The following is a 72,089-nucleotide window of genomic DNA, read 5'->3' as shown; positions in this document are numbered from 1 at the left end:
CTGCTGGTTCCATGTGTTTACCATCGAATAAATTCTTTAGAAAAGGATCAGCAACAGGGATTCAGAAGTTAAATCTTGACCAGTTATCATAAGGCAAGCAACTTAATGTTTCTTCCTAGCATAAATATTATCAAGGTCCTCAGTGAAGGGCAAATAGATAAGGTTCCTTCTGCAGCCTTGCAATGCTATTCTGAAAACAGAAGCGCATGACACATTCTACAGCATACTGCAGTTGCTGCCATCACAGAGTGACTAGGTGAGCGGCAATTTTATAGAAAACAATCTAAGGGTTGTACTGGTTCAGAAACTGGATGTGAGTCAACAATATAAGGTGCTTGCCATCTCTCTTTTCTATGATTTCTCTAACTTTCACAGGATGAGTTTCTAATGTACTATTGCATTCAGTTTTAAAATTATTTATTACACTGTCCTCCTCTATATTCTGAAGAATATATTGGGTCACTGCTGCACTGCCTACTTTGTCCCCAGCGGCTGGAAATGCACACTAGTACATTAGGCATGTAAATTCAGCCTGAAGATGAGCAGATCTGGCCCTACTTCAAGCTCTTCCTCTAGCTTGGAAAATTGGTGAGTGATGGACAATATGTTAACAAGCTACTTTTAACTGAGAATTAGACTTAAGTCTCTATTCATCTGCAGTAAAATGCTAATTCTCCTTTATTCGTTTGCACATCTTAAGGATTCAGTGCATAAACATGGTACCATTTCTTCAGCCAAAGTGTCTTCTTATGTCGAGCAAGTAATAGTACATTTCACTATTTTCAAGAAAGGCAAGAAGGAAGGTCCACTGAAGTACAGGCCAGTCAGCATCAGCTCAGTCCCTGGGAGGGTGATGAAGAAAATCCTTCTGGAGATTCCTAAACCTCCAGTCCCAAATACACGAAACACAAAAAGGTGACTGGAGCAGTGAGCATGGATTTACAAAGGGGAAATGCTTAAGTAACCTGTTGGCCTTCTCCTTATGTGGCTAAGCTGTAAGAGAGTAGTTGTTCACCTGCACAGATCTTTTGCATATAAAGCATCCAATTCCAGGGAATTTTCTCTGTTCATTAAGGATCCTAAAGCACCTAAGCAGAAAATAACGTTTACCACTTTCGTTTTGTTCTTCAGAAGCTCCAAATATTCCATGGAAGTACTTTTCAATAAATAAGCTATGAGAGTTAGATTGAGCCAATATGACATGATTCTTTGATATGAAGGTAAAATAGAATCTGACAAATAGGATATAAGAAAAGGGGATGTTTGCTTTGGGCCTACTCTCGACAGGAATTGAAGCAGTACTGTTCACCAGATACAAATGCAGAGTCCCAAGGCTGTAAAACGCAATAAGCAAATGGGGGGAGAAATGTTCTACATCAGATCACTTTCTAATATACAAAATCTCTTCAGTTTGATCGTGCCAATAATCTGTGTGTTAAAGTCACAGTGTTTCTAATTTGTATTAGCAAACCACTGCCAGTTCCTGAACGAGTATAGAAGGTTAATGTTCCATACACCGTTGGAGTGTCTCAAATGTGTCCATTGAGAATTTACTTTTTAAAAGAAAATTGGCATCGTATCTTCTAAAAACATTAGCCACAGGAAAAGTATAAATTATCTCTTCTGTGTTATAGTCAACTGCTCTTTTGGAACTCAGCTGGAGCACTCAAGTTTTTTATCAGTCTGATTGGGAAAACTGTGGCAAATGTGCAAAGCAGTAAGTTTAGGTACAGCAGAAGCTGCAGTTTCAATTTTCTTAATTAAGAGATACTGATTTTATCTGTACAACTTTGGATTTTTTTTAAGTGTTGACGATAAAATTTTTTCTTGAATCAAAATGTTTTTTAAGAAACTGGGACAAGATATAAACAATATAATCTTATTCCATTGTTTATAAGCCAACTCTTATGAAACAAAAGAAGAACAATATTCTATATGCTCAGTTTACTTCCAAGCAAATCTGCTGGAGGCATGAGAAAAGATGAATCTATCATTTAGATTGGTAAATCTACCCCTTTGAGTGCTAAATTAATCCTTATAGGGTTGATGCTGTTCTGCCTGGGATGCAAGCTTACAGAGAAATAAAGGACCAATGACCCACCTAACCACTCCTGCTTCCTAAAAATCATAAGCCCTTTTCCTTTACTTCATGAACATTTATTAATGTAGGAGTACTGGGAAAACCAAGAGTAAAACTAAAGAAAATTTTCTCTGCATTTTGAATTTTACACAAGTTGCTTTTTCTTCTTGTCTGAAACTATGATGCAATATTGCTGTGCTGTTTAAACCACTGAACAGTCATATTACATACTAGAAATGGTAAATTTCAGTGAGTACCAATATCAATTGTATATAATGCATTTTCCTAACATTATCTTCCGGAGTTCTATCAGACACCGTACATACAAAGATCAGTAGCAATCTTGTCTAATAACAACAGAAAAGTACAGGAAAGCCTCAAGATTGTTTACAGTTTCTTTCAAAACTTTTCTTACTCTTTGATCAAGACTTTCACATAAACACTGCACCAGTATTATTCATGTAAATACAAATCATAGAAGGTTAGTAATATGTGTCTAGAATAGCAGTTCACGTGGTTGAATTTCTGATCATCAATCTGAAGAGTTGTCACTGTAGTGGCAGATTAAATTAGAGTGGAGTTATAATCTCTCTAAACTATTTTCCAAACTGGAAATCTTACTGTGTTGGGAAAGAGAAAGGGGAAGGGGAAGGGAAATTAGAACATAACTGAAAAAAGAATGTACCTCTAAGACTGCCAAGCATCAGTCTGCTCTGTAATTGCATTTCTTGCGGCTGCTGCAGACCAAATTAAAAGTAGTTGGCCACAAAGCACAAAACCCATGGAGACCTGGTGCCATTAGTAATCAGAGGTGATGATTAGTGAGAATAGCAGAGGAGACATTAAACTGTGCTAAGCTGTTAGAGAGAGACAGACAAGATACTGGAATGTATGCAATGTGGGAAGGAAAAAAGCAAGTGAAGTGACAGTAAAAATATTTTCAGCTCCAGTGTTTGTATGCAAAGATCACCTAGTGAGTGAAAACCTGGCAGGTGAGTGATCGGTACTGTAGAACTCTCATCGTTTAGTGGTGTTGTTTTTCTTTTTCTTTTGTTTCTTTTTTTTTTTTTTCTTTTTTTTTCTCTTATCCCCATTATTATCCAATGTGTTTTCTTTTACCTGTTTCTTTTTCTTCTTTTGACTTGTGAACTGGTGGGAAGTATGAAATTGACAGATAAAGTGACTGAAGTCCTTAATAGTCTTTCCAACAGTCACAGCATGGGCAGCAACTGAAGAAGATTTCTCCTTGCCTACTGCTTGTTAGTCTTCTCCATCTGTGTTCCAAAGAAATCTAAACTCTTAGAAACTGAGAAAGTTTCACTCCATTAGTCTAGCTAATCTTTCAAGCACTCCAAAAGAGTATTTACTGCAAATATTGTAGGAACTGACATTTTCTGGATTCAGTTAGCATAAAAATTACATATGAAGGATAGATGGGAGATATCAACGTGATAGATTTGGTCAATGAAGAACAAGACAAGAAGTGTACAGGCCACAATTATCCCTCTAAATTAAAAAGCGATCTTCAGCCTTGTCATCAAGGTAGTGCAAAACCTGATGCATGTCTTTGGAACATGGCAAGATATTATTAGATAATATCTTTAATTGATATCTAATAATATTATTAGGTAAGATATAATTAGCAATCAGTATTGATATCATTAGGCTGTTAATTCCATAATGTCTTAGTGCAGGCTGGTGAATGTGAACCACATACAAATTAAAATCATTTAGGTTTTGATTTTTTTTTCTATCTTATGGAAGATCTCACATTTTTGGCTATTATCTGAACATAATAAAAGACAATACAGCAATATCAGTTTATGTGATTATACCAAGCTCTGGCTGCCATCTGTGATATACACAAACTCTAATAACGTGAACAGAATTTCTTTGAGTTCTTCTGGGAAAAGAGTTGTTTCTCTAGAGCAGAAAAACCTGATTTATAACTTTTATCTATCAATAAGAATGGTATAAAATCATTTATAGTATAAATATAGATCTCTGAACAATAGATAGGTGGGATGACTTTGCAAGTCACAAAATCAACATATCCACAACACATAGATTTAGAAGAGATCTATTATTGCCTTCTTAGATCTCGGAGACTGTGAAATAAACAAATACTGAGAATAGTTGATAGTTCTTAAGTAATGAAGATAAATATCAAGAAAATAAAATATACTGAAAGGTATAAAAATAAGAAAGGAATCTTAAATACAAGATACCTCCGGGATGAGCTTTGTATTGGGAGTTTCCCAGGAGAAACTGCCTCATCCACTGGAATCTTGTTTTCAAAGGTCTACTGTACTGAGTGGGTGGAAAGAGATATTCTGTTCTGCCTTGTTTTACATACTACCCCCTTCTCTTTTCTACATTTGCCTTGGTTCTTTGCAGGCACCTAACAAAAAGTCAAAAAATTCCTTCAACCTGATATTGAGCTCCCTCTCCCACACATACCAAACTTTGCAATAAATCATGCAGACACACTGATATCTGTCCAAACAAGCCCCCTCCCAAGTGGCTCAGGAAGCTTGAAACACCACCTGCCATTGTAGTGAAGATTATTAGAAGCACAGCTACATGCATCATTTAAAAACATTAGCATCAAATCAATAGCTCTAGGAAATAATTACAGTTTTCACCATAACCTTGTCCCCCATGGCACCTCATCCTCTAGGGTTATCTAATTAAGGTCTAAGAAGGATAGTTTTGTTCAGGGATTTTGCATGAAATTTAACTGATATATAGCTATTGAAAGGCTCCTCCTCCATGCAGAAAGGCCCTTTAGTTCCTTGTCTTTGATTCTAAATAAAGGTGCTTAGAAAGCTGACAGTATGATTGTGATTACAAATAGGTTTAATTTATGTTAAGTAATATTTAGGAAACCTTTCTGATTATAACAGAAGTGAGGTACTAAAATGAAGAGCTTACCAGAAGTATTAGAAAGGATGTGAAATTTCCTTTGCAAGCTACCTTTAAGAATAAATTTGACTGTTGTTTATATCCTAGCTTGGGACAGTGCAGGTTTATCTACTCTGCATTGTTCAAGATGGGTGAACTGAGTAATATCCTGAAGCCTTTTTCCAGCCCTATCTTTGAATGTTTTCTCTTTAATAAATAAATAGCTTTCTATAATCACCTAATCTAACTCTACTTTAGTTCTCCCACTATGATCCCAGCGTGCATCCAAAATGTGTGAAAATCAAAAGCTGTTATTTTTTAACTGCTAGATTTATAAACTTCCCTTATAATAGAACATGCAGGCATTGTCTTTTATTCCTGGACACCAACACTGGCAATAAAACCTCTGAATTTGGATCTTATATGACACTTGGTGATGTTTTATTTACGGTTTGAATTCGAAAGTTCTCACTGACATGGCTTTTTAAGGCCTTCTATTCAGAACAGATGGGATATAACTAAGGTTCAACAGATAAGACTATGTCTATTTCTATTCCTAAAAGTAGAACAGACTCATTTTGTGTCCCCGAGAAAGTCACTTAAATTTTCTTAGCTTCTCAGTTTCCCCCCAAAATGTAATTGACTGTTTCTATCTCATGGACATAGCTGAGCACACTGTTGACAGAAAGATCTTTTTCAGAAGAATGAGTATTCAAAAGGCATTGAATAACTCAAAATCAGCAATGAGAGACCAACTCATGTATCAAGCCGTCACTCAGAATTTTGCACAATACATTTACCACACTCAGAACTGTACGGTCACCTTTGTATTTATCATGCCTATCTCATCTGTCCCCATTGCAGCACTGCCTCCTTTGACTGCCAAGTAAACATCACTACCTCTCATGGAAGTAGTAAGAAGCCAGCCAGTACGGATTACATACAAATCCATTCACTGCAAGTCTGGAGACAGTGAAGCATACATGACTTGGTGTGTTCCTGTTGTTGCCAATCTGATTAAAAGCATCTGAGCTTTCACAGAGGATTTGTTCTTACCAGATTTCCAGCATAATTTTGTCAATTTAAGACACTTGGTAAGTTTAAGGAAGTCAAGAATTTTCCCAAAGCATAGGTTCCATGAGACATCTAGAACTTTAGAACAAAATGGCTGGGATTGACACAAATTTCAAGAGGAAATATTTGAATGCCACTGGAAATTCACTCTGGCTGTCCCTCTACATCTTCAGTTGTGAATCTGTTGAGGTGGGATGAAGCAACTGGAGCTGGGAGAATTTAAGGACTTAACTGTTCCATCAATGCCACACCATAGCATTTTCACAGGAGCATCTGAGAGTTAGCCACTGATGGATAAAACCAAACAAGATTGGCTCAAGGGAGCAGTCTTGGAATACAGGAAGAGAAGCCTTTTGTGTTGGTGTATAGATGTCAAAAAATAAAAATAATAAAATATATATATTGATTTTTAATAGAATCATCATCATAGAATGGTCTGGGTTGGGAGGGATTATAAAGGTTATCTAATTCCAATGCCCTGCCATGGGCAGGGATACTTCCCATCAGATCAGGTTGCTCAAAGCCCCATCCAACCTGACCTTGAACACTTCCAGGAATGGGGCATCCACAGCTTCTCGGGGTAACTTGTTCCAGTGCCTCACCACTTTCATAGTCAAAAATTTCTCCCAAATACCTCCTCTAAATCTATTCTTTTTTCAGTTCAACGTCATTACTCTCTGCCCAATCACTACACTCTCTGATTAATTGTCCCTCTCCAGATTTCTTGTGCCCGAAGAACAACCACCTCCCCGCCCCCAGCCCGCCACCCCCCCGCCCCCTTTTAGGTACTGGAAGGCCGCTGTAAGGTCTCTCTGGAGCCTTCTTTTCTCCAGGCTGAAGAACCCCACCTCCCTCAGCCTGTCTTCATAGGAGAGGCGCTCCAGCCTTCTGATCATCCTCGTGCCCTCCTTTGGTTCTTATGGTTCTCCTGAGTTCAAACCCTTGGAGACAGAGCACTGCTGGGTTTCCTAGAGCCTGTCTGTGACTACAGTTGAAGATGACTGCAGAAATGTTTTCGAGGAAAAAAATAAGATTCTTCTTTGAACCGTGCTTTGCACTTTTCTGTCAACATTTTCTGATTCCACAGTCTCTCAGAGGGAAAAGGGAAAAGGTAGAAATCATGCTGGAAATATGGGATTCAAATTAGGACAACATTAAAAAAAAAAAAAAAAAAAAAAAAAAAAAGATGTAATTGAGTTCTAGACTTCATTTTCCAGCAGCTATAATGCCATGGTTTTAAAGATCATCCAAAACTGTTTAGCTGCATTTATATTAAAACCAAGCCACCTAGTCCTAAATGACAAATAGAGTATAAGGCTTGCTACTAGCTCTGGTTATTTAATGCAAACTGTCACCAGTGAGGCTGATTTCCCTGCCCTGCTCTGTCTTTGCAATGAGGCTTAATAAACACTGACAGCGATTACACAGAAATAAGATTTTAAACAGTCCCAATTCCATCCTCAGAATGGATAAGGTGGCTAATAAATATGCTAAATTACAGAGAAGGCTGATTCTGAAATACGGCCTGTCTCAGGTGAAAACTATGACACTCTGGGTGCTTTCAGTAGTCTTACATAAGAGATTCTTGTCTGAAATTCTCTCCCTTAGCTGTATCCAAATTGTAACTTTCACTTTCTGGTTCTAGAGAGCTACGACATGAACTGATATGTCCTCAGCTGGGAGATAACTCCATTAAAAATAATAATAATAATAATAACAGTTGTACACCCAAATGAGGTCCCTGTACATGTATAATAAAGAATCACATACATCATGGGTGATATTCACGCAATTCAGTTGAATTCCTCTTAGCACATTTAAATAAGGTACAAAATTGTGCATTCATTCTGTTTTACCACTGTTTTCATTTATATAAAATATTATCAATATTATTAGAATGTACTTAAAATGCTGATCCTTAGGTACATTTGAGGGCTAGCAGGAAACATAAATTGAGGAAAGTGGGGTTATTGAAGCAAATTGGTGGAGGTTAAGGTATCATTAAGCAGTACACACTATAATATAAATATTAAGCATTAAACCTGGTTGACCTTCAATTTACTGATAATTCAATATGACAAGAAATTTCTGGTATGGCTGGCAAGGTGACAGGTATTTCTCTTATGGCCAAAACCTGAAGCGTTAGGTCTGTATTGAATTTAGGTTTTAGATTATCAAAACAAGGGGAGTAGGCAGGAGTAGGAACTGACTTTTATAGGTAACTGAGATATGGTTGACATTACTTAAAAAAACATGAATTACAGAGGTCATTTTTAAAAAAAATGGGAGGCTTATAACTTCAATGCTCAAGGAACTCAAGTAGCAAAAATTGATAGCAAAGATAAAATAGCAACCAAGCAAGGGGACTGAAAGTAGCAAGAGGCATGTCAGTAATAGGAAAAGTTTTACACAGGAAAGAGCCTGACATCAAGAAATCCTCATCTGGGAATGTAAGAAAGATGATCACTAAATCTGAACAAGTAACCAGAAAAGTTATTGGCAAACTTTCTGTAAGTTCTATGTCTGTAAAGATATAAATTGCTTTCCCTGCAACTTCAATGATTAATTTCAGTGATTAATTTTGCTGAATGTTTATCAGACAAATTAGGCTTACCCACAAGTGGTAGATGAAGTCCACTGAAGAAAAGAATCTATTCAGCACATCACGTAATGTACATCCAATCAAGAAAGAAAATTCAGTCACAGTTATTCAGTGGAAACACTTGCAAGGAGAAATGATCTGATGATGTTTAGAAGAGATTTCAGATTTTTTTAATCTATATTTTCTGGAAAATATGTTAATTTTTAAAAGAAGAAATCTTAGCATACCTTTCACTTGTAACAAAGTAACAGAATTATTACATGTAATGAATAAGAGAGAGATGTTGTGATGTATGACTGCATCAGGGCCCAAGTCTCACACTCTTGATTGCATTATATCTCTCTGTAATTCTGACTGCAGTTGTGTTCTTCCTTTCTTACATCAGTCGAATACGAGGAAAACAAAATTCTATATGGTATTGAAACTGCGCGTACAGGTTTCATAAAATGTATGTGATATCTGCATAGGTACACGCATATGTGTATGTACGCATATGTACACACACAAACACATCACCGAGTTTTGCCTCTCTTCTGCTTACACTTCACCATTCCAAACTGTCCCTTAGTTGCTTAATCAAGATTTAGGTATATGCATACACCTGGATTTTCCTGGCGTCATTTGTCCAGCTCCCTGACCAGAACTCAACGAGGTGTTTCAGGACATTCACTATTTGATGGTACCCTTAGACACCTCACTAGCGTGTATTTTGGGACTGTCCCTCCACGCAACCTCTCCTAATGATCTAACAGCCTACAAACAAGCAACCAGGGGGGTTGTGTTGTATGTTAAACCTTTAATACAAGCAGAATGCTGTGTCAGCAACAATTCTAGTTTGTCTCTTTGGTGCTATTAGATACACATGGTGAAACTTCATTTCCATCATGTTTATAGTTTCAGCATTGCCTAAGGGGGTTATAAAAACTAGTCGTGCCTGTGTAATTTTTGTGGCATGGCTAAAAGAATAGCCTTGAACTCTGAGAATGATCTCTGGATGTAAAATGGTAATGGGCTATCATTCATTCCTTCCTTTTCTGGCTACATCAAATAACACTTTGGTATTTAGACATAATCCACAACGTATAAATGCTGAGTAAGAGAGAAAGAGGGAAACTCTCTCAGTCTGACTAAATTCACACACAAAGGGAAAAAAGGTCTCCAGTAAGAATACAAAAATTATCCTACACCCTGATCCTCCCTGCTTTGATTTTTTTGCAACTATTAGACCCCAAAAACTGCACAGCTTCTCTCAAGAGGAGGTAGCACCTGAGAGGTGAACAGGTTATGAAGGTGTCATGTATTTTATACCAAGAAAGGAAAAGAAGATCGAAGGAGTATTTATGATGACTTGTAAATGGCAAGATGGTACAGGGCAGAATTTGATACTGCTTTTTTCAGTTATAGACATTATAACTCTTCAATAACTGCCCTTTACACAAGGCACAACATAACAGGATTGGCTTATCACTGCCAGGCAGGGCAGGCCTATGACAGAGCTGGAGATCCACACCCCTGTGTCGCTGCTGGGGCAGGGACTGATGGCCCTGGGCTGAGCTGAAATGCAACTCCTAGTCCCAAGGTCAGGGTCTGGGGAAGATGGTCAGGGCCAGTATGGGCTGTTAGTGTCCTCAAGGTCCTGACATTGTGCCACACAACGTAAGTCACCATCCTTTCACTGTGCTCTTAAAATTAAAACCTGAAAAGTTAGGCAGAGGTGTTTTTTTTTAAAAAAAAATACAAAGTAACAACTTTTTTTTTCCTCTCTTCCAAGTCAAAGGATAGTATATGCTTTAACTCCTCTTTCTGATTTTCCACAGCTGAAAAACAGTAACTACAGTTCTTTATGTCTATGCAATATAACAGAAAATTTATGATGACAAATTTTATCTTAATTTTATCTTTTTTATGATGACAAATTTTGAGTGGCTGAAATCAGGAATTAGTTCCAACAATATTGTATTAGTGTGTAACTCTGCTATGAAGGCAAAATGCATATTTACAAAGTACACAGTGATTCACAACCTTAAACATTACATTTATAGCTAAAGGTGGCAGAAAGATAAACAGTAGGACAACTGTATATCCTACCAATGTGCAGTTAAAACTTGAGCACTCTTCAAACATCAGACATGTAATATAATTTTTGACTTGTTTCATGCTTGTGATTTTTTTTAATATTTATATTAAAATCACTGAAAAGGCATCAGTGGATCCTATAACTGACTGTATTCTCCATTCAAATGACTGTATCCTCTCCTTTCTATTTCTTGATATTATAGATGAAAGAGCTGTGCCTAGATCTAGCATCATTTAAGACAGAAAAAGGACCATTCTCACTGGGTGCCCTATTAGTGACAATTTTGCGTTCTAATGAATCTGTAGCCACCTAGGATTTCGCAGCCATCACTCTGCAGCACTTAATGGTCACCTGGAACTTCATTAACACGAACAGGAACCAGACCTCTGTGCTCTAAAATCACAAGCACTTGTCACAGAACACAAGGAAACGAACATTATTACTGCTATAACCACAGGAGCCGTGACAAAGCTAAGGAGTTCTGAGTCCATCTAATAACAGATGGTGAGTATTTACACTGGCTAGTTTGACTCATTATTGAATGAAATAGAATTGTATATACTTAGAATAATACTGTAACAGAGAGTTTGAGATCTTAAACTGTCATTTAAAAGCAGGATTTGTCTCGCTTTTAGTAATCCTGAGGCCTACAAAAGGGATTTTAATGGATTTTTATTGAACACATTTGCATATTTCATCCCAAATCTATACCGATGCATAGTCAGATGTGATTTAAACTCGCTGACAGTGAGAACCAAACACGGCAAAGAACATTGATTCACCATTGTGTAGTTGGACAGGACACCCCTACAAAATGATTGACTGTCAGAAAACTGACAGATGCAAATTTGCTTTGAAAATTAATTTTGGGATGCTTAGTCATAATCTGTGGTAAGCAGTTATTGATTTAAAGCTGAAAAGTTTACATAAAAGTAAAAACTAAATTAGTTGGTTGCTCATAAAAAACTTCTCTATTGGTATAAATGGAGATCAGAAGGTAAGAAAGAAAAGAAGGATGAGAAAAAAGACATAAAACACAGATGCTTCAAAAATAAACAAAAACAAACAAACAAACAAACAAACCACCTTGGAAGAAATCAAAGTCCTGTCTTCTTTTATCATTTATTGTCTATTTTCTGTACTAGACACAGCTATGAACACTTCTACATAACTTAACAAAACCCTCAGAATGGAGGAGTGGTGCCCACTCTGAATGTGTGTATGAATCAGGAACTAAAAGGTGAAACTGGTTATAGAAGAACAGATGAGGTGGCAGCTTTTGGATGGGTGGATGCTGTGAGTTCATGTAAAAAAACAAAACAAACAAACAAACATACAAAACAATTCACCACCACTAGTCTCTGTGCAAAAATAATTAAGGAATAGGCAGGACAGATATTCCTGGCCTATGCAGTAGTAGTATTTCATATCTGAAGGAGGAAGAGAATGAAAGAGGAAGTAAGACCTTTGACCTGTCAGAATTATTCTCCAATTTATACTCTATTTATTTAGGCAAAGAAAAAACAACAGCAGCAACAACAACAGCAACAAAAACCTATTCATTTCTTTTCTTGAACAGTCTTATCTGTTCTTATCCCGAACAGTGCTGTGTACTTTCTGTACAATATAGATTGTACATGCTGACCCAGTCACGGCGTATCTAAACCCAGAGTCTACAGAACTGCTATCACATTCACCTTCTAGATGAGGAACAGGTTCTAATTTTTTTTTTTTATTTAAATTATTTTCTAAGAGTGTCAGTCCCAAAAGAGAGCATTTTGATTTCTGCTTAACACTCCAAATTGTAAATGCTTATCATGGTTTCTTGTGCTTCTGAACTGACAGTCCTGAATAACAGAACTATACAAAACTGAGAATCAGGACAAGCTTTTCTCCTATGAAACTACTTATGAAGTGCCATGATCTAAAACTGCTACACCTGCAGGGTATAAAATCAGTTGATTTCATAAGCTATTTCCATCTCTTACCTTTTTGCTTGACAATGCTAAAGTGGTAACAATCAGTTTTAGTTACCCTGATGTAGCTTTGAAAGTCAACATCAGAAATTGATTTCAAAACCACCAAATATCATTTTAAGCAACTATCTGGAGGAATCTTTCTGATTCTTTCTGATATGAGCTGAATTAAATTCATAATCAAGCCAGAACACTCCTGACTGCAGATAAGAAAGAACATGATTAACTTTATGTTACTGATTTTTTTTTTTTTTCAGTATGTCATATTTTCACCCATGCATGATAAATTAATGTTTTATCTAACCACAGGTATGGTGGCTCCTGGAAATATGCCCACACAACCTAAACGTGTATAGAACAAGTTTAATGAAATTCTTTCTTTTCTATTTCCCCACTGTGTATATCGTTAGTTGATAGTATACGTAAGGTTGTCTTTCCCTAGAGAATATACTAAAAATAAAATAATTGTTTTTATCAAACATAAATTTTAATGTAGTACCTTCACACTGACCTCATATGCTTTTGTATTAATTACATCATTACATCTCACAGTCAAGCATTTTATGCTTTGGGGAATTTTAATTTGAAGCACACTGCCCTTGGTACACATGTTGTTTGGTTTTGTTTTGTTTTGTTTTGTTTTCTGGATAAATGGTTATAATCTGTTCTTTAGCCTGTATACTGATACTCTAAGAATCAGCATTAAAAAAACAAATTTCCATGAAAACATGGCTCCCTGTGTCTGGTTTCCTGCAAAACATAGTACCAGCAAGCAGAGAATATGATGGTAAACTGACAACATAATGTTTGTGTCTATCATTTATTATAAAACTGTTTAAAAACTCAAAGATTTCTGCCTTTTTTCATGATATATATGTTTTACAATAAAAAGATCTACAATTGTTCTGTACAACATTTTTAATACACTCATCATCACAGAGCCTTAATGAGACACCCCTTCTCATTTTTATTACACTGAAAGTTATTAAATGTAAATTTGGATACCACTGTGCTAAAAGCTATAGATTTGAATTTGGCCAGATCTTACTGCCTATAAACATATAAAATTGTTGTGCCACAACAGTAGATGCTAGATGAGAGGACTCCTTAAGAGCCATTTCAAACTAAAGCATTAGCCAGACAAGACAAACGGGTGTATTTGCACTTACAGACTCAGAGATGCCAGAAAGAATCATAACACAATATAATGATACCTCTGTCCCACTAGTCACTGCCCTCTGTTACTGTGCACCGTGGTTCCCAGGCAGCTGTGTACCCTAATCCTAACTTACTGAATTTACCTTCAAAGCAAAAACTACCATTCATTCTGAACTCTGCACGACAAAGCAAACTAGGAGAAAAGGTCACAAAATTCATTTCCTGTAATGACCTAAGCACGTATCCAAATATGAAAGACTAGTGCGTTGCTTTCTTCTTACTCTAAATAATCATGTTCCTGGCCGTTTATTCTGGCAGGTCTTTACTACATGAATACAGATGAGGGAGCAAATGATAGTTAAGAAATTTAAGAAAATATTTTTTGAAGGAATATTGTTTATTTTGTAGTCTTTGAAGAGCATCTGACAGCAAGCCATGCTACATGGCAAGCCTGACTTGCAGCAATATAAAGAAAGCAAAGTGGCCCTGAAAACATTACTGGAAAGGAACACCTGTGAACTTATGAAGGTTGATCTTTGGCCAGTAGAATCGATCCTGGTGGTAAAACTGGTCATTACAGATCTTAAGAAGGAGCTGGGGGAAAATAGTTCATTTATTTCTTCACTGAAGTGTGTAAAATATATTTGTAATTACAAAGAGGGTTTAAGAAAACAGAGAGCTTTGATCATCCAGAAAAGAAAACAACAAAAAATGTCTCTTAAAAAGCATCTCTTCATTAAAAACGGATCATATTTCAGCAGGACTATGATGCCTGGAAGAAGAGATACTACAATACAGAAGCCAGTTCTCAGTTCTTGTCCCCGAATGGTGAAGTTTTCTATGATTCTACGAACAGGTTGCCCAGGGACATGGTGGAGTCACCGCCACTGGGGCTTTTTAAGGAAAGGTAGCGTGTGGTACTTAGGGACATGGTTTGGTGGGTAATATCAGTGTTAGGGGGATGGCTGGACAAGATGATCTTGGCATTTTCTTCCAACGTTGATGATTCTATGAGTCTAAGTTCTGAAGAGCTAACTTTCTGAGTAGCTTTATTTTTGTATCTGCTTCTCCTTATTTTAAACCTTAAATCAAATGCTACAAGAAAAAGTCTCTAATTTACTTTCCTTCAGAGTCTTAGCATTCTTCTTCTATCAGAGAAATTTTGTTTGTTTTGTTTGTTGCTTTAAATATAGAAGCTCAGCATTCAGTGATTCTCATTCTACTGGACAGTAAAACATCTGGGAGTTTGTATAAGGATTTATTGGCATTATACTGGAGAGGCTGTGTATTACTTGAGAAATAAAAGGTAAAATAATTGAACTCTCATGGCCTACTGTGAAAAAAGACAGGCTGGAATCAAAAGTAATCAATCAATCTTCCCACTGTCACCTTGGCCCTTCAGTCTATAGTTTTTACTCAGTCCTGCAAACCAGTACAGCTCAGCACTGTTACCAGCAATCAGCTCCTTAAATGGAGGCAGGGAGACCGAAGAAACACGTTAAAAAAAAAAAAAAAAAAAGGGGGGGGGGGGGGGGGGGGGGGACAGACTTTTAATCCTGTAAAACGTGTAATTCATCAGCTTCCAGTCTCAGTTTCCACACACACAGATACACCCTGCAGGCAAAGGACAGGCACTGTTTGTCGGCTGGTGATAGGCTGTGATTTGGAACCATATTGTTTGCCACCCTTTAAGGCATTAAGGCATTAATAACAACAACTTTTAATTCCTGGCTTTTTACAAGCAGCAGCATGTTGTATTGGTCGTTGGGTTTAGACCTCTTAGCACTGCTCAGAGATTTGCTAAGTGAGTTGGGGTTTTATTCTGCTTACGAGGTGTCTCTTAAGTCATCAGCCAGATACCTCCTGGCACTGTTCCCTCAACAGGGCTAATGAATTATGACAGTTCATCTCAAATTGCCCAGCTCTAACATTTAAATGTCCACCACAATCTACCAATGAACCCATCTTACTGCCATTAGGGATCAGCGGGAGAAGCTTATTAATACACATAAGATTTGGCAGCATGTCAGACCTAATCTATCACAACAGCTGAGATAATACACTTGTGCCTCTTCCCCTATCCTGTGGTGAGAGAAGAGGGGAGAGCACCAGCAGTGTAGTGTCACCAGGGAGGGCAATGGTGCCATCCAGCTTTGCTGCATCTCACTCTGTCTTCCTGCACTTCCTCATGTGGCACTTTGAGGAGTACCCATTTCTTTCAGCAGAGATGTTCTAATCTTTCCAAGATGTGAAATACACTTATAAAAAAGTATCTTTTTGGAAGTCAGAAATCTACAGCACACTGGTTAATTAATCATAGTACTTATTGGATTCCCTTTTCTATACCATAACCATGGCAGAACAACATGAACTACTAACAAGCTTTTAGCTCAGTTTGCTATGGCAATTTTTTTTCAGTCAAAGAATCTAAGTAGCTGGGGAACAAAATTAAATGTCCTAATATGTAGCTCCAGGTAGCTACATTTTTCCCTGAAAAGCCTTAAGAAGCTATTTGGGATAAAGGCCTTTTCATGTTGGAAAAACATTATTGTATCTTTAGTACTATCTCTGTTTAAATATATATCCTACACTATGAACTATTGCTTATAATTTAAGACTCATGCTGTATTTCCAATCCAAGTGAAAAACAGTTTTCTCAGAAGAAGCTACTGTGACCAAATGAAATTCACTTTTTTTCTTTTTTCTTTTTTTTTTTTTTCTTATGGTAGGAGGAATATCCAGTAGAGAGAAACTTTTTGATAATAGAAATGTCTCTGGAGACACATAATGGGAAAGAAGGCATGTTACAGCTCATTTACTTATAGCAGTTATGTGTTAAATTGCGGATGAACTAAAATAGACTATAATTCTTTGAAAAAGGCAGCAGTGAAAGGGTTTGGAAATCTATCCCAACAGAATTGCTCTGAGTTAATATTCTATCGCTCAGAATAATTATCCATATTATTGATCCTGCCTGTGTGGTATGGGCATCCAAACAGCACCAAGTAATGCTCATAGTCTTCTGCAAAAGACTAAAACTTGGAGTGGAGCATGCTATTCACAGAAGGGATATGAAGAAGATTTCTTCAGTCAGCTTGCAATTCATTTGCCATCATGCTAGCACCAGTACAAAAGTTGGAAAAACATTGTCAAAATGAGAAAACAACTGTGTAAGATTTGTTTGCCATTATCAGCCCCTTACTTCAGTCATTCCCCCATCAAATTGCCACAAGTTTTAAATACAGAGACAGAAGAGAAATATTTTGAGGCTTTCCTCTGGGATGTGAAAATCATAACATTTGCCCACATCACCAAGTGCATGACAAGGCTAGGTCAGCTGCTTTAAGTTTGCAGTGACAGTATGTTTTTGAAATAAATTTCTCACTTAACCCAGTTTATCTTGCATCAGTTCAGTTTGCAGGCAAATTTTGATACATGCTAAATGTATTCTTTGGGAAGGGAGCTAAACCAGAATCTCTGCTCTGAGTATGCACCATTCTCCAGCCCTTGCTGGGGACAGCAGGCTCTCAAACAAAGATTGGTCTTTTGGACAGTTTCAATCAATATGCATGGATTGATCCGATGGACAAGAACAGATTAGTCCCAGGTGAGACTCCCAAACTGTCTGTAATGCTGGTGGGCAGGAGTGTAAACATGTTCTGCTTTTGTCTACTCATTTACTAGCACTGCACCAAATCACTAGGTAGTACAGATTTCATCACTGAGAGCTTACCTGTAACTCATAACAAAATACAGCAAGCAGCTGCTGTAATCTCAGATGTCAGAAAATTACTCATTTTAATCCATAGTTCCTGCTGTTCTTAAAGAAAGTTATCATCCTCCAATAGAAGGTGGGTATTTATATTAGAAGGGCAAAGATAACAGCAATGAAAGAATTCCCAGACCAGACTTCTATTTGCAAGCATTTGAAAGCTATTCTAAAACACAGCAAAATTATTTGCCTTCCTGAGCTTTAGAATTCAGTTGTATCCTTTTTTCTTCCTTCCCCCCCCCCCCCCCCCCCCTTTTTTTTTCCCAAATTTCTCTTCCTTAACCCAGATTGCATTGTTTTTCTCCAGTGGCGGAGTCCTCCTGCCTTTGTGTCCTTTGTAGGTAAAGCTGTCTATTTTGTTGTCACCCCAAGTGTGAACCTACAGGACTCCCATTATAGGCAAACCAAAGTATTAACTGAAATATTTACACGCTGGTTTGAAGCATCAGTAACCTACCTATTTTGTCCTTAATATAGTCAAAGAGACAGCACGTTCCTGAAGGGGTATTAATGTTATTCAGCTTCTTTTCTTTTAGCAAAATTGGTCTGATTTCACGCTGCTGTAACACTGAAAGTTACTGCAACTGGACATGTCCTGTAGGAGATACTTGCTGGGTGACCGGTTCTTGGTATGTGAGTGATTTTTAAATTGGTTTAGAGTGCTTTGGTTCTAGTGAAAAGTGCTGGATCTGCAATCCTGTGAAATTAACTGTTTATTTATCTGCTAAATTTAGGGCACAATGATAAAATGATTCTAACCACTGTTCCAATGGGTTCGTTTACAACAGTGAGACTTTACAGTCAGCAAACATATCTTTAAATCCTTTTAAAGCTAAGAAAATAATTATTTTTAATAAAGCTTTGAAGAACAGGTGCAGTTTCACCAATTTGTCCCCTAACTAAAGCCAACTACATAGTTACATATCTTTTTATTAAGACAAATATTGTTCTCAGTTGCTAGAGAAAGGGATGCATGAAACATATCGGTAGCTAAGTTTTCATGAGAGTAGCAGGGAGGCAGAGAAGATGATTGTCTTTGCACAATCATACACGAAGAAACAAAGCAACGGAGATTATTGTGTGAGAGTCAGCTAAATTAAAATCTGTGGGAAGAAAGGAGAAAGTACCTGTAACTCCATATATGAAGGGCAAAGTCGCCAGGAGAACAAAGGCTAGGATTCTCATCAGCAGATTAACTGACAAAAGATTAAAAAAAAAAAAAAAGACTTATTGAGCTACTAGATGAGCACAGTGCAGTAGGTTTAGTGAATTAGCTATTAATGAATAAAGTAGCTCTCAGGTAGGAAAATCTTAATTAGGTATGTGTTCCATGCAAACTAAGTATATATATCACATACATACACATGTATATATGCATATATACACACCTGTCTCCTCCTAAATGGGAATAATGATTTGTCTTTTAGAATAGGTTCCCATGGATTATTTGCTTCTTGCTATGATAAATAAACACATTTCCTCACGATTCTTGAGTCCAACTAGGGTTTTGCATCCAAACCTTTCACATAGGTGGTAGCTCACTTTATGGTCATATTTATGGTTCGTATCTCTAACATCTGGTCTGATATCCAATCATTTCTACAGCTCGTTAAAGAATTTGGTGGTCTACTTCATGTAAAACTGCTAGTTCACCTTTTCTCCTAAATCTGTTACCTTAAATGAAGTTATCAACAAGATTTTTTATGTGTTTTCTCCATCGGCACTCTAACCAGGACATTTAACTATAAATTTCCTGAGTCATGGTGGTACAAACATCATTTACCCAACTTCACTAATACAATTGTTAACTCACATTACAGACTCTATCTTATGCTCCTTGAGATAAGAACCGTGGTGCTTTTTGCCCTTTCTGCGTACTGTGTCCAGCACTGGTTTTGATTCTTCTTACTGCTGTAGGATTGCTCTGTTCAATCTGCGACTGCCTCTTTTTCAGATCCAGAGATAAGCCCTTGTATAACTCACTGCAGTAACAACATCAAACGGCACCCTTCAAGATCTTCATCTAGCAATTCCAGCATCACAGTACCTGCACTCACTGGTGGAAGTTATGAGCCACAACCACTCATACAATTATACGTGTAGAAAAAACAGATTCTCAGAAATATGAGTGATAAAAGGCTCCTTCCAAGAAAATGAGGCCTTCTGTGATCTCAGCCTGTTATGTGTGAAGTTACAAGGAGAACAAGCCTGAGCTGGTATTCGCTTATCTAATATTTGGGTATGTCTACTTACGGCTGGTTACCATTCTGATGAGATACTCTTGCCACTCTAGGCAGGCAGAGCTCTATTTCATATCTCAACAATGAAAGTGCAAAAACATTTAATTCAATTTTCCTCTGAAGCCAGTATCAGAGAAAAGTTTGAATAATGCATGTGCCTTTAAACCATGGCCCCATCACTCCTCCAGTTCTCTCTCTACTTTGCTCCTGTTTTCCTATCTCATTTTGAATCAGAACAGATTATGCATAAGGCACCTTCAAGCAATGCAAACTATTTGAGAATTTAAGCAAAGTCCTCTATCTTAATTAGTTGCTAAATACATTTTTTTTTCATGTTGCAAAGGAAGTTTATGACCATGCCAATAACTGTCATTTAATTATAAATTCCCTGACTTGTGGTGGTACAAGTATCATTTCTCTGACTTTATTAATATAACTGTTAACTCACACTGCAGACTCTGCAGAAAAGGTTATGAAAGGAATAGCAGCTTTGCTGCATTCACATACTCATGACACACAGCTAATGACTAAGTTTTAAGCTTGTTACAGCTTCTCTGAGAATCTTAACAGGAAAAATCCTTAACTGATAGAACACCTATGAAATTCTTAACACTGCTGTTCTGCTTGGAATGGAAATCTATCAGAGAAAGTGATTTTAAAAGCAGGGAACTGATGAATAATTCAGTAAGAAAGATGTCAGTAACTGAAGAGACAATGGAAGAACTAGTAGTCTTTTTCTTTTTTCTTCCGTTATCATTGCAGTGGAATGAACAAAGGTCACATCAACCCTATGCAAAATAACTAACAGGTTTAGATAAATTAAAATGGGAGCCCTTTTGACATAGCACCAAAATACAACAAGGGCAATACATTTTAAAATGACAAAATAAAATACTTTTTGTATGACAGATATCCTGTGGAGATTCAGGCTACAAAAACTGTGGGAGACAAAAGGTTATCAGGCCTAAAATGATACATAAATCGATTTACAGAGCAACTGCTAGATACAGGATTAAATCAGGATTACTTCACTTTCTATCAGTAAATGAAATTACCCTGTCCAAGTTAAGCGTGTGTACTCACGTGTACATGCACATGTTCATGCTTGTGTGTCTGTGTGCAGATCTGTGCGCATATGTATAATGGGAAGGGGAAGAGGAAGTGGATGGAATTGATAGGAAAATCATCATGATTTTGACCTCCATGTTCTGTCCTTCTATCTCTTTTCTCAAATTTTCTGATGTCTGAAGCAATTTTCTTATAGAAGTCTGAAGCAGACTTCTCTTATAGAAGAAAAAGGCTAGCAGTATTTCCCATGGCTTTGTCCTGTGGCTTTACTTCTGATTTTGCCACCTTTGACCTTTTTCAGGTAGCTTTTCCCTGATCTCTGGAAATGCATCTTTCAAATACTTGGGGGTGAGATGGGCCTGAAGAAAGATGTATTAAGAATTTCAGGAGAACTGAAGAAACATTCTAGTGATATTACTGCTGCCAAAATCCTTTAACAAATGTAAGTGTTATTTTTACTTTTCCAAGGAATACTTAATGAGCATCAAATATTCATAGAGGATAGATAATATTTAAATGACATCTTCAAATGATTAAAAATGTGCAACTTTTATAGTGATTACTACATTAAGGCCTACAATACATTTTCATTAGGCACAAACTATCTCCAAGGTGATATGAAGAATTTCTGAATTCTTTACACTATTCGTAAGGAAGTTCACATCCAAGCCTCCATTTTCAGGATGAAGAATTAGGGTTCAAGTCAGTAGTTCACAAGAAGATAAATTGGTAAGGTAAATCAAGCAAAGCTCCGCTCAGCCCATCATTTATCCCAGCCTATGTTCCATTTGGCTAGCCTTGACATTAGCCTCTTCCTCTGTAATTAAACAGCAGATATCCCATTCTCAGTCATGATTCTATTCCGACAGGTCAAATACCATTTGGATATGAGATAACAGGAAATGGTAGATGAGATATAATGTAGACTGTGTATTTAAACAGTGTTTTAACATGCTCTTTCCTAGGATAATATAACTCTTTTAAAGGTGTCTTTGTGATAAAATGTAACACTCGCGTTTTCTGTAGAAAAATATGTTGGAAACTGCTCCACTGACAAGCATATTAATTTTTCTGCCTATATTTCTTCCCTTGTTTCTATCAAATTAGTGCACTGAAATGCTCTGGAATGTTATTGTGAACCCTGGAGAACTGCCATGTTTCCAAGAACATAAAGTGCTTGAAGGTACAGCTGCAAAACTCAGAAGTAGTGTAGGAGATGTAAGCTCCTTCTTCAATATGTACAACTACAGGCATGCTTATTTATATAACAGAAGCCTCAATAATTGATACTATCTACTTAAGAAAATGTTTGTAACTGACTAAATACCGTGAATTAATAAGCGTAAGTTGGAAATGCAATGAAAGTTAATTTCTTTCAGTTGATAATTAATTTATATTTCCTCCGGTATCACCAGGTTTACTGCTTTATTATTTAAATAATAAAATAATTAAAATAAATAAATAAATCTATTTAATCCTTTTGGGATAATATCTTCTGTGCTAAAGTTATGGTTGAGAAATAAGAAGAAAAATTAGATGATTAAAGTATTAGATTAACAAAGCCAAAACAGGTTTCCAAAGTCTCAGACTCCCAAATTACCAAGGATTATACATACTTTAAGTAAAGTTTCTAACAAGCTTCCTACAAACTTCAGTTTTCTGTTTTTTTTTTTGTTGTTGTTGTTGTTGTTGTTGTTGTTGTTTTTCTGTTTCTTTCTTACAAATCTAAAACAAAGCACTGAGCTTAAAAACAGCTAATCCTGACTTTATCTTGCTCAACCACACATTCAAATTATTCTAGACTCTTGCCTATCATGTCTACGTATAGCTAAAGTAAGGGTAGAACTGTTTTCTACTTGTAAATATTAATTTTTAACAAGAGAGGGGAATGTCAGGTTTACCCAATTCATTACCTGCTTTACATAAGAGAAAAGTTCTGAATGAAGCTAGGAGATTTAGCTATTTTATTAATTGCTGGAGCACAGCAAACAGCTAATCTGGCTTAGAATTATTTTAGAAGTGTTTACTCTACTGCTCAGTAAGCCAAAAGGAAGAAGGGACAGTCTCCTAAACGTGTTGACAAAGACTTGATTTTGCTATTGCCAGAGATGCTGAGAAAACTCCTCCTGACAGGACAGAGCCATAGAAGAGCATTTAGATAGATAGCCTTTTGTTTTGATCTGCTTTTATCTCCAACTGTCATGACAGGGGAGACAAAACAGCAAGGCCCGAGCACCTGCTCAAGAACATTCTGTTGTTCTTCTAATACTGTTGGAGAGAAAAGGAAGAGACCAAAAGCACCTTGCTAACTGCTTGTTTTCTACAAATGTCAGAGAGTGCAAGAGAGGAAACAGAAGAACATTTGAAGAAAATCATCCAGGGAAGTCTCTAAGTTTATAAGCCAACTAACATCTTTTCTTTTACCAGGCACAGGGAAGTTGTTCTACAGTAATTTTCACCGGCTTCTAGTAACTTATCTGAGATGATACAGGGATTGCAATCACTTTGGAAAAGTAACAGTGTTTCTTCATCCCCTGTGGAATAGAAGTGTGGGAGGGATAAAGGGTGAGGTAGGGTAGCAAAAAGAAAGAAAAGCTGATGGTTTCAAGGGACCTCAATAAGGAGCTTCCTGTTTGGGCACAATGCAGAATTACATTAGTTGCAGATAATCTATGATACTACACAGACTGTAGAACCATATTAATAATAATAATAATTAATAATAAAGTTATTATTTAGTTTAACATGGTTCTCGTTCTCTTTCCAATCTCCTCCTCATAGAGTAAATACTTCAGGAACTAAGCATTAGGAAGAGTGATAGGGGCTGAGAGATTTACTTTTGTATCCAGGTTATCTACAGAACACCAATTTTTACCATTTTACTAGAATAACTGCAAGATCCTGCCTTGCAGTGTCACTTGGATGTGATAAAAGTGAGAGTGATGGTATTTGACATCCTCATCTACTCAGGAGTTATTCCTTTTTATTAAAGGGGTCTTGGTAAATAACCTTTTTTCATTCTCGACCACAGGAAAAGCTTGCTTAAGAGTAGCACAGATCTATGGCTGTCACATAAGTCAGACATCATCAAAGTCTTCGATCAAAACAATCAGACATAGTCATACATGAGTAAACAAAGGTTTCCTGTCCCCAGATAAAGTTTCTCCTTCATACACATTTATTTCCCTGCTATAATTCTTAATTCAGATGTAAAGTTTAAGTCTTCAGACAAGCACAAGCTGCTAAGTGATGAAACTTAGTGAAAAGGTTGAGTGCATTCTGAGATATCCAGGCCTTCCCTCCCATGCAACAGAAAATTTCTTATTTTAGAGCTCAGATATTATCAGTTTTTTTAAAACTGCACGTTTATTTTGAGATATCCTAGGCAAACTATAGAGTGAGTACTGATTTTCTTAACATATGTTGTAAGTCCTGCTGAGGCTGTTGTGACACTGATTACGCAGGCTTAGAACTTCAATCTAACAAAGACAATAAACTTGCAAATTTTGTATTTTTCTTCAATGTGCATCGAATGTCTTTGAGACAGTGATTAGTTTGCATAATTGCTAGGAGGTTGACAAAGGCCCACAGTGGTCCACCCAGCAGAGTACAGTGTTGTATTCTGAGAGAACTGTAATGCAGAAAGGAAAAAGGTAAGGTCAAATCCTTTCCTAGATAGGGAAACTCTTAGATGTTTACAGCAAAAGACAATACATACAGTCAGGGAAGAAGGAATATTGAATTTCTCTATCGTCACCCTTACACAAATAAATCTTTTGGTATCAGCTAATAAAAAACTACACTAATCAAACTGATCCAGACAGTTTGATTCCAGTCCAGAGGGACAGAAATCTCTTCATGTCTGGGATAATCATCAAAAGTACTGTACACTTAGTGCCAGGAGCAGGATTATTGTTCTCTCATTAACCTCCTATAGAGGTAGCTGGAAAACTGCCAGTTACAGAAAATATTTTCTCATCACTAGGCATAAATTCAGCATTCTGTAGATAACATGAATTAGACCAAGAGACATAGCTTGCTTGAACAGGCACTCAAAACCAGAGTTATGCAGCTCCCTCATCATATAACTACTTTTCTCCTACATTGTTCTGCAGTATATGACAGACTTCTAGCAGAAGACATCCATCCTGGACTCTCCAGAGGCAGAAAATCTTCTGGGAAAATAAGATATGGAAGTACTGGCTGCCCATACTGTCCAGTCTGCTGTGACTACAGCCAGCTGGCACAGCCAGAAAAACAGAACAAGCCTGCCAAAAAACAAAAATTTGTCTGTGGCTAAGATGCTAAAATACACTTTTTTGGGAGGCACGGGGAGAGGGGTACCTTGTTGTTTGTTTTGCTTATTAAGCAAAACTAATTGAGCTGAATGTGTTACTTTACTTCAACAGATCCTTTCCTTCTAACACCTAAACCACAAGCCAGCCTCAGAGAGGAGTTAAAAAGCAAAAGTTGCCTCTATCAGTTTGTTTACTTTTCTGGAGATTATCTGTGGCAGGTATGCTATTTTAACTTGGATGTTGTTGAAGAATGTATTTGATTACCCTTGACATATGGCATTTTCTATTTTAAAAGATCCCAGTTTCCTCTGCAGCAATCTTATCTCCAAACTGTGCAATTTAGCTCAAGCTTTTTTTTTTTTTTTTTTTCCGGTGTAAATCCAACAAATTTGATATTGCTACACAGTGTTCTTTGCATCTATAGGTCTGCTAACCTTCACTTACCTATTTTGTGTGTTTGTGCATATTGTTATTACTGGCAAACTGCTAAAGCCAGAATCATCTGGTAAGACACCAGAGAACGTGGATGGCTCTAACATGACCATTCTAGACTGTTATGATATAATGTGGATATCAGAAGATCTAAACACCTTTGGCAGCTTAGTTTAGAGGAAAAACATTAATGTTTATCATCCAGCCAATCGCTGTCAAATTCTGGCTCTAGCCATGCTACTCCCAGGACAGTTCATTAGCATTTACATCAGGCAATTTTGAGAAGTCTTTCTGTGTGTGTCCTCAGGCAATGCAGGATATAAAAAGACTGGTGATATTAGGGGGCATGAATTTGTGTTTATACAACTTGAAGCATAAGAAAGACCGAGTAAACTGGTAATTTTTTTTTTTATTTTTTATTTTAAGAAACTTTCTAATAGTAAGTGATGTACATTAGGCTTCTGTTCAGACACCAACAAGCCCTGGGCTGTAGGTCTAGTTTCTTTCTCTACTCCTTTTGAATGTCTTAGCTCTACAACACTTGTTGCTTTCATTGATTAATTTGTATCGATGCTGTACAAACAATGAAAAATTGTCCTTGACATAGAGAGCTTACAACATAAACATGAAAACAAATACCACTACAAAATTGTCCTCACCCACTGAGAGGAAGTCCAGCGACTAATGAGACTTTCGTTTCACTTATGCATATATTTCTCTCCCTCATTCTCCTACTCTTAATAAGCTAGGATCCAGTAACAGAGAGAAATACTTAACTTCAGAGAAGCAGTAAAATGATTTGACAGAGTCCTAAAGTAGCTGCTAAATATCTTTCTCTGCTCTTCGTGTAATACCTGCCATCTAAAACTGATGTTACATGGCATTGGCTTTGGATTTGGCAGTGGGTGGAGAACTAACAGACCACCACTGTCAAAGGAAAAACATATTCTGCTGAACAGCATATGCAGTCTCACAAATATGTAGTTACTTGCCTGAGAAGAAACATTCAAATATCAGATAGGAATCAGCATAGCCCTTATATATAAGAACTGCTTGATTTCAGTGCAGTAGAAAAGCCATCTTGTCCTCACTCCCGTCTACAGTGCAGGTATGCAGGCAAAGAGAAATTCAAATTGTTGTTGATGTTAATGACATTCCTATTTCCTGATTCCTAGCGGAATATCAAATTTCTGATGGAACACATCTGCAAATGCTCTGCTGTTCCAGCTTCATTCATCCCTTGCAACCGACAGCTACTTATCAGCCAAAACTTTCCAAGAGATTTTGTGGCTGCTGAGATAGAGGATCATGAACCTACATTAATCCTGTCGTCTGAATTTTAGTTTGGCACTTAACTGGAAAAGTTAAAACAACAACAACAACAAACACTCTGCCTTTGGTTCCATTTTGAATGTCTTTTTTTGGTTCCATTTTGAATGCAATTTTTTTTCACAGGTTGATCTTGAGTAAAGCATATGCTTTGTGTTCACATCTGAGACATAAAGAACTGCCTTCCATTCTGTAAATGGCAAGGTCACAGAGATGTTTTGTTGATAAATGTTCTTTAACTATTTGGGTTCTTAACTCTGGTGCTTTGTCTCTAATCCACTTTTGAAACTCCACTGTAAAAATGCTGCTGTTTGTGTACTAGGGAAAAATGTTGCTATCTGTGTCCTAGAAAAGTCAGACAAATGGCTTAACATCAGAAAAAAATATCAGCAGTGTGTTGATTTTTCCACTTCCCAATTTATCACGTAACAGGAGAAATATTACAACCAATCTTCTAAAAGACTGAAAATGCAAATAGCTGAGAAGAAACACTTTCTCAGGCGCTATCACATATATTTTTTTTCTCAAAAAAAAAAATAATAATAATAATAATGATTACACTTTGTGCAACTTTGCATTTGGTGGATCAAGTCCTGCATATTTGAACTAGCATACTAGTTAAGAAATCCTTACAGTCAAATTTCTGACTGACAATTTTCCACTCTCTCCATTTTAAAGCACTTTGGCGCCGTAGTTCTTATGACTGCTTCTGTGTGCTGGCAATTACTCTGATTAAAAACCCATTTGAGAGCTTCTAAGGTGACAGCTTAAAGCTTTAATCCTCCCTGTGATTTGTACACTGTTGTCAAAACACAAGAACAGTTATTTAATAATGTAGCCAGCCCAAGTATTAAAATATAGGAATGCAAAAGGAAGAACTTACTGAGGGAGAGCACAGAATGACAAGAAACTTTAGATTATGTTGTTCAAATTCTGGTAGGCTTAGACCTTCAGGAGCCACTTCCGTAGATCAGAATAGACCAAAGGTTTGCTGTAATTTTATGGTAGTTTTATAGTCAAGTAGAAGTTGTCTGGATGGTAGAATTCCTATACAGCACATATTACTAAACTATTCAATTCTATCTATCATTTTTAAGCCCAGTATCAGTTTCACTGCTCAGTATGCCCCATTCTGGGATTCTGAATTCTCCTGTAGAAAGGAAAGCCCTAATACTCGTTTCCCTTCAGTTTGTGGTGGACAAGGTAGTATGCTCTGTTGAAATAATAAAAGGAAAATATCTTTCATTGCTTAATTATTAGGAATATAAAGCTATATATTTGTACTGGGTCTTGAAATTAAGCTGAGAAAACTGAAAGAAGACAACAGTTATTCACCTGAAGTGGGCTGACATTTTTTCTGATGTAACTTTTGAATCATTTTCTTTTGTGCCGTTTCAATTGTATTATTATATGTTGAGTATAATTTTATACTAATTAGGGAATAACTGCATAATATATATATAAATAAGATTTTAAATCACAGAGAAAAATTATGATTTTATAGTACAATAGGAAGATCATGAAGTACTGGAAAGCTGAGAAAGATGACAACCTATCAGATTTTTTCCCTTAACTTCCATCCTTTTTTAAAAATTTTCCCAGAACAAAAGATTGAAATAAAGCAGGCATCTATCCAAATGGGAGTACACTAGTGATCTTTTTTTCTATTAGGTACCCACATTAGGTACCCAACTCACAATTGCAGACAGTAGAGACCAATCAATAAGATATGTATAAATAGTTTCTACAGTTAAATTGATACAGATTCTCCTTTTCCTGGAATCATTCTTATCTCTGTCTCATTCAGAGAAACAGAACAAATGTCTTCTTTAAATCTATCTGACAATCTTGTCCACAGATACTTATTATTTACTACTTATTTATTTATTTATTTTATTCTGCTGTTTCTGTTTCACTATTTTCATTCCTTGGTCTGCCTGCCATGATAAACTATTCTGTGACATGGGATTAAGGGCTTCATTAACTCCAGAAGACAGCAACCCAAAGCATCCTAAATACTTGATGTACTTTTTGTAAATTCAGAACTGCCCAAGAACTCTTTCTATTCTTGCAGAAGCTCTACATAAAATAAATTTAAGGAGTTAGAAGTTGTTAACTTTGTCTGCTCTCATACCCATGACTTTTGCCAAAATATGGTTTGAACAGCATTTATAACCAAAGCAAGTCTTAAAGTATTCCCGTCATATCCTTATTCCTGGATGTACTCGTATTCTGATCACTTTTCACACCACAATTTGAACAAGTAGTTGGCTTCTTTTTTGTCCATAATTGTTTTGCCAAATTAGTTCACATGCCTATAACATTCATAGGTATGGGATTAGCAGACTCAGAATAGAACACAAGCATTAATGGATTATGGACAGCTGTTAGCATGCAAGCCAAAAAATTTCCTTCACAGATAAGTAAATTTGAAAGGAGACTTCTGTCCTTCCTTGATAGCATGAATAAATGTTATTAACCATCATGTTTAAGTCCCAGTCAATCTCACTTGGAGTGAGCAGGTAGCCAACATATTTGTGACAGCCATTTGCTGATACAATCTCTTATCTAGCCATGAAGAGGACGAGTACTGCACTTGGAAATGGACTATGTAAATTCACTCACTTTACATTTCTACAACAAAAATCAATAGATAGGTATTTACTTACTCATTTAGGATCAAATGGCAAGTGGGGAGGAGAAGGAAATGGGAATTCTCCTAACCAGTGAGTGAGAACAAACATGTCTTTACTGCCTCCCATTAGGAATTTATATATATTGATAAGATCACGCTTTTGTGTCTGGGTATTATTGACTTAGGCCAGCCACAGACCAATGTTAAGTTCAGAATCAATGCTGGGAGAAAATGAATATATAGTTGTGATTGGAATCAGGCTGTGACATGAAGTCAAGAGAAGGGGTAATCTATTGGAAATGTTGTTCCCCAAGGATTCACCCTCTCGCTAATTGTAAGGCGGTCCTTTTCTTATGTCTCAAGATTTCGTTTTAGTTTTAGGCTTAGAGTCTGGGTTAGGAGACAAAGCATTAAGCTGCAGTTGGAATGTGGCTGGAAAAAAGCTGCCAGGGGATGAGGGAGATGTAAGGTCTTCAGGGAATTTATTTTTATTCTGATAACTCCCCCCTCCCCCCAAAAAAATAAAAAATAAAGACTGATTAATTCTCAAATCCACTTTATGACCCTCACCCTCTTTAACAGTTACGTTGTTTAGTATAATTACATAATTACCTCAAGAGACACTGGAAAAACAGTCTGATCAAGAACTTTCCTCGCATCTCTTTTTCTCCTCAGGCTGGTTATCCTCTTGGTCAGAATATGGGTAGTATTTATAGCATGTGATGCCTCCTGTTAGTAGGTGACAAGAATTAAAAAATCAAATTAATGAAAGGATCTGAGGTATAGAAGCATACACTCACATATACATGAAAACTTACTCCTTTAGTAAACAGGTGACATTAGAACACAGTCAAATACGGGCTGACTAGAGCATTCCCTTAACCTTAAAAACACATCTGTATCATGTTAAAAATAAATAAATAAATAAACGAGGAGAGCACAATTTGGCAGTTAGTACCAAAGTAGAAGACAATATAAAGCATTGCTCAAGTTTGAAGTGTGCAGACAGTATGCAGGGGTACCGATAATTATGTCAAAATAAAGTTTTATTCAGGTTACAGGTACTCAATAGACAAGCTTTTTTCTTCCCTATACACTACATCAATTATTACAAACAGTTTAGCAGATTCCCCAAAATAGATGTGTTTTTTTTCCTTCAGTCTCTTTATCCATGCCATCTATCTGATATTTAGTCTTTGTAAATAAATCAACAGTTCATAGTAGCATGAGAAATTTTTGTCCCATTGATTTCCCATAGCAATGAAGTGCCATATTAGCTCAAGGTGAAGAAGTTAATAGTATGAGAACAACAATCTGAGTAATAGTGGAGGAATTATGCACCCAACTGCACATATAAGTTTGAAATTTTATCTTTGTGTTCTTGTGATACTGTAAACTTTGAGAGCAAATCAAAAATTGTTAACATCTAAGAATATTGAATTATCTACTTATTGATAAAATCACATCCTTAAACACGTTTGTGTATGAAATGAGTATGAATGATACAAAATATTGTTTACTAGCATCAGCTGAATCTCCTAATCTTTTGCACAGTTTTTTCTGTTGCTTTTCCTCCCTCTGTGATACTACTTCAGGTGAAAGGGTGGGATAGAGAAGGAGAGCGTGTTTTAATATAGGCACAAATATTCTGAATCAGAGCATCTGTGTCATGGCTACAGCCTCCCTTTGCAAATGTCTAAAATGAAAGACAAAAGCTTTCATATTCATGATATATCTATTAACAATGGAGTGCTTCTTTGGGACATAGCTCCAGATTTATATTTATAGGTTTAAACACGAGTTCAGCAATGTAAAAGCAATCTTGTTGCTGACTAAAAAGAACGTGCCCGTGCTACCATGTTACCTCACACTCAAGTTTGCACAGAAGTCTGTATGATCCAGTTATTTACACTGCAATATTAGCTTGAAGACCAGCTTAAATTGAGGAGATCCCTGACTGATAGAGAATTGTCAGATCCCAACTCCTGAAACCTACTAGGCAAACTAGCCAGCAATCTCCATCTTGTCTGGTCGGACAGTAGCCACATGCCGCTATTCCTCCAATCTGGGCAACTTTTAGCAGAGATGAAAGTTCTACCTTGAAAATTTTGCTCCCACTGTTGGCAGTTCCAACAGAGGAGTTGAAGTGACCAAGCAGATTTTGATAGACCTGAACTCATCCGTTCAAAAGTGTAAAACAAAACAATTTTGTTATACTGTAAGTGTGGCTAGTTTTAACACATAAGGTTTATAAACTTAAAGTGCATTAATCAGCTTGCACAGAGGCAACATTTCTACTGGATATTTGAAAATGAGTTTCTTTTCTAGTAATTCTTAACATTTGTTTTCTTTTTGACAGTTGTTGATCACTAAACTGATGCTTTTATGGAGCTATCACTCATAACCCCACGATCGCACTCCTAAGTAGTAATGGTCAGCTCTAAATCCATCATTTTACATGTGAAGATAAGTCCCATTTTTGTTTGATGTTATTTGGTATTTATCTAAACTGAATTCCATTTCTTATTTTATTATCTACTGAATTTTATAAAGTCTGTTTATCTAGTCTTCTGAAGATAAAGTCTTTACCAACACTATTCTGAAAATCTAGTGTCAGGAACAAAGTTAGTCACCCTACCATTCTTTGTTCTTTTCCAAATCACTTACAAATACATAGAAAATACTGTTAAGCCTCTCTAAATCAGTATTCTTTGTACAAAACAATACACAGTATTCTCACAAAAGCATACATATCCAGCAATAATATTCTCACAAAAGCATACATATCCAGCAATAAGATAAGGAATGATTCTTTGAATATTCTTCCAAAATTCAGCCGTTTACCATCTGGGAACTTTTGCAACTAGAGATGGAGATTCTTTATTTAGAAGTTCCAGATGGATTTTTCTTCCATGTATTTGTTTTCCAAATCTATATAAATTTTAACCATCCACAGATTTCCTTAACAAGACCAGGGTGTAATCATTTTTCCACCTTGGACAAAAGAGATTAAAAAACCAACCCCAAAATTAGTCAAATTTTGCTTTTCTGTTTCTGAGCAAAGAATAGCAATTGACTTTTTTTGTTGTTGTTACTTTCCCCTTACCACTTTAAAAGATGCATTGAAGTAATAAACCTTCTGGATCTTTCTCTAGTGCAAATCCAAACTGGTTTTTGGTCAGTTAAATTAAACCACTGTCTATGCTGTCTCGTTACAGCAGAAAGCATTTGATTCAATACATTTTTTTTTCCATACATTCTTGTTTTGATTCTCTCTATACATTTCAGAATGAGGAAAACAGTCCTTGTTATACTATAATTTGACATTATATAGACAATCACAGATAGTAAGGGACAACCAGTGTTCAACTCCAGTGCATGAGTTAGGTAACAGGAATGAGCATGACACCTGTGACTATAACCACTCTAATATAGAATTTCAGATCAATGAAGTAGCCACGGGAATTCACAAAAGGCAGAATAAATTCCTGTGTTTTCCTTGCAGCTTCTAGTAGCTTCAACACTGATGAAAACAAAATGGAAGGAACTGTAAGAGCTAGGCTTTATTGCTACAGCCAAATTATGCATGATCTGATCTCTGATCCTACGCTGAACTGATTCTGTTTTGCTTTCAGTAATTATGATTTATTGTCATTGTGTCAGAGAAAAGCATCGAATGCTGATAACTTTGTGAACGTTGTTGGCTGATTACATTTCACTGTAAACAATAGCTTCCAAACGTGTAAGAACTGGGTGTGATCACCCTGTAGACAGCAGAGACAAAATGCAGTTTAGGAACCCTTGAAATGTGCTCTGTTCTTAGTAATCCTGAAGTATTCACATAGTAAAATGCAGATCAGATGAGAAATAGTACTAAATAGATACAACTGACTTTGGTGACATATACACTAATGCTCTGAGAGTGGCAAGCAGAGCAGCCAACTTAACTATGAGTGTCAGAAAACATATTTGCTACTGTGCTGGTTACTGGTCTTGGCTGGAACAGAGTTAATTTTCATCATAGTCTCCCTGTTTTGGATTTGTGAAAAAATAAAGAAATAAAATAAAAATCCACAATGGTGTTGATCACATGTTGATTTAGTTATTGCTGAGCAGTACTTATACAGAGTCAAGGTGTTTTGTTTCTCACACTGCCATGCCAGGGAGAGAAAGGAGGAGGAAGGGGGGTATGGTCAGACTGATGGTGTTTGTCTTCCCAATAAACCGTTAAGTGTGACGAGCCCTGCTTTCCTGGAAATGGCTGAACATCTACCTGCTGATGGGAAATGGTAAACGAATTAATTATTCTGGTTTGCTAGTGCTTGCAGCTTTTGCTTTACCTCTTAAACTCCCTTTATCTCAATCCAGTTTTCCCACTTTTACCTTTCTGATTCTCTTCCCCATCTCACTGGAGAGGAGTGAGCAAGTGGCTGTGTGGTACTTAGCTGCCTGCCAGAGTTAATCCACAACAGGAGGTTTTTTGAAAGAAGCACTTCTGTGCTTAATACCTCAGTAAAGTGGGAATCCACAAAATATTGGACCATGGTAAAACAAGTTGTTCCTAAATATGATCACTAGCAAAATACATAATATTGACATATACATTTTTGTTTCATAAGTTAACAAGCAATAAAGAGAGTGAGGGAGTTCAAGTCTCTCTTACAGAGACTGCAGTAAAGTAGCAGCAAAAATTGAATTTAAAAAGTCCTTGCATTAAAATATGTAGTACATCTATTATGCATTATGCAGGCATTTTTCAAAACAGGAAAGCTATCAGCATACTTGTTATGTTCCGGACTATTATTCTTACTGTGAATCATGAATACTGTGATTAAGTGCCTTGCCAACAACTTGCAGAATACACGGGTCTGTTTACATCTTACAAATGGAGACCTTTTTTACTTTCTTCTTTACATTTTACCACTCTTCTTCATTCATGTCAGTTAAACTGCAAGATTAGACTTATGGATCTGTAATTTACCAGTGTTTCTTAGCATTATGTAAAAGTTTTGTTCCATTTTTCCCAACATGTCTGGCCAAAGATCCAGGTTATCTTCATTGGAATTCCTGGTAGGATTTTTTCATAAAATACTCCGTAACAAGGAAATTTCAAAATGAAGTGTTCTTCGGAGACCTCAGAGTCTCCAAGCCCTCATTAAATTGTCATTTATGCAATATGCTTGCAAGCCACCGGGGTCATTTTGTGAAGGTACATCACAAAGGGAAAGCAGTAAATCTCAGTAAATATTTCACAACTGTCACTGGCAATTAAAGTTTTAAATGGCATCTTCTCTGCATAGCTTATACAATGAGATTCAAAAGGCAACTGCAGGTTCACCTAGATGAAATGAGTGAACTTCTGTTCTGTATTATTTCATACTGAGAGAAAAAGACATGTTAAATTCAAATACAATATGCCATGTCGGGGTACTCCACTATGTAGTAAGAAAATAAAAAATAAAAAATAAAAATATACAGTGTTCTTTTGGCTATGAGGTTATATACTTTAAAGAACTCTTATTTCATTTTAAATATACTGAATTATTTTATCATATAATAATTCAGAGAGTGAAAATTTATTTTCTTTCTTGCTTTTTGAGAAATTCAGTCTTTTGCTGTGGTTTCTCTCTCTTGCTGTGAAAGACCTTCACTGAATTCAGTCTAGACAATCTCTTCAGTGTTTCCATTTTCCATTAGATTAGAAATAGGATTATATGATATTTCAACACAGTTTTAGAAGTTTTCAATCCACCAGTCATGCTGACAATCGTTTTGCAGGAACATCGTAAGTCACATCAGAGTTTTAGGAGACAGAGGTTTTTTATTCTTATTCCTCCTAGCCTTCCCTTCCCTTCCCTTCCTTTTTCTTTTCTTCTTTTTAAAGTACTTTTGTTCCTTATACTTCTAACACTTAAAAACACTGTAAGAGAGGTACATTAATGTAGCTCAGTATCAATACAGAAACAAAATAACCTTTGTATCCAATAATTTTGTATATAAATACTTTTAAATTATTAGCTAATTCTGGTGTCTTCTGTGAAACCTAAAGACATTTAAAATTTCCCTAAAGTTTTCCTTTTGAAATATAGGGAAAATAGAGTGGAAATTCTGGAAATGGTTTCGCAAGGGTAAGAAAGAGTAGTAAAAAATCTACTGTGGATGAATATATGAAAAATGCAATTATCTTAATTTTATTACTAAAAATGGTAAAGCTACAGATGAGCTCTTACATTCCTAGTGAAGACAATCCACCCATTATTTATTCTAGATAATATATTATTATTTTTTTCCTATTTAGGAAAATTTGTTAACTGCTGTCACTGGATATTACCTTATTACATCAGTAGCCCATGTGAATTAGTAAAAAACAGCTATGTAGCAAGTGAGAATGTGAGGAAGTTGAGAAGTTCAAAATTTTATTGTATAAATTTAGAAAAATAAATAATCAAGTAAGGCAGTCACAAAATTACCTGCGTGTCTTGAAAGTCTTAGAAGAACTTATGAATGAAGATAACTGACATATATGAGCAGAAAAAATACACTTGAGTAATTAAGCATTCCATAGGGGCCATTTCTAAGATGATCCATGTGCAAATTGTATATTTCCTATCATAAACACATCTACTTAAACAAACCCATTAACTCCTCACAGCACATAAATTTAAAAAGTTAAATTAAAATTTACTTTTTCATCATTTTTAAAATAGTAATGTTGTAATCAAAAGCTTCCTAGCTTTTTTAATGTGTTGCTTGATTGTGTAGTTATCTCACTCTGAAATAGAAAAAAAAAAAAAAAGTATTTTTTTTCTAACACTACCAAGGTTATGAAATAATAACGCTGCATCATTTTTAATTACAGATAATGTTAATAAATCTTGGGTCTTCCTCTCTGTTGTTGTCATAGGAAAGTCTATCATGCATATGAGAAAGGGGAAGAAAGTATTTCGGTGTGCCACTGAACAGTTAGAAGCTTCTCGAGATATGAATATTAAATAGAAACTACGGTTATCAGAGAACTGGCTGCAACATCGAAATGAAACAACTGCTTTTTCATACAGCTCCATATATTGCATGCTATTAGCTTCACTTACATGATTCATTACATATATATGTGCTCCTAGCAGCAGTGCTAGATTGTAGCCATATTTTTGGAAAAACAATCAAGCCCTTGTATTAAAGATCATGAAACAATGCCATGAAATTATATTTTTCATGCAATCTTTATGATCACAAGCACCTAGAACTCTTTATAATTGTTTTGAAGATCCATTTTAGAGTCAATATACTCTTTTAATATTCCTGCCACAAACTTTGAAAAAAACTGAGGAAGCAAAAGGGGACAGGCAGAAGAAAAGGAAGCACAAAGTTCCCATAAACAATTTTTTACAGTCCTGTCTCAGAGGACTAATGACACATACTCATAAACGTAATACATAACTATGTATCTTTGACACATCAGAGATAATACAGTGTGTTCACTTCAACTTACTCTGTACATCAAACTGCACTACAAGGACAACAGTTGCGTCCTGGGTTCCAGTTTTGGTGGATCCCAGTAACTGATATAGGCTTAAGTGTCTTGAAAAATGACACTTCTCTCAAGTTTTTTTTCTTCATCTGATAGATCAGCAGAGAATGTTGAAAAACACTGTTCCAAAAATCTTGAAACAAACAAAAGCACTGAAAAAGAGAGGATATTTATCAGTAGAGATTATGAGAGATTTCTTTTTAAATTATGATGGAAATGCACAATTGCCCAGAAAGTGCAGTAGACTTGAACTGTTCACAGCTGTTGAACTACAAGACATAAAGAATTCAGGAGAGCAGCTTAAATGTGGTCATCTAACCACAGTAGTTTTCTACTTGCAAGATTATTTAAACTGGTTTGACCCTTAATTGTTGAAAAACGTGATTAACTGAGTTTAGTTGCAAATAAATAAATAAATAAATAAAAGGAGAAAACTGGTGAAAGAATGAAGTTTTACTTCAGTTTAGCTCAAAAATATATAGGCTTCAAGGGCAGCTGAGAGCCAAGTGGAAGGCTAACAGATATGCAGGGACTATTTCTTAGTTTCGTTTCTCTGTGGTCTTTCTTTATGAAAAGAATTCTGTGAAGTGGATAATCATTGCTGCTTTTGCTTGCCTTTGAGCTCTTACAAAAATTACTTTGTAATTACAAGCTGTGGGTTAACCCTGGCAAAAGAGAATCAGAAAGGTAAAAGTAAGAAAACTGGCCAAAAGCTGATGCCAAAACATGGCACCACACAGATGACTATGATGAAAATTAACTCTCTCCCAGTCAAGACCAGTACAATTCCCCACTTTGCTGAGGTGTTAAACTTCTGTGCTTATTTCAAAACATCCTGGTTCCCCCTCCTTTCTATCCAACCATTCTGGAGATGCTGTTCTGTGTTGCCAAAGCAAACAGGATCACAATAATAAAAAAAAAGATAAATCAGGAAAATATAATGGATAAATAAGAATAGATAAATAAAACTGCAGTGCTAACATAACACTTCAATAAATAGATTTTAAAAACAACATATGCCAAACAAATATATTTTTTAATCCAAACAAACTTTTATAAACTAAACCAACTGTGTTTACTGTTATAGATTCAATACACTTTTGAAATGTAAATGGATGGGCCTACGTGAAGTTTTGTAAATTAAGGGAATGATGTTATACTAAGTCAATAAATATGCAAACATACTCTGAATATAGTACAGTTTGTAATAGCAGTCACTCACAGCAGCTGATCATTAATGTCACAGAAACTACGCTGAAAACACTAGTGACGAGACTGAAATGCAAAACATGATTTATAAGGTTAAATGACAAATTTATATCCAAAATGGAATATATTGTATATGAAAACAAGACAGTCATTACAGATAGGTTTTTGGCCTATGACACTGTGACCAAGACCTGAGGGAACAGGTGTCCCTCTCAGCTGATACACATCTTCCAACTCAGTCAGGTCACTTTCAACAGCCCTTTCATTTAGTTCTTCAGGTGGTGATGACTGAGAATTCAAGCAAACATCACCAGAGGTGAGAACCCAATGGGGCCAAGATGATGGAAACTGTCAGCAAAATGAAAAGTGTGTAATGTTTTTTACACAAAACGGCTGGTGTCCCTGTCTCTGTAAGATACTGAACAACAGATACAGGTGAGACTAGTGGATGCCTAGACCTAGACACTTCTGTCTTAAAGTGAAATCCCTTGCTGGACTGGATCTGTAAAATTAAAACTGAAAGATTCAACAATACAACACTAAGGGCAGCTACCAGCGAAGTAAATACATGACTTTTCAAAATATAATTGCATGGAACAACAGAAAAGGCTTTGTCCCCCCTGCTCTCCAATGCAATCTCAGAATCAACACACACAAACTATCAGGAAACAAGCCCTGCTGGTCTCACATTTTATTTAGTGAAGGAGAAATTACACATCCCTTCACAATAAACTTTTTTTCTTTCTTTCAGACTTGTGGTTCCCTTTTTCTGTCCTCTGCAAGACTGCAGGCTGCCCACTCACGACTGAAGGGACCCAGCTGCCCACAATGGCACCCCAGCAGGGGAAGGAGGGCCAGAGGTCTGTGAGGATGTGTGACAGGCATGAGCCAACTGTACTCAGACACCTAGGAGGGCCAAGCATCCAGGGAAGAAAAGGCCAGGAGCTTTGTCCAACACCACTTCTCCATAGAAACTACTACATAGAAGTTCCTTCAACAAGCCAGGAGCTCCTGGTCCAAGCCAGGACCACAAGGTAGCCAGCAGCAGCCCGACAGGCCACCCTGCAGCCTCCTTGTAACCCTCAAGCATGTGTCACACAAAGGGCAAAGAGCTGCTACCAGACACCCCTCACAAACCCATCTACAAGCCTGCCTTCTCCAGCTGTCCCTCCCCACAGTCCCTGTCAGGTACGAGGCAGGCTTCCAAGGCAGAGTCTCCCATGGGGCAAAACACCTCAGCAGCCGTGGGACGAACCTTCGTGAGGCTTCTCAGCGCTGCCCCCAGGCTGCGGCCGCCTGCCGTGGCCAGACTGGCGTTCAAAAACCGGGCTCGGCTGTCGCGGGCCCGGCCGCTAGCATCGGCGGAGAGAACAGGGGGGGAAAGCGCCGCCGCCGGGACGGGGCGGGCCGGGATGGGATGAGGTGGGCAGGGCGCGGCGCGACGCGTGAGGGCCGAGGACGCCATTTTAGGGTCGGTCCTCTCAGTGAGCGAGGCAGCGCCCTGCCCTGCTGCTGGCCCACTTGAGGCTCAGGGGGCATCAGTGCTGGGGTTGCTTCCCGGTTCCTGCACAAAGGGGAAGCAGCTTTTGGACACCCCCTTCCTGCAGGTGACAGATCCACCGTCTTGCAAGCCCCACCAGAGACCATTGTCAGGGATGTTACAGAAAGGCTGGTGAGGCTTGGCTAGACCTTGAATTTCAGCTTTGCCCCTCTTATGTGTGGCCACCACTGCTGCCAGGGTTAATGTGGAATATAGAGACTGTAGGAGTGAGGTGAAAAGCAGGTGGCCTGGTCGCACCCCTCTCAGTCCCCTACGTGAAGGCAAAATTTGAAATGGAAGTGAGTGTATCCAGCTGGTCAGCACCAGGCTACCTGGATGGTGTCGCAGGCACACTTCCTGAGGAACAAGGACTACTCGGTAGGCAAAGAAGTGCTCAGACTGGCTTACTAACCTGCTGAAGGGGACTATATATGCCAGGGGACGGCAACCACGATCTGAAGATGAGTGAGAGAACAAAGGACTAGAGGCACAGCATGACACAGCAGGCTTTCACACATCTGTTGGAAAAGCGGCACAGTTCAGGACAGATTTCAAATGGCTGCACACTAATGTGCATAGCACATGGAACAAATGGAAGGCATTAAAGTGTGGCACAGCTGCTGGCCTCTGACTTTACATGGATCACATCCCTCGAGAGTCAGTACCGGGACCGTCTTTATTAATGACCTGGATGACGGGATGAAACCTATCTTCAGCAAGTTTGTGCATGACTTAAAAATGAGGGGAGCCACTGCTATTCAGAGCAACCTGGACAAGCTAGAGAAATGAACTGACAGGAACTTCACAAAGTTTAGTGAAAGCAGATCTGAAGTCCTGCTCCTGGGCAGAAAAAATACTCTGTGCAACTGTGCAGGCTGGGGCTGAGTGAAGCAGAAAAGGACCTGGGTGTCCTGGTGGACAGCAAGCTGACCGTGAATCAGCAATGCATCCTGACAGCAAAGTCCAAGTGCAGAGAAGAGATCTTACCATTCAGCAATCAAGAAGACAATATCTTGAGTGCTGTATTTGGTTTAGGGTTCCTTGAGATGCTGTGCTGCATTGTGCATCTTCATACATGACAACAACTGCATGCTTTGATGCTTTGTTCAAAGGTATTTGTGAAAGAGAAAACTGGGTCATTGATATGCTATAACTAAGACTGACCTTGAACACAGGAGGACAAGACTGACCCAGTGGCAGACCTGACAAGATGTGTGACAAGACGCTTGTCACACAGCGAATGCAGCAGTGGCAACTGGAGAGGCGGCCTGTTGTCTCCAGGACCACTGAGGAGAATTTGGCTCTGGATGGCTGTTTTTGAAGCTTGATGGTGCAGACATGTGGCACAGGAAGGCAGACAGATGGTAAGTGTGGCGTGCGGAAGGGTGTTCACATTGAGTGGGCACAGTAGCTTCCAGAATATGTTCTCAGCCAGTAATGTCGAGCACTCTGCAGTGTAGATGTAGCAAATAGATTTTAGAAGGGGCCAGCTAAGAACAGCAAGGATGCATGCTGCTCCAGGGTAATTGGTTGGAGGAAACAGCAATTATTCCCTGAAGTATACCACAAGAACAGTATAGATGTAGCCCGAAGGACACAAAAATATTTCATATAGCTATGACCCAGGGCGAGATTGATTATTCTTTCATCTGGGTTACATAAAAAAATAACATGAGCATTTTGTATTTCACATTGTTTTTTCCAGGATTTTATAATTCCTGATGTCATTATACTATGTATATATGGTTATTTTTAGTTTTCTTCATGGCCTCTTTTAATTTCATAAAAAATGTCTTTAGATCTTTTGGGAAAATCTCCTTAGATCCCAAGTCCTGCTTGGTTCTAAACATTTTTTTATCCATTTTTCCATTCTGGGTTAAAAATATTAGCATCAGTGTTAAAAAAGGTCAGCTTGACTTGAATTTCTCCTTTCTCCAGTATATCAACAGTTACTGTCATTTGGAAATCAAAGCTTTTACTAATATCACATTGAATTTCTGTGATACGTTCAATCCAGACTGAAACTAAAATTCGCTGTGGAATATATGCTATCATTTTCAGAAATAAATGAGTTTTAGTTGGGGGCATTATTTCAGGTCCTAGAATGTCCCTTAAAGAAGCAAGAAACATCATCTGTATAATCCGTAACTTAATTCACCAAGAAGAGTGAATATATGTAGTCCTCATTGCAATATTTACTAAATGCACTAAAAAAGATTAACGATGTTAAGAAGGAAAAGGAAAGATATAATTGGAAGTTTCATTTGACCAATCTTCCTCTTAAGAAAGTGCCATCAGGGCAATCATAAAAGGATGAGTTCAAATTTGGTGAAAGGTACCCTGAATTTTTTTTTTTTTTTTTTGCAATGTGCAGTATAATTATTTGTATTCATTAAAATGCCTTGTTGACCCTGGGGAAATAATTAGACAGTGTTTCACGGACTAGGTTTCTTCTGGGAAAAGTCCTCCTAATCTCTCTTGCTTTAGAAATCAATGCAGCAGGTCCTGGTTGGGCAACTGTAGCTGAAAAAGAAAGATGTTGATTATAAATGACCTTTTTTTTTAGCTAATCAATTCAGAAAGTGCATCTGGTAAGTGTTGGTAAGAGACCCAGAGAATGACATGTCTGTAGTTTGACAGAAAAAAATATTAAGAAACTTACTTCACTAGAAGATTCTTTTTTTCAATTGGTTGAAAATTAACTGTTTTTGAAAAAACAATATATCCATATATCTGTTTACCGGGAAAACATCAAAAAAGCCAAAAACTGCAGTAAAAATATTTTTATTTTCCAGAAAATTAAAAAATATATTTGTTTCAGATTTCCAGGCTTTAATAAAATATTAAAGAAATGTATATTTTCAGCTAAATTTAAAAACTCTGTGTTTTTCCCATTTTGAGGAACAATGTGTTGGAAAGTTTTGGAAACTAAGTGTTGGAACTAACAATTGGAAACCACTATTGGAAACCTGGAGATCTTTAAATGTGATTAGCCTAATTTAAACTCCAAATGCTGTGTGTGAAATACAATGAAATCTATGTAAACCATTGTTGTTCAAAATCCAATCTCTGAAGTGAAGCGTCAGAACTAAGAGATACAAATGAGGTAAAGGTCACACAGTATCGATTCAACAGACTAACTTTGCTGCTCTGGTTAAATAACCAGTGTAGATTTATCTGAGAATCAAGAATAATTCTATTTTGGTATGTTCTTTGGGATCTTTGACTCAATACATAGGCTTTATCCACAAATCAGAAAGACCACTCATATTATTAGCAGTATCAGACTGAATGTTTTCCTATATCTTGCAAGGTAAGAGGATATATAAATCAAACTGGTCAAATATTACTCAAGGTTGTCAGCAACATCTTGCCTTAGCTGGAGAACATACCTAGAGCATTCAGTAAGATTGTAGAATCATGAATAAAGCAAGAATAAATTACAAACAATCAAGTAACCTTAACTGAAAGACTGGGAAGACTAACATATTTTCAGAAAAATGAATCAACCCCACAATCAAAATTTCAGTATAGAGTCTTGGTGACCCAGGTCAATTAATGCATAAAAAGTTGTATAATACATATGGAAGATGAGAACCAGCTGACATTGTCAAGATGGATAGAATAGGGAAAATACTGTTGAACAATTTAGTTCAACTCTTCCAGGCAAACTGTGACAACAGATGCATCCCAACACCCACCGTCTCTATAGAACTGCCATCGACATTTTGCCATGCACACTTTCTCTCAAAGTCTTTACATTGTTAGAAAAACATTGTTAAATCTCTTAAAAAGATTTGAGTATTTGGGTAGAGTTGTTGTTACTAATTAATTCTTGTTATTGTAATATCTTAATATGATTTTTTTTTTTCTGTACATAATCTTGAAATCTGTTTATGCTTTTCAGTTCTTTCTTCCTCTCCCCCCTTGCAGGTAAATAAAACAATGAATATGTAAAACGTAGTAGTCGTGGCAACGGGAATATATGTATTAAGTCGTTCTGGCAACTTGAAATGTATTAGCTAAAGTAATAATCAAGTGCTGTTGTTTTAAACTTGACAGGTTTCTGGCTCTAAGTTTTCTCTAACAGACTATAATTTCAAAGAGAAACCTGCTATAGTTGATGGAAACTTGTTCCTTAGATTGCTATAAAATCAAACTGTGAGGAATTAAGTTCTGGTTCTTTTTGGTATCATGAATATGTAGTGACAGTCTAATATTGCTTAGTATCATATTCTGAAGCTGTAAAGGAGCCAAAAAAAATGTATATATACTTTATCATCTATTTCAGTATTCTATTCCAGTAATAGCTCTTTGGAGAAGGAATAATGACAAAGTTCTACACATATGGTAGACTTTTTTTTTTCTTTTTTTTCTCTGAATTGTGCCATAGGTAACTGAACATGTGGCATAAAATTAATTCTCAAAATTGCGTCTATCCATTTTTCCCTTGCAGTAATAGATGGCCAGAGAAGTAGAACCAGTTGCATATTCCCTGACACCTATGATCCAAATGTTTATCCAAATTATAAGGCTACATTATGATGGAGTCCTGAGATTTCCCACCAAGCTGAAGCATCCTTCCAAAATCTATGAGTCTGTTAAGACATCCATCATGTTGAATTTCAAAGTAAGAGCTAAATTCATTAGGTAAAACACATTCTTAACATCCTGGACTATCACCTTTCTTGCATTGAATAAGTCTTTTATCATACCTGAAAAACAAAACAAAACAACAACAACAAAAAACACAGAACTGAAACTTTAGCCCATTCCTGGGTTTTAGATCAAAAAGAAATTATACTGAAAAACTTGATTTTATTTTCAAGGATTTTAAAGGATCATTTCATCATTAGCCATACAAAATGGGTTATGATTTAAGATTAGATTTCCACCCTCTCTTAGTCTGCTGTTGACCTTAAAATTGTCCTCTGCTCTACAACAGACACACTCTACTCACTTGATTGAGAAATAATATTGTAGCATGGCCTTCAAAACAGGAGAACATCAGCAGATTAGAATGACTCAGAAGGGTCAGCTTGAGGATGGTTAGCCTGAGCATTTCAAAGTAAAGTCCTTGCTTATTAAAAACCTTCACTCTGAAATAAGTTTCTTAGTATAGAGCTTTTGAATTGTATACATAGTACATCATACAACTTTTTTCTTAAGATACTTTGTAACCTCTGCTTTATAAATTGAGTCACTTTCTGCTGAAAGTGCAAACACTTTCTGCTGTTTGCATGTAAATATATATATATATTATGATTCATTTTTATCATTCATGTACAGTGAATTTTAGAGAGTACAGACTTCATGGAATTTCTAACAGAGAGGTTCACGATATTCCACCCATTAAGAGGCTTTTGCATTCAAGGAGTTTTAAATAAACACCTAAAAGAAATAAAGTTTCAGGACTAAAAAGATGCGTTGCAACTTGACTTGTTGCAAAGTCAACAAGTTCCCTGCTTCAGTCTGTCCTCTAACCTTGGAAAGTTTTGAGCTCTCTCTGTGCCTGTCAAATGCTATCGGATATTGTGTGAAAAAGCTAATACAACAGTTACTCTAACTGTTTTGTCTTTGCTTTAACTGCATCCTTCCGTGAGTGTTCATAAGGGTTCATCTCTCTCAGGCTCTAGAAACCAATTGGTCTGTGAAATGTGTGTTTTTTGAACTAGCATATGGATTTGAATTCCAATTGAAAGCTACGTCTGGGTACAAATGTATGGAAAATATCCATATATATATATATATGCACACGTACATGCCACATTCTAGCAAACGAATCCATTGTGACTTTAGTGAAATGTAGCTCAATCATAGTTTCTCCCTACCTGTCTGGAGTAGTAGAGTTCACATACCTGACAGAAGCACTGAAACTGTTCTCCAGTTTGAGTCAGATATGAGCCAAAGAGGATAGTTGTCATGAAGCTTTCAGAGTGCACTGAATTTGTAATAGATGAAGAAAGGACAAGGGAACATGTAGGAACTCTGAATAGATGGCATTATACAGAAGAAATTATGTTGAATAAAAAGGGAAAAAAAATGATGTAGTGGCTTCAATTTTTAGTGACATGCAAAAATATAAGAAGACTTGCATAATGCAGAATTTGTAAGAGATAGGAACATTTAGTCTTAATATTACTGCTAGTGGCGAATCCATGCTGTCTACCCAGAAAATGTATGTTATTGCAAGGCATACGAGGGAAATCAGTGAAGAGTGATTTTGCACCTTGTACTTGTGCTGTATTTTTACCACAGAGGCCTTTAAAGCTTTCATCCAAAAGTATATTTATAGTTTTAAGAGCTTAAGTAAAGATAAAAATAAAATAATTGGAAATGTTTCCTAAAAACACCTGCATAGTATTTTCTTTCTGTATTGTTCCTTCCTCTTAAAACTTCCTAGTTTTTATCTTTTTCAAAATCATTGTTTTTTTTAATATAATTTTTTATTACAGTTTTTCAATGCATTTTGATTAAAAAAATCATTTTAAAGATGAAAATGTACTTCACAATAAGCAAACCATTACAACACAAACATTTTTGACGACATGTGGTCCCCAAAGTTTTACTCTATTGCCATTCAGAGTGAAAAGCGTATTGATTCTGGCCTCAGGAACTGCATTCCATTCTCCCCCAATTTTGGCAGGTGATAAATCAAAGGTGACACAGCAAAAGTGAGCAAGAAGTGAGACTCTAGGGGGGGCATAAGGTAATACCTTCCAGTAGGCTGGGAAAACACTTTCCAAGTAACTGAATCTTAGACTTCCAAAAGCTATTCAATATTCAGAAGTACATGCAAGAAGTTTACCAGGTTGATGTCTTTCCAGTTGTCATATTTTCTCAAGAAGATAGTTTGTTTATGAAAAGTGAGTGTTGTCTTGTGATGACAACAGGTACACAACAAAGTGAGTCTATGATTTACTTATTCCTGTTTGATAGTCTTTCTATTGGGTCTTTTATCTCTGTATATATATACTTGCGTCTTCAGAGGACTGCTAGGTTGCTTTTTTTCTTCTCCCTGGGCAAACAGGAGAAGAGGTAACTAAGTGGCTTCAGGCCTTACGTTATTTTGAAGAACAAAAGCAATGATTTGTTCACGTCAAGAACACTTCTGTGTGCTCTGAGAATTGAAAGAAATAAAAGGCAATACCAAATTTGTCAATCAGATAATCACACCTGCATAGCACAATGACTTGGAATAGAACAGAAGAGGTCATGAGAAAGGGAGAGAAAACGTTTTTTGAAAAGCTTTAAATACAATTTCTCTTCATCTGCCTTCCATGACATCCATTTTGTTGGAAGTGCTTCATACATTTCCTGCCATTAGGTTGAGCAGTTGGCTGAAGAGGCTGTGCTGGGAGGCTGCTCCTGCTGTTTTAATCAATATAACATGAAAACAAGCAAGAAGCCCATCACATCCTTGAGCAGCTGATGCACTGTTCACTTTCCTGTAGGTCCTGCTATGAAAATAAAAGAAGGCCAGTAAGAGTCTGTGAACTGCTGTGGCTTTACAAGGGCACTGTAAGAAATTCTGTGTTCTCTCCTAGATGCTGAGCTCCCAGACGCAGTAAGTGTGAAAAGAGGCACTCCCTTTGCCACTGAAACAATTCAGTGTCAGTAGACTGGGAAAACAAACCCGTGTAGTCACAGTGGAACATAGTCTTTTGAGGAGAAGATATTGTCTCTGCTAAGCGGGTGGAATCTAATACTAGTGCCATTTTTGTCGGTTCTGTACCTCTTCTCCCTTGTCACCAGTTTTTTATTTTGCAGTGGCTCAGTTGCCACTCTACCACATTGCTACCTGAAGAACCTCCTTTTCACTTTTTCTTTACCGTGTGTGTCCTATTCTCCATGCTACCTGTGCTGTGTATCAGCTGTCATAAACCTTCCTGTAATATCCTAGCCCTGATCACAACCATCCTTTTTCCTCAGAACTTCTATTCTCTATTCTTACTGGTTTGCATTTTTTCTACACCATCCCCATAGTTTGGTGTTACATTTAACCACATCCAGGCATAAGTTTAGGTCATTAGCTTTCTGGAAGAAAAGCTATTTAACTTTCTCTAGATGGGGTTTTTCAGTTACAGACCCCAGAAGACTTGAGTTCATTTCAACTTGTAAGGGCTAGTGTGTGATTTTCAGCTGAACAGGTTTCAGAAAATGAAGCAGCATTTATCCAGAATAAACACAATTTAGAGCAAAGCCCTCACCTGCTTACCTTAACTGTTGAATACCCATTTTTGCATAGGGACCTTTCCAAAGTTAAAATATTTCAGACTCTGTTCTTTGGCCACAATTTTGGGCCTATCAGTCTTCAAATACCTTCCATGTCAAAGAGATTATTTTATTAATAATATTTTATTTATTTTATTAATTAAAGAATTTCAGTGATTTCAAGTTAGTTTGTATACTTCCATCCAAATATCCCAGAGAAAATAAGATTTCAATGTACTTATCTACGTCTTTTTAACTTGTGGAAAATAATTATTCCTTATTCAATTCAGTTATTCTAGGAAGCAGTATTTATTTTACCCATTCGACAAAAAATACAAGTCTAGTAAGTTCAAAAAACAAAAAAGTTATACACTTATGTACAGTTATGTACGTAAGTGTATAAGTGTACAAAGTTATGTACATGTATGTAACTGTACACTTATGTACAGTTATACACTTATGTACACTTATTGTACACAAAAGTAATACACTTATCCTTGAGTTTTCTGTAGCCATTTTCATATGTAGTTTCTGCCTTTGAATTCATTCTATTAGCATTATTTGTTCCATGGTATCCCTGATGGCAAGGTATCTTCTTTGCATTTATTGTCCTTAATCTTTCGCTTTCAGTGCAGTAATTTCTTACTACTTCTTACCTCTATGTTTCTGGGACTGTCCTTCCTCTCACAGTATTATTTTATTTATTATTTATTATGTTATTGTTATTTTATTATCTATGTAGCTTAAGAGTTTGTGTCATGCTTTCCCTTTTGGCTTCTCTGTCATAATCCCCTAGTCTAATTTCGTACATTTTTCTACTATTAACTTTTATCTCCATGGGACAATGTGCCCCTCATTACATCTTTGTTTATGTTTTCAAATCTACCACTCTTTCCATCTGTCTGTGCTTAATCCTGCATATCCACCTAACTAATTAACCCTCGTGGGCTTTCTGCCATTATCAGTTACTAAATTAGCGTATAATGTGCTCCTTTGATTCCGTTTACATTTTTTAAAGAAATCTAGTGGAACTCCATAACAGTAGATTAACTAATATTTTTGTTAGAGGTTGCTTTCTGTGATCAGTGTTGTGATTGGTAGGGTCCAGTAGAAAAACTTTAAATGAATTTTAAGATTGAGGATTTTCTTGTCTGTGATAAGCAGAAGAGCTTCTTCCTGCTCTGATCTTGACTGCGATTAGAGAGACACCACATTACATATTCATTACCTTCAGATTTCTAGATTATTAAGGGATTAGACCTCCTTGAAATAAATTCCACTGTCAAAAGTACAGAGTACTTAATGTAAAATGAGCGACTGTCTCTGCATGTTGCTACCATCTACTGTGGGAAAGAGAAGGAGGATTCAGGATTTGGCCAAGTTTTATTTTTTCTTGAACATCTTTTCCTGTCAAAGATTTATACATTTACTCCTGTGGTTGAACAAAGTATTTGACATAAATAAAAATATAAGTTCACTACGAACACAGGTGTATAGAGCATTGCCCTTGAATTCGAGAGATGGATTCTCTTCCAGGTTCTGCCACTTGGTATTTTTGCCATTCCTGAAAATCTTAGGAATTAATCTCTCAACCCCGTGCCTCAGTTTCTTCAAAAGAAAAATAGGACAGTTCTTTTGGAAAACAGAATCTTCATCAGTAGAATTTGGTGTTATTTGTATATTATTTTAAAAACAACATTAGTTATCACATCCTACAAGACCGAGCTTTGCCCACAAGTAAAAAGCAGCTGCTAATTAAATGAAGGATGCTAGCTGTGTGACATCACTGGGTAATACCATGAATGCTTCAAACTAGGAATTAAGGAAACTGCAGAGGGAACTTTGGGAGATAGAATGAACTAATATGTTTTGGTACTTGTACTTACAATACATTCCTGTAGCAGTAAGTGTAATTGCCTGGTTTACAGTTTTTAAACATCACTGTAATTGCAGACTAATTACGCAGTGTTTAATAGACTATCAGCAAACTTTACTGGTAACAAAAATAAAAGTTTTATATAATGGAAGTCTCCAAAAAATTGGCTGTTCTAAAGAAATAGCTATAGTCTTAGAAAAGTATTTTAGCTCCTGAGATAGAGTATTTTTTGAATACAGCCCACTCCCTTAGTCTTGCTTAAATACCCAAAGTCTGTCAATATATGTACTCCTTCTCCTCAAGCCATATTTAACGCTGATTCAGGATAGGGTTGGTAACAGCACAGTCTACCCTCTTTCTAATGACTGTTGAACTGTTGCCTGGGGAGCCTTGTTCACTTCAAACCAGAAGGGACTAGTGTACCGGCTGAAAGACAGATGGCACGATTTTTTGCTGACAGAAGTAAAGCAAAGCATCATGGCTGACCTAGAAATGCTCCTGACTTAGGAACTGTCTCCAGCACTCTTTACATAAAGAAAGGCAGATGTGATGTAAAAGAGAAAAAAAAAAAAAATAGGAAAGGAGTGAAATATAAGGGGACATTAGTATCTCTCACAAAACTATGATCACATACAAGCTATTAATTTCATTTTTTGATTAACACAAAATGACATTTTGTTAAAGAGATATTCATGATCCCTCTGCCTTCATACATTGCAGCTTCTCAGGTGAGTTCCCAGTACTCCACTGTCATTGACCTGTGTATTTATTTGTTCTCTCTGTGTGTGCATATTTTGCAGGTGCCACAAGGGTTTGGCACTTCTACCAACAAGCATTGAAGAAAAACTGAACCCTCAGTTTGTTTGCATATTGACAATTACATAAGTGCTACTTTCATGAAGGGAACAGACAGTTTGATGTAAAGATCGTTAAAAGCCCTGAGTGAGCTGGGCCCTGGGGCCCATCCTCCTCTGCATTCATTATTTAGCTATTAAATTGCCAATCATTATTGTCTTCAGCAGAAGAAGAAAAAAGAGAAAAAGCACCTGTGTAGCAGAAGGGACGTGCCTTGCTGGAGCTTGAGGAAGTAGTAGAGCAATCTGGACAGTAGAATCGCTAGTGATTACAGAAACAAATGGTGTCAATTAAAGTGGCATGTCAGCCTTCATTAATTCCAATGCACTATCAATATGCTGGCTATCAAATACTGTATCCTGAGGAATGACCCTGATGGATCATAAAGCCTTTGTCTTGCTGGCATTATGTCTCTACACAAAGACCTGCAGCTAAAGACAGACAACATTGTCACAGTTGGACCAGACACACATTAGCAGAGAATCAGGTTTAATCAATTAGTGAGTGAACCTTTTTTCTACAGTTGTTTGCAACTGTGTGGTGTGATTGTTGATTTACTACACATAAGAGCAGCAAACTTAGAGGTTTTGTACCTTCCTTTCTGGAAAGCAATCTTTCAGAATAATCAGGAAGATTTTCAATAGTTCTTTCAAAATGAGGAAAGAGATAGATGGATTTATTTTATCTAATTCTGAAGCTACTTGGGCATGGTGGATAGGGTAGCTTGGTAGCTTGATTTCAAATTGTAAAGCTTGTGTTCTGCTTAGGACAATTTAGTGATGAGATGGGAAGTTATCACAGAGGAGAAGATAAAGAGGTAAAAGCAAGCTTCTAAAGAAACAAAAGGTGGAAAATGGGTTTGAAGTAAGAGAGAATGCAGAAAAGAAGTCTAAATAATATTCTGGATGGTATGTATAAGTTAGTATTTACTATTCGTGTTCAGTAACACAAGACAAGTCAGGTCAAAACTTCTTATGTAACTTTAATATATAGTCAACACACTTAAAATGCACCTCCTCCATTGGGATCAAATATATACTAATATTCCTTTCAAAGTAATGCAGCAATAGAAATATACTTTAAACATCGCATTCTTTTAGAAAACGATGTAAATATGCTCCCTTGCAGCCCCCTGGGCTGTTCCCCAGCCTTCCTAACTTCCTGGGAAATCCAGCAGATCTGTATAAAATACAGACTGACTTCCCGTCCTACTCCAACAACTGTGTTCTACAAAATCAGGTAAAGAACTGCTAGAATTGGATTAGTCCCTTGGCAGAGGGACATTCTTTCATGGTTTAACGCCAGAATTAACCAGAATAATCCCAGAAGGCAGTGTAACCTGTCATTTTTAACATATGCCAGGTCGTTTGGCTTCTGTAGGAATCAGAATCAATTCAGCCATAAAAACACGTTGTCATAGCACCATTTCCTTCTCCACTTCTCTTCTTGGCAAAATAGCTCATCGTAAAATTCCTGACCAATTATTAATTAGGAATCTGATTCTGCACAAGCGACCTTTTAAATCAATGTCAAGCCATCCAAGAGCAGATATCAGAATGAAGAGCCAAGCTGCAGAATTAGGTAGTTAAAAACAACAACAACAAAAAATCTTGTGAATAAACAATGGAGGGGTAATAGCACTGTAAATAGGGATCACATCTAAAATAAGAATAGCATAAGGTTGTGATTTCTGTCCTAGGAACCCCCATAGATTAGACCCTCTTTCTTCCACTCTGTCCCATAACTAGAAATATGTTGAAGAAACAGCAAAAAAAAAGATGGAAAACCAAGCAAGGACTGCATAAAAGAGGCATGTAGACTGAGACAGAACAAAGCCTTTGAAATTTGACTACAGGCAATGAACTGAAGCTCTATAAAAAGTACAGTGAAAAGTAGATCAGTGGTAGTAACCCTCATAGATGACATTGAAAACAAAGAGTAGAGATTGTGACAACAATCCAGTTGGTAAAGAGAGAAGGGTGTATGGATTCTTAGAATAAATTAGTTACTGTGCTTGCTACTAGTTTGGCTGCACAGCTCCAAATATTATAACAATCTGCTGCTATAATCCAGTTTTCTACATTTAGAAGTAATGTCAAAATAGACACCCTCCAGCTTGACAGGCAATTCCTTCTCCCTCGCGCCCTCCCCCCAGTGTTACTGTGTTCTGCCATTCCTTTTCTGCATCCTTCTGTGAAAATTAAAAAAATATATATCTGATTTTTGTAATTTGTGTGTTTTACTTATGTCACAGACAATTATCATGATGCTTTTGGGGTATATTTTTAAGATATCATAATGCTTCATTAAGCGAGCAAATATTTAAATGTGGTAAATATTATAATTTCCACTAGTGTTTCAAGCACTGTCTTCTTTTTTGAAATTAAAAAGGCAAGATAGCAAGTGCTGTGGTTCCACTACTGCAATTATTTTATAATGAATGCAGTGGGCCTATATATTCATTTTAAACCAGTCTTTAATGCTCCTTTGGTGACAGAGCTCTATTTTCAACTTCTTTCTCTCTCTATCTGAAATCCTGCAGTTTTCTTTTCCTGATATAATTTAGTATATATCAAGATCACAGTATATTTTCAATATAGCAGGTTGCAGTTTTGACTTAGATATATTTATTTCTTCTGAAAGAAAGAAAAGTTACTGATCTAGAGATTTTTACATAATTTCTAGAAAAGAGGTCATCCCTGTTATATGGCAGCTTTGTTGTTCAGGCATTCAGTGACGGCAGAGAAACCTGTTAGTTCCAGTTTGCAAGTCCTGCACCCTCTCCCTTCGCAGGTGGATGACTCAGGGCAGTGAGTCAGTTTCCTGCCCAAGTAAATGCTAAATTATTTAGTACCACTGAAACACCCCCAACAGGAGAGACAGAAAAATGAAACATCTTCTTAAACCTAAAGGTCTGAGTTGGATATGCACCACTTGCTTTCAAGTTTTTGTTGAACTTGTTTCAAGGTCCTGTTTTGAACCCCTTAAATAACATGCCTACTGTGCTGCAGCCACTGAGCTGTTGGTAGGCTGATCTTTCTGTTTTCCCACTTTCTTTGGAATACAGATGATGTTATTTTTATTAGAATTAGAATATTTTTATTAGAATTAAACATTTCAAATTTCCAAAATGTTTCACAGTACATGTGTTTCCTGCTCTGACCAGGCCTGTCTTCCAGTTTGTTATGGCTAACAGAGACGTTACTTCCTCCAAGCTGCTATAAAACAACAGAAGAGAGCAACATAAAGCCAACATAGCTATTGGGATGTGGCTTTAGGAACCTGTTGGGAACTTACATTGGGAATAAAGTTTAGTGTAAAATATACCTTTATCAACCTTGTATAAACTCTTGCTTCCCCAAATGTGACTAACATGCAACTTGTCACCTGAAGTGACTGAATGTGTCTTGATCACTGACATCCTCGAAAAAAATGACCAGCCATCAGAGCAGGATGCCCAAAGGTGTCTTTTAGCAGTGTTGGGCAGGAGCAGCTCGCTGCGCAATCAGCCAGTAACAGACTGAAACATCTGGTGCCAATTAACTCACCTAAGCTCGTTTTGGCAGCTTGTGACATGATAGCTCCATGTAAAATACCGGGAGGCCTGCTGAGGACAAGGGCTTTCTGTAAGAATCTCACATCTTTCCATAAATCCCGTTCTCTGTTGCAGTGATATCAAAGGGCCAAAGATCTTTATAAGTCCCCAACATGTCCTGTGTTAATGGTAAATGAGAGATAGTCTACAAAAGGCAGGATAAGTAAGTGAGTAGTACTGACTTTTATCCTCTAATATTCTCTAAAATTTCCTCAGGATTCTTTCTGAACTTGTAGCTCAACAAGTGTGGATACAAAGCAACTGTACTTATCAATGTGTGTACTCAAAGTGTGGTATAGACGGTGATGTAGATTTTGGTGGAAACTCGGAATTGTTCCAGGTTTCTGTATGAGTAAAGGGATAGCATGGATAAATCAGATAATGTAAACTGGGGACTTTTTTTTTTCATAGTCTGTGAATGCACTGTCATGAGGCACAACCAAGAGAAAGTTCTGAGACGGTTAAGGGGATGCATTAGGGTATGGGTTTCACACTCGCCTTGGACTAACTGACTACCCACACTAGCAGGTGTCAAATACGCTGCATACTTTGCCAGCATATCTGTGGGAAATCGAGATCTGCAGGTGCACCTTGCCCTCAGAGGTGTTTGCTTGCTTGTTTAAAGCTCTTGGTGGATGTGTATTTTTGGTGTCCCCTGTTACTGGATGTTTTGTGAAATGGAAGAATTCATGCCCCTAGTGCTGCTCAGGTAACAACCTGTTTCACATTCGACACACTCCGTTTCCCTTGGCAGTAGCTTTGCTTACTCATTGTCCAGAATGACTTTGAACTGAGATCTGGATTTGGCCCTGTAAATCTCTTAGCATTCCTGTAAGTCAGTCAGTTCACATCACTGCATTAAGTTGTCTGTTGCAGGCCATCTCTAATGAATACCTTCCTATTAGTGCCAATGATACTGGTTGCCTCTGTGGACTAGAGAACCACAGAAAATGAGCCACCACTAAAAGCTGATTTAAAAAAAAAAAAAAAAAAAAAAAAGAGAGATCATTCCCTCAATTCAAAACCTTAAAGGCTTCTAACAGCAGGGCTGTAGTTTCCATAAAATCCTAATTATAGCGAATTAAATGACTAAAATGCTACTAATTACTTTTTAATTTCAAGAGAGATGTTTACAAAGCACAGTATAATGAGTAATACTGTACTTCAAATGATTACTAATGTTGCCATTTTGTCTGACTTAATCTCAATTAGTATAAATCACAATGTCATCACTGCTAATTGCCATTCCTTTTGAGCAAAATGCTAATTTCGCTTTACAATCATACAATTGCTGTTTGTTTTTCCCTTAAATTATTCCATTTAAGAGGCCTGATAAAAGAAGTGTTTAGAATCTTTTATTTTCTAGAGCTCAAGAAGAGCAAGCCATGGACTGAAGATTTTGGGTCTATTTTTTCAGTAGACTTCTCTTTTTAGATTTTTTTTTTTTCCTATAATAAAAGCTTTCATCTCTCAAATGAATCATCAAGCAAGATGTAAATTTCTATCAAACTGTGCTTTCAAGGGATTTTGCTTGTTTCCTGGCTGTCAGAAATTGTCTCTATTACCCATATCTCAGTGAAGTTTTGGATATTTTTCATGAAGAAAAAAGAATGCTTTGCACTTTAACTGTAGCTCCATTCTTACAAGGTTCTCACTGTACTTGTGAGAAGTTAAAGGTCAACAGAGAAAGTTAGAAAGTTTTGCCCAAGGTCAGAGAATGTACCAAGGGAGTGCTGAAAGCCATGCTGAAATTAAGCATGGATCTCCTTACCCTACCTTGTGCACTAAGCAGCAGTCAGTGCTCCTGCCCTCTAAAAGGCTCACAGAAGTGGATTTCAGGTGCTTGGATCCTTTGTGTGGCACACGTGTTACAATGCCAATATAACTGCTGTTATAATGCTGTTTTGAATGGGTTTGTCAGTTAATCCTGAAATACTGTGAAGATAATTGGAGTTTTGCCACTGTCTTCAGTTTGAGCAGGCTGGGACTCATTGGGAGTTGCAGTTGATCTACCTAGCAATATTCCGTGCGTTAAACAGAATTAAACAGCCTTATTCCCGCATGTAGAAGTTTCTTTGTAAACTTTGTGAGTCACTGTGAAGGTAGAAAGCTTTGTGTTTTTCCCAGCCCTCATTATAATGCAGTTAAGTTGCCTTTCAAGGTTGTTTTTCTGTGCTGATGGCTAAACTTTACTTTTCATACTGGTATAGGCAATACTACTAGGACTATGCTACTGGTGATGTAAAGAATGGCAGGGATGGGATTAAACAAAAAAAAATGCCGCATGTCTAATAATTTTGCATTTTCCAAGCTTGCACAATAAATAAACTAATCAATCTTCTAAGAAAACATTTCCTGGAAGTAGAACTGCATTACAGAGTAAATAACATGGGTTTTATTAGGCTTCGATTCTGGTTACTTATCTATCTGTAGAAAATACCTGAAGAACAAAAGCAGAGTTGACTAGTCACCCTCTTGAGATTCTTTGGCTAAATGGGTCTGTTATATTTTTTTCCTCATGTATTTTCACAGTTTGGGTGAGTGCATACCAAGGGATTAGAAAGAACTGCATAGTATTTTTACATCATTGTGCCAGAATACATCCCTCTCTTTCTACTCTGTTTTAAGCTTAAACCAGGTATGTAAGCATGGTGTGTTCCTATGTCAGGAAATACCGCCAGGCAATGTAATTATTAGCCAAATCATCTTTTTGTCTTTCCATTTTCTGTCACTGGAAAATCTAAGCATTATTTAAGTTTTATACTGTTGTATTTCTGTTTTCATTTAAATAAAGTAGTGGAATTGTTGCATTGTTCTGTAATAATTGCCATAGACTTTTCGATCCCTGCACTAAAAAGCTTGTTATATTTGTATGTGGCTGGATTTTTTATGTTGATATATTTTATAGCACTAAGTAATTTAACCAAGTTACTAGATTTTCATATAAAATGAGACATTGCGATGCTGAATGTCAGGTGAAAAACGTAGAACTTAAATGATCTCCAAGTAAATGGTATTCAGCGAAGTTATTTTGTAGCTGTTGAGTTCTAAAATGAAAAAGTTATTCACAAAGGTCAAATCAGGATTCAGATCTTTTAAACTGTGAGTTTGTCTTCAATCTGGTATTAGTGTTTACATACAGCTCCAGCTTTAGACATTCATCTCAAAGCCTTTACTTTTTATAAATACCTACAGACTTTGAAAGAATTAATTTCTTTAAAAGATACCATAGCATCTCTTTGGAAAGCATAGGAGCAAGTAACCACTGACTATCAGGAAAAACTAAAACAAACAGGGAAAGCCCTTGTGAAACTAAACTCTCTATGAAGTGCAAATACAATTATCCCACAAGTCTTCAATTAGAATGCTTTCTGTGTATGCAGGAACTGAAAACAATTCCATACATTCTTAATCCATCAGATTTAGAAGACATGCGGAGTCTTAAGAACAGAGTATTACTTTCTGTGAGGTGTTTCCATCTTAGTGACTGTGAAGACCTCAATACTGTACCAGCAAAAATTTCAGTGTGGATGGCATCTTTAGTTAATAAAGGCAACAAAACTGTGAAATACAGTCATTACATGTTTGCCTATGATAACAAGAACTAGGTGTGAAAAGTAAAGAAATCTTTCTTTTTCATATGTTCCCAAATAGCAGATAATTGCCTCTTCCATTTTGAGAATTCCCTCAAGGGTGGTCTGGCTTTGTGTATGGCCAAGACCAGTATGTGATCAAGAAAATCCCCTTAGTTTCCAACCTTTTGCCAGTTTTATAGTAATGAATCCTATATTCTGGTCTGGTGAAAACAGGTACAGATCAACCTGATAAACATATTTACACCCACTTTAACCCTGACTCTCTCTCTGGTGCTAATTTCCCCAAACAGCAAAAAGATTCTTCCAGACAGAGCCAAAGGCTCAGTTTTGACATTGAATAACATGTTGTCAAGACTAGTCTATTACTGTTACTGGAAATTGCTTCTCAGTCAATATTAGGAGACATCACTGTTACATCTCATCAAACAGGGTAATTTCAGAAGGAAAGTGAGATTCAGACATTACATTTTAAACTTTTATTATGGTTCTGTCTGTCAGTGGATGCCAGTGTTCATTTCTCAACAGACACAAATGCTTTGCATTCCATTGTCTAGTCTAGGAAACAGTTGAGCCTTGGAGAATATATTGCAGGTTGTTCTGATGAAACAAGGCATGTGACCATAGCTTTCCATCTCCTGTGAGGTCAATTAACTGGGCGAACACAAAGACAATATCATTATTTCAATTACCAAAACTGAAAATCTATCATCTATAGATCTAAATCTAAATTTAAAATCTATAATCTATAGCAATCAGGAGAAATGATCACGGACTCTTTGGCACAGTAACTCCTACTCTGTAGTGCTTCAGCCTTTGCTATTGTGTCTTGGATTTTTATTCCAAAATCGATTCTTATTCTGGCAAACAGTCCCCTTTAAAATATTATCCTTATTATTAGCAGAATTATATATTTATATAATTAAATATTATATTTAATATTTAATTATAAAAATTAAAATATTATCATATTAAAATATTATCATTAAAAATTAAATATTATCATTATATTAGCAGAATTAAATAATTGCAGTTTTGGATTTGAAGTACAGTTCTTTTACTTAAGTCTCTTGTCCCCGTTACCTACCATCCCCAGATATTTGCAACACTGCTGCAGGAAATTACATGTGAGTCTGAAGAGCTGTGAGACAACTTTCTCACTGTGAAGACCTTGCTCCAGTCTCAATAATGAGAGATTTCCTTAACTGCTGTGGTTCCTTAAAAGTGTAAAGGTTTTTCTTCTTTACAAAAATCATTTTTAGTAACACACTCATGAGGATTGAAGATATACTGAGCAGTGGTAAAAAACGGTGCCACTCTTCCATGTCACATTAATGCTTCTGAAGGTCTGTGTAGTAATTATGATGGAAAAAAAAATTAAAATCTGTTTTGTCTAAAGGTAACTGCTACAGTATCTGAGATATGCTTTGCACAGAACACGGGGTTAGCAACATATTTCTCAGACTGTGTGCTAGAGTTTTATGGTTGTCACTAAAATGTCAACCATTGATCCAGGGGTAATAATATCTGAGATTCAATTACTGTGGATCAATGTTGGCTTTTCAACAATAACCTTTGTAACATGCTAGGCAGAAATGGAAATGTATCTTACTCCACAGACCTAGAACCAATTGACAGCAGTGGTACTGTTAACATGGACAAATGGGGAAAGAAACCATTTAAGAATCAACTTCCAAGGTTTAAGAAACTTTGAGCATTAAGCTGTGTCCCAAAGAGGTTGTTTTTGTTTGTTTCTTTGTTTCTTTGTTTGTTTTTTTTTTTCTTTGTTTTGATTTTTTTAAAGTTTATATTAACCTTTAATAATTAATTTTAGAATTTCTCAAACATTTGCCTGGATATGTTCCTTTCCATGCATATATTCATTCACCCCCAGAAAGATCCTGATTTCCAAATGAAAAAAAACAAACAAACAAACAACAAAACAAAACAAAAAAAAACACTTTTTGATTTCACAAAGTTCTTAATGTTGCACTGAAATTTGTTTTTCTAGCAATTCCCACAGAAGAAGGCTGATTACTTCAAGTAACACTATTGTGGCTTTTACTTATAAGTTTAATCCTTTATTTATCTGACTGGAAAAATGAATTGCAGCAGTAAGCCATGTTCAGTTTCTCTTGCTGCATTCATGACTGATAAGAGATAAATTTATTCTTTCTGACAAAGAAGAACAGTAACAGGTTTTTCTTTCCCCATTCCATTATTTTAGCCTGTGGTTTCAGGCACAGGCTGTATATTACCAATAGCCAGTTCTGGGAACAAAGTCCTTATTTCAACTCCCAGACATGTAAGGAGCACCGTGTTGCAGAAAAATAAATTTAAAATTCTCCAAATTTTAGGGAAAACTTCACACAGGTTTAAAACAGTAATACCAGAGCAATTTTTTCTTTGTTTTGTTCTTTATTTGTTTTTTCTTTTATTTCCTGATTTGTTGTTTTTCACAAGGCCTTTATGGCTCTGTTGATTTTATTTAATTTTACGTGGAGAAAGTTCTATGTAGTGCATAAATAGGTCACAAAAATGTACTGTTCTTTCCCATTTTCCATGCCTGGCTGCTATTATTCTTAGATAACTAAGGAAGATATCTGAAACAGGAACAGGAGAATAATAAGAAATATGTAATGAGAATCTCCCATAGATTTTGGATTATCTAATTGTGGCATTAAAAGGTGTGAGTGTTAAAACATGCCTTATGTTGTATATACATATATATATGCCATATTATACTGTCCAAGGTAAGGCTGAAGTTGTTGAACACTCAGAACCTCCTTCACATTAATACTGATGTAACATTGTTATAGAAATAGTTACAGAACCCCACAGTCCTTTTTCATAGTAATCAGATCCCACAGAGGACGATGATTAAAAGCTTTCTGAAACTTTTCAAGTCAAACATCACTCTTTGTTTCTATCACCTCCTATGGCTGCTAAAATAAAACCTGCAAAAGTATGTTCCATTTGTCTAATGTGATTCAAAAATAAACATAGCAGTTCAGTATATCTCTCAAGCTGTGTAGCTGTAGCTGAACATCCCTGTAATGCCTGAGGTATATTAAAGACAAGCTGAAATGAGGACTAAACTGGTAGCAATGGTGGCAGGCAGTAATATCACCAGGAGCAAAGGGAATGGGGCTTATGAGTAGAATGTCAGCCTTTGTGTGTGTGCAGCAGAAATGCTTCCACCTCTTCCTCCCTGATCTTTCTATCCTTCATCATCAGAGCAAGACATTACCCTCTGACACAAGCATCTCCACAAATGAGGACGCAGTGGTCACTAAGTGTCTGTATGTACACACTTACTAGCACACAAAGTTTATAACATCTCCTCACAGGCTTCTACTGTAACTACAGGTGATACGTCTGTGCAGGGTCAGGTTAAGCGTCTCTCCTTGCACAGAGGAGCAGTATCAGTGTATCCCTTGGAAACAATTTTGTCTCCCACCAAAGTGGTGTAGTACATACAAAAGGTAAAACTGAAAAATCCAATGAATACAGGAATATTCAGGAAAGGTTTTTCATGAAAATACGTGGTGGACTGAGACAAAATAAGTCACGTTACCTTAGTCTGTTGAAGCTGGCTTTCATTTCCTGCAAGGAGGTGAAACATTTTCCTTCTTACATCAATGCAGTAACTACCCTTTTTACTGGGTGCAATCATCAATACAGCTTTAAAACTCTTATTTGCCAAAGGACTATCTAAGAACTACCTGCAAATCAAGCATAACTTCATATCTCTTTACTCCACCAGATTAAAAGACATAAAAAGGAAGGTGCAGAGAGTTTTCAAGGGCTTCCTTTGGGATCTATTTGTCTCTGTGACCATAATCGGTATTTGAGGATGATTTAAAGATTCTTTCATGTCCCCAGCCACAGAAGTGAAAGCTGAAAGGCCATGAAAGCCTTGGCTGCCCATCCTGTATCTGTCCATTCTGCGTACCTGGAGGGTGGGAAGCCAGAACCTCTTCCTTTCTACCATCTTCACAGGACTTCACCTCTTCTTTCCCCAGAAAGAAATATGCAGACAGCAACACTGGATAGGAAAATACAACAGCTAAATGAGCATGTCTAAGCCCCCTCCTCCCTAAAGGAAGAAAGATGTGCCTCTGAATCTAAGGGACAAGATCCCTTGTGGATCTTGGTCTTGACTCATGCAGACCATACTTCATCAGTAATTTATAAACAAACCTCTTCATTCCTTCAAGGACTCTGCCAGAGTCCCCCTTTAGCCGGGGGATAGTCAGTGTATGCCCTGTCACATTAAAAGAGGCCTGGCTATTGCAGGATAACTGATAACAGTATTGTATTTGAAAATACAGTCTTGATAGAGGTACTTACTAAATGGTTGAAGTGCACACAAAGAGACAGTTCTCTCACTAGCTTTCGATGGCTGAAATTCCACAAATGGACTTTACTGATGTAAAAGTAGTCAGAATTGGGTCCAGCATCTCCCCTATCATAAGCAAGCTCACTAGGAGAGTAAAGTTAGGTGATAAAGTCCAGGATAATCAGAACTCACATTCTAATACTAATTTGTCAGTTAAATCTATCCACACATCTTCTTTTTGTCCTGAAAAAGTGAATGGGGTGGTTTTATCTCCAAATGTCTAATCTGAGACATATGACCTGAGCCAAGGTGACTTTTAGTTCAAGCATGCATCGCTGACACTACTCAGTTAATACAATGGTACTCAGTATATGAAAAAGAAGTGCAGAACAAGCTTTCCATTTTGCTTTTACCTAATTCCCTAAACTAAGTTTATCATTAGAAACAGAACCCTGGAGATTGCTATAACCTTTAAAATATACATTAAAGACAAAAAAAAAAAAAAAAAAAAGACTTAAATGAGTCACACTTAAGGCTTTTTTTTGCCTTTAGATTCTAGCTGTCTGTAAAAATTAGTTAATCTAATTAACAATTTTGATTTCCTCCTCTTCTCTCTCCCACACAGGAAATAGGGAAAAGAGTCCATCTAGGTTGTGCTTGATGAACCTGGTCAAATCATTTAGTTTTTCTCCAGTAGACAATGAGATGGAGACATCCCCATTGCTTGAAATTTAAGCTCTTCTCAGAACTTATTACTGGTAAAATTTCTTGCTGGATTTGTACAGTGCTTAGACCAACTGGAGCTCAGTTACTGCTGTACTATGAATTTACACAAGCAATAGGTCTACTTACTTCTTACAAGTCTATCCAGGTCTACTTGTTGCTCATTGGCCTGTGGAATGTTTCTTTGCTCAATTGTTAATTGGATGGATGAATACCCTAGTTAAAAAAATATTGCTATAAAACAAAGATGTTGTAAATAATAGCAGGAGCTTCACCATTATTTTTGTAGAAAAACTGTAGACTAAAAAGAATGTTAGGACAACAAGAGACGTATGCACCCATATCTCAGACTAATATGCACTGTTCCCAGAAGATATATTTAGAACAGATTCCTCTGGCATCTGAGTCACCAATTTCCCTTTCATTTTCACAATGACAGGACAATGATGCTTTCTCCTGGCATAGGAGAAAGGGGTGATGCTGTTTGTAAAAAGCAGTATCTGGTCACCTTTGTGCTGTGATTCAGCTTCCTTCCTTCCCTGATGTGCTTTCTTTCAGAACAAGAATATAAACAGTGTTCTCTGTCTTAAATTAGAGTTTCTTTATCCAAAATATAGTGTAAACTTCCTCTGGCTATTGGTAGGATGTCTTGGGAATTTCCAAAAGCAGCTTATGAAAGAGAAATTACATGAATATTTCATTTTATTCACAGCACTTAATCAGGAGCTTTGTTAATCAAGGTTCACATTTTCTCCAGTTCCCTGGGGTAGACGTGTGTGTTTCTGGGGATACCAAGAAGGGTCAGACTGTATCTTCTTCATCAGATGTTCATAAATTACTTTCTCCCATTTAGTTAAAAGTGCTTGTTCTTTATTATAGAAACATGAGAAAAATTCAGACCTACCATGGTAGATAACAGGGTCCACATGTTTTCCTTGGAATGAACCAGTAGATCTGTACCTCAGATACTGTTTGCCCCACACATCCTAGCTGTAACATGATTGATAAGTTATTTCCCTCAAAAAAACTCAGCTTACCAATCTAAATATAGCAAGTTTTGTCAAGCAGAGATAGAGGAGATACAAAAGTGAAAGCTGAGGTCATCAGAAGTTACATTCATAGCCCTGATTATTCTGATTATTTTCTGTATTCTATATTCTGTAAAATGAAGACAGTATTTATTGAATATGGTAAACTCCTAAATTTGAAGAAGCTGTGGAGTACCAGGTCTGATTATTAACACATTATTTTTAATTTAAATATGAATATCTAGCTCCTTGCATAAGGTTCAGACAAATGGAGTTAAGTAACTCTCATCTACCAACTTTCCATGCAGCAGCTAACAGTTTATCCAATAAAGTTTGCTTGCTAATTAGAATCAAGATATTTGTATTTAAATTTCAAGACATGTTTCTGCTATTCAATGAGAAAATTATTTTAATTCCTCGTGTAATGGAAAAGAATCAGTCAGTCAGATACATCCAGGATAACAGAAGCAGTGCAATTACAAAGGCTGTGCTGGAATGTTTTTTTTAACTACTTAATCTGAACATTCCTTCCTCAGCATAGATTTCCAATTACACTGCATTGTTGTTGATACATGACGTGTGCAAGCTTTATTTTAGCTAATTCTTGTCAATGAAACTTAGCAGCTAGCAGAATTGCCAATTTTGATATGCAAGGAGCAGTATCTTTGCCAATACTTTGTAAAAGTTTTGATGGAAATTTGATCTTGTGCTTGATCCAAGCACAGACTTGTTTAAGATTTCAACTTTTTGAAGCTTAAAAGCTTAAAAAGGCCTGAAGTTGTGGAAGAAATGTGACTTTGTTGGTCATAAGGGATGAGGTTCAGGGGACAGGGTTTTGTACCATTTATTTACTAGAGCTCGTTGTACAGGAAAAAAAATGCAAAAATTTACCTGGTACCTTTTTATTTTTATTTTTTTACCATTGAATGTAATTGAAATACTAATGCATTTTCTATGTGGAAAAACTACCAACCGTATTGTTGTATTGCTTATCTGTCAGTGACAGTCAAACTCTCCCAGTAATTAAATACATCAAACTGGGAAGAAAGTGCTGAGAAAACTCTAATGGAATCAACAGCCTTTTCTGCAGAAGCATACACTGGAATAGTCTTAACCACCACTCAGATAGTTTTACTTGCAACTTACAAATGTATAGCACCGCTGCTCATTTACGTTATTCTCAAACATGATTTGCTCTATTTTTCAAAAAGCAGTCTTTGTTTAACCTTAGAAAGTTTTAACTAAATACACTTACTTTTAGCTTTCCTTTGTTTTGATGTTTAATCAATAAGACATTATAACAGACTTTTTAACAGAAAAATGAAGTCAGTCCCACAGAATCTGTTTTGCAAAATCCAGACTAACTTCTGTGAATATTTTCAGATAAGAAAAATGGGGAGAATATGGAAAAAATGTAGAAATACTCATTTATTTTAGGATTGCTGAAGTACTTGCTTCAATAGGCATTTGACAATGACACTTTTTTTTTTTTTTCAAAAAGAATTTTAGAATTTATTTAAAATAAAAACTCACAAGCTATTTCATTTTGGATAAAGGAAATGTCAGAAAGGTGACCTCAAAAGATTTTTCTGCTTTGAGTTTTTTTTTTTTTTTGCATTATTTTTCATTCACTACATTTTTCTTCAGATTCAGCATGAACTGAATATTTTTCTGAGGTTTGCAGTTTGCCAATAATCAAATGCCATTATTGGCTGGCTACTGCAGTATTCCCCTCCTGTGCTTGGAATAGGCCTTTAAGAACAAAGGCAAAGTTGATGCTCCAAGGACAAATGCAGTACTGCTTCTCCCAGAGCTACTTGTTAACATATCAGAAACCAAAAAATAAAAAAATAAATAAAAAATCACAGTACTGTTTCAGCTGCCCTTGGATTTTGTTCTCAAACTTCTCTTCACAATCACAAAAACTAATCAGAGTGTTGCAATGTGTTGTAGTACAGAAGAGTTAAGCATTTGTTTGGTGCAATCTATATAAACTCTTAGCATGTGATAAAGTCCTGCATACCTGAATACAGCCCAAGTCAAAGAATTGCTCATGTTGCCTTTAAAAATTAAGTTGCTTTTACTGCTCTCTTTTGATTGCTGTTTCATCTTGCATTTCCAGCATACCGAGACACTTTCAGATGTCCATAGTTAAACTGTGTACTTACCACAGTCATGCTTTTTTAATGCTAGGCTTTGGGGAGTTAGTTTTGCTGGTTTGGCCAATACCTGAAAATTTAAATTTTTCCTCATTTCCAAGTCTAGCTTATAACCGCTAATTTTCATCAAAATTTAACCTTTTATTTAAATAAATAAATAAATAAATAAAAAGATAAAATATTATATTCAAAATGAACAGACAATCACTTATAAGAAGGATTGATATGAAGCTAGTATAAAGCTATTTCCTCTTATTTAAGAATAGTTGATTTGAAACTATTTATTTATTCTGAAAGGTTTTTGCCAACATTTCAGATGCAAAATACAATAGTAAACTTTAATTTTCAGCTGAAAATTTCTGTAAATCGAAAATAAATTTAGAAATAAATCAATAGGTTCTAGAGATGTGGTGTGCTTGGCTTTGCTTTCTCCCATAAGGTTTTGAAAGAAAATCCAAAGCAGGTGTCTTTCTGTGAGAATTTCTGCTCAGACAAGAATACAATTTTTATTGTAAAAGTTTTACCGTCAAAACCTTAACCAAGTTCATATTTAATAGTTATACTGTTGAAAAACTACATTTTTGAGAACAAAACATAAAATCATTTCATTTTAAAGGATATGTTCTTTCAAGAAGGTTAAACAGCTACAAACAATCCTTGAAGACAGATTTCCTTAACTACATGCTTTTATTATTCTGGAGCACTAATAACGAATAATAAATGTCCCAAAGAAGAATTCCTCTAGTATTTTAGGGGGATTGGAAGAAGCTATGTCTCACATCCAACACCTTTAAATTGTCTCCAAATCCAAGTAGGAAGTTCATAACTTGTTCTTACTTCTTCTCAGGACCATGACAGAATCTGAAGTCCAACACCAATAAACAATTGGCATTCTTGAGCCAGAACTTCTGTCTTTGCTAATGCCAAAAGTTAAAATAATGCACATGATTAAGATGAAAAGGGAGAAGACAGGAAAAACAGCACATACAAACTCCTTGCATAGCTTCTTAATTACACATGGGGTCTGAGTATTTTTTACTTTATCTGGGCCAAACTCTAAATTTTGAATCTGAGCTGTAAAAAAGTATAATACTAGCTGTAATGCTATGATACTACCACAGATTTTCACTTCTCCATTCATATTTAAAATGAGTCTATTTTATTCTCTTGGATTTTATTCATTTTTTATTTATTCATTTTAATCACTGCATCTTTTATTAGGGGTTTTTCCTCTTTCAGGAATTTCTATAGATATCTTAGAGAGGACCAACATGAGGGAATGTGATTTAGACACCCTGATATACCAATTTTATTCTTCTAACAGTAAAACACTAAGAGACAAGGTAGAACTTCAGAAAAGAGAAGTATCCGAGTGAACATCCTTTTTTTGCCTGTGAGTCAGTCTTTTGGTTTCTGTGAGCTGTTAGATGTTGTTCCAAGCCCCTTTCCCTGCAGGATACAAGGCTAAGAAGGATTACTCAATCATCAAAACCCCACTGGCTCAGCTTATGAAACAGAATCCTCTGCACTCACTGGGGAAGTAGATACGTGTCTTCTGGGATGCTTCAGGCCCAATTTTTGTTGATATTTTAGATGGCAAAAATGCTTTCAAAGGTGAGCCCTACAACTAAGGGGTACTGCAGTAGAAATAGGAACTGTTGCCAGAAGTGGATTTACTCAGAAATCAGAAGTGATAGTTAGGTTAATTTCATGGTGAAATATAAATTCCAATTTTTTTTTTCTCTCATAGGGATCTCTGTGCCACTGAGTCTACATCAGAGTAAAGCAGCAGCATTATGAGTTCTGCTTAGTGTAAGGAGTAGCCTTATTCCATGATTTGGTTGAAACTCAAGATTTTTGTTCCTTCATCTGTAAAACTGAGATAATCATATTCATTAATCAAATCTATTTTGATCCATAAGAGTTAGTGATCAACAATGGTCAATTTTCAGTCATATTTTTGCAAAAGAGGGAGAAAGCATTTTTAATTTAAAGAATCATTTAATTCACAGATGTTGATTCCTGCATTAGTGCAATTTATAACTTCATTTTTTTTTCTCTATTCTTGCACAAAATGTTGTATCTGTAACACAATTATCATTGTTTTAGGATGGACAGTCCCCTCATCCCCTTAGAATTTAACAGGTAAATTCATTGCCAAGGGCAGTATGCTATGCATTCTGATGCAGTTGTTAGAATTACTTATATCAGGCCTGAAACTGCCCCTCTTATATAAAACAAATTAGCTGGAAGCTTCTAACTGCCTTATGGTTTGAACCACTCAGTCCTTAGAATGAAATTCTAAGGTACTAGAACATGTATGGACCAGTGATAAACAAAGCCTGCTCCGGTATTTTTAAGTTCTGATTGGAAACAAACTTTGGAAAAAGCACATTTTATTCAGTGGGTATAAATTAGAAGCACAAATCAAATGATCTGTTCATGAAGTGTAGGATCAAGCCAGAAGCTGCACTTGCAAACATGAATTATAGTTCAATGAGCACATCTATTCTTATTTTTCACGTCATAACACTTTGTCCATCGGTTTTGTAAACTAATGAATTTCAAGAGGGTAATCATCGTGTTTGCAAACTGCAAGAGTTCTGACAGTTTTCTTGCCCTTTACTTGGTGTGTAGTCAGATAGTTGAACATAAAAGCACACTATTGATAACTGATCTTGTGATGAATGAGGCCATTAACTGACCTGCTAAATGCTATTGACAAGCATGTTTGTTTTTTTTCTGCCTGGAATACGATCCCTCCCTGTTCCATGTATGTAAATTCACATCATATAAAGTGATTGAACAGTCATACCTGAAACCAAGTTGCAAAATTGTACTTTGTGTTCAGGCCATGAAGACATCTTCCATCATGGCAGCCACTTTCCAAGCTACACAGAAAGGACTGATCCCAGAGCACTTACTGTTTCATCTCATCTTATAGTAAAGATTCATACCTCTATCATGAGTTAAAGTGGTCAGTATCATGCTATCATCCACCATACTTTTTATCTCTGCATATATTTTTTGTTGTTGATGTAAGAAAATCAAGACGACTTTCTCTTCCAGAGGACAATAAGTGCCAAGAACTGGCAGACTGCATAAACATTAATCAAGGAAAAAGGCAACCTCATCAATTCAGCATTGTAACTGTTGTCTCTATCCTTGTTATTTATGCCACATCCTTATACCTGTAGAACCTGCCTTCTGCAGAAACCCGATGTGTGTTTTAACAGGCAGAAACCCAAACACTTTGACCTGCCTGGAATACCAGTAGATTATCCTGAGGAAAGGCATTTCACATTATCAGTGTTTCTTTATACTCTGTGAAATTACATTGGAGAGGGGGAGGATATGGTGTGTACCTCTGAAAAATTTCAGCTGTAACAAGAGGAGGTGGCAAAGCATCTGGATGCTTTGCAGAATAGCAAGGAACCCGTAGGGTATACAATGTCTTTCATTAGTGCTGCATAGTCAAGTGGGAAATATGCCTACAATAGGAAGGCCTGAGGCCCTGATACAATGTTAGAAAAGAGACTTTGATAGTTATTATTTCATGCTTCACCAAATAGCTGGGTTTAACTTTTTGGCTGACAATAGTTACTGACATTTATCACCTAATAACAGCTAGTACCATCCAGTTTTCCTGTAGATTGTTGAAATCAGATGTTAAATGAAGAGAGGAAAAGCAAAGCATAAGACTCAATACACATAATACGAAAAAGTATTTTTTCCTCTAGTGAAGACATCAACTGATTGCATTGTAAGATGAATATAAAGCTTTGTATTTTTTTTTTTGTTTGTTTGTTTTGTTTTGTTTTTCCTGCTAGACAGTGATTGCAGGCTTCTTTCTTCCTACAGTAGCTGTTGTCCAATCACTAACCCCTCTAATATTACCATGATCACTTAATGAAAACAAAGAAAAAAAATCCATAATTACAGGTCAGTTGTTGGCTATATTTCTTGAAAATCCTTATGAATTTCATGAAAATGCTGCACAATCCTTTTGCCTCAGATTCTTCTTAGCCCCCCCCCCCCCCCCCCAACAAAATTTGATTGCCTAAGTTTCGTTCTGATCATCCACATATAGCTGAATTTCGTCTCAGTGCAGGACTGGTGCTGACAATCTTCTCTGTTTTGTCCAATTTGGCTGTAAGTGACTAAATCAATGTGACCTTCAGAATATCTCCTGGATGATTGTTCTGTAGCCTTTACTGCCAATATGAAGCACTTTGTATTTACCAGAGCTCTTCACAAAAAATAAAAAAAGAATTTACTAATTGCACAGGTGGTTCTTTATGTTAGAGGAGAGGAAGCCAAGACAGTTCTTGATACATGATAAAGTATCTATTGGAATATGGCTAAGAAGTTTAATGTACTGCTACAGCTGTGCTCAGGCTGTCAGGTGCTGCCAGAACATACACGGTGCAAAATCCCATTTTTCTCCTTGTCTGCTATGCTACTCTGCAACTTCTTATCCATTTTATTATTAACCTTTAAGTCAGTCATGGCAGAACTGCTTTCCAAAGCTCTGATCTCTCAAAGACCTCAGGCCCAGCCTATAAACATACACATGCTTAATTTTTAATGAATAGCCCTACTGCAGGTATGGAGAATCAGGGCATGTTTAACATTACATTTCAAAGAACTTGGTGGGATTAAAAAAATGGATTAATATCATTAGTGCTACTAGATATCATAAATTTCAGGCTGTACTCCTCAGGATAAAAGCTTATCTTTAGCTAGCCCTGGATTAGAAAAGAACATTGCATTATGCACATACTACAGGAAACAGTGCTTGAACAAGTATCCCGTGTCTTGCTCTGATGCATCTATTATTGATCACTGCTGAAGAGGTAGGGTAGGTTTTACTGTTCAGTTCCAAATGACTGCTCTGGCCATGAATAAAGGCAAAAGTATTTTCAGAGAGACCCGTTGCCCTGCAACTCTTAACTGGAGAGGCTTTTTAGGGCAATAAGAAAACCACTATTTCCTAGATTTCTGAAAAAGAAAAAAAAAAAAAAAAAAAAAAAAAAAGACACTTCAGGCTCTGGTTTCTTTTTCCATTTTTGAAGTTCCTCATTAAATGTAATTTTTAAAAGCAGTTCAGTAGATCAGATATTAAAAGAGTCTTACTAATTTTGTCTTTTTTATTAGTATTTTCCTTTTCCTTCCTGTTCTCCTTTGCCTTCCCAACACACTTGTCAAAATCCATTTTAACTCCTACACGTAGGCACAATGTTTAGGTTGTTTGTATGTGCTTTTCCCTACAAGGGGTGACTTCCTCCAATGTTGTCCTTTTCCCTCTTTTATTTCACTTTTCCAAACACTTCTAATCTTTCTTCTACCAAGCCACATTGGTAGCCTTTCAGTCTGGCATTTAGATCTGAGCAGGTAATTTACAATGATTAATACACTCAAACATTGTTTTTATCTGCTTGGGGATTACCCACAAGAAGATCTTGATCTGAAATGTGTTAGGTATTTGAACACTTTCAATATCTTCAATTTTTTAAATAATCATTTGACTTTGTGAAAAATTGAAAAAGGCATGCGGCACTGATTGTTTTAAAATGGTTTTTATATGGCAAAACTGGAGGAGGTCATGTAGTAAAAAAGCAAAAAGCCAGCTAAAGCAGGAGTAAAAGTACTAATTTGTAAGCCTAATGTATTCATAGGTATACTTGGTCACTCTGATCTTCCCATTTTCTTGTTCTTTGGAACTTCCAGCACAATACGTTTTCACAACACTCCACTGCCATACATTTGAATCCTACCAATC

The sequence above is a fragment of the Oxyura jamaicensis genome, chromosome 5, assembly GCF_011077185.1.
Source record: "Oxyura jamaicensis isolate SHBP4307 breed ruddy duck chromosome 5, BPBGC_Ojam_1.0, whole genome shotgun sequence".
Taxonomy (NCBI): Eukaryota; Metazoa; Chordata; class Aves; order Anseriformes; family Anatidae; genus Oxyura; species Oxyura jamaicensis.
The sequence above is the reverse complement of the archived record's forward strand: the minus strand, read 5'-3'. Positions refer to the sequence as shown.